This window comes from Mustelus asterias, chromosome 29 (assembly GCF_964213995.1).
Source record: "Mustelus asterias chromosome 29, sMusAst1.hap1.1, whole genome shotgun sequence".
In the NCBI taxonomy this organism is placed as follows: Eukaryota; Metazoa; Chordata; class Chondrichthyes; order Carcharhiniformes; family Triakidae; genus Mustelus; species Mustelus asterias.
The window spans coordinates 6,739,154-6,800,101 of NC_135829.1; the positions used below are offsets into that span (position 1 = coordinate 6,739,154).

General features: G+C 45.2%; 2 protein-coding genes across 11 annotated transcripts in view; one reads left to right on the forward strand and one right to left on the reverse strand.

Annotated features, from left to right (window-relative positions):
• Window positions 1-11,613, forward strand: part of scaper (S-phase cyclin A-associated protein in the ER) — a 347,336-nt gene extending 335,723 nt beyond the window's left edge. For all 7 annotated transcript variants that reach the window (XM_078199948.1, XM_078199949.1, XM_078199950.1 and 4 more), the window contains 3 exons: window positions 8,521-8,712; window positions 11,010-11,061; window positions 11,154-11,613. In XM_078199948.1, coding sequence (XP_078056074.1) covers window positions 8,521-8,712; window positions 11,010-11,061; window positions 11,154-11,260 — 351 coding nt within the window. In that variant the 3' untranslated portion in view covers window positions 11,261-11,613. The remainder of the gene's footprint in view (window positions 1-8,520; window positions 8,713-11,009; window positions 11,062-11,153) is intronic.
• Window positions 11,614-26,113: 14,500 nt separating this feature from the next.
• Window positions 26,114-60,722, reverse strand: isl2a (ISL LIM homeobox 2a). Of its 4 annotated transcripts, none has more exons than XM_078199791.1 (6): window positions 60,596-60,722; window positions 60,097-60,286; window positions 59,314-59,573; window positions 57,550-57,836; window positions 55,487-55,654; window positions 26,114-26,164 (listed from the first exon to the last, which is right to left on the reverse strand). In XM_078199791.1, exons 1-6 carry the CDS (start codon window positions 60,651-60,653, stop codon window positions 26,135-26,137), a joined length of 993 nt encoding a protein of 330 aa, XP_078055917.1. In that variant the 5' UTR covers window positions 60,654-60,722; the 3' UTR covers window positions 26,114-26,134. The 4 variants fall into 4 exon arrangements, with proteins under 4 accessions (XP_078055917.1, XP_078055915.1, XP_078055914.1 ...); XM_078199789.1 differs by lacking the exon at window positions 26,114-26,164 and adding an exon at window positions 46,755-47,612 and having other exon boundaries at window positions 57,550-57,833; XM_078199788.1 differs by lacking the exon at window positions 26,114-26,164 and adding an exon at window positions 46,755-47,612.
• Between the last annotated feature and the right edge of the window lie 226 nt (window positions 60,723-60,948).

A 60,948-nucleotide genomic window follows, 5' to 3' on the forward strand; every position in this document is an offset into this window, starting at 1 on the left:
TTTGTGCTTGGGTCTGTCAGCATTCCCCGTTAATTAACTGAGAGCCAGAGGGATTTTCCTGCAACTTGGGACCCAATGTTGGACCCTTAAATATTCCAGCAGATATCTCTTGAAAATCAGCTGCAACCAATTGTTCAAATGCGATAATAGCAGCAGGAAATGCAGTGGCATGATTTCCCCACAGTTGCTGGCAGGGAGAAACATCCTACATCCAGTCACTTGACCTTAATGAGTGAGCCACAGAACTTGTAACCAGAGTATTGAGAAACGGCTAAGGAAAACATTGCCAGTAATAAAATTAAGAGAATAGTATTGCAGTAATGATGAGACCATTGGGAGGTTCACTTTTGTTAAGTTCTTCACTCAGGGGGGCTTTCTTAATGACCATTGCTGCTTCCTCTGGGCAGACACACTTCCCAAGTATACCTTTGAGATCATTTTACCTCTTGTGGTTCCCAAAGGTCAGGTTGAGCGAACAACCTAAATGCACGTCCAGGGAATGTGCACATCCATTCTGTGGTTTCCAATTCTGGTTGGATGTATCGCTGGAGGTTTGATTGTTGAGATAAGAAATATTGCTGGAGCCCTTAACACCGGGAGAAGTTGGAAAGGCCAAGTGGAAAAGTAGGCCTACCCAGGTACCAACCATAGCAAACTGATTCATTTTAATTTGATGTTGTCCCTGGGTCAGGAACGAGCAGCATTAGGTCAATTCAAATGCCACTGTCGTAAATGTGGTGTCTCCTTTATTTATTTGCCATTGGACAGGTCAGTCAACTCTCTGGGTGTTGCAAACTAGAAGAGGACAAAGCCAGGTAGTTGACTGACGATTTAAATATTAACAAATACCACATAATCTCAGGATTTAATGGCAATTGGAGGCTTATTTTCCAAAGTTTAGACTGTCCTAGGAAACGCTTCAGATTTAACAGATGTGAAGCAGTGTTTTCCTGACCTGCACCCCCCCCCCTTCCCCCCAGCCGATAGGTACATTGGCTATGCTGAATTCTCCCTCAGTGTACCCGAACAGGCGCCGGAGTGTGGCGACCAGGGGATTTTCACAGTAACTTCATTGCTGTGTTAATGTAAGCCTACTTTTGTGACACTAATAAATAAACTTTAAAACCTTTCCCAGGTCACACGTTGTTCTGAGTTCAAAGAAAACATGGGGAATCTGTTCTCAGGCTCAATGCTGCTGTATAATAGGCTGCTAAAGATGCCACTAACTAACCTTTGTCACACACTTTCACACTCTCTCCTCCGCTCCTTCCTCCAAAATCCAGAAGTAAAGGGAAGTTAACGCAACAGACTCCTGAAGCCAGTCTCTACTCTCTCCGTGCAGCTACCATCTCCTACCACTAGATTGGCCTGCTGATCCGCATGGTCACATCATAACTTCACTCATGCCTCCTGAGGGAACTTTATTTTGACCTGCAATGGGCAAAGCCACAGACAGTAGTTCGTATGAAATTTAATTGTAATGGGTAACAACGTTTATTTTAATGTCTCCACTAAAATAGTGAATTGAATAATCTCACAGCACTGCTGCCTCACAGCGCCAGGGACCCGGGTTCGATTCCCGGCTTGGGTCACTGTCTGTGTAGAGTTTGCACGTTCTCCCCGAGTCTGCGTGGGTTTTCCTCCGGGTGCTCCGGTTTCCTCCCACAGTCCGAAAGACGCGCTGGTTAAGTGCATTGACCCGAACAGGCGCCGGAGTGCGGCGACTAGGGGAATTTCACAGTAACTTCATTGCAGTGTTAATGTAAGCCTTACTTGTGACTAATAAATAAACTTTAACTTTTGAGCTTCGGAGCTCAAAAGTTCCCATTCCATAAAAAGAAAAGAAAAAAATTCTACTCTTATAACACTTTTCACAATATCAGGAGGTCCCAGGCCACTTTACAGCCACTGAAGTAGCTTTGACATGTAGTCACTGGTGTAATGTAGGAAACACAGCAGCTAATTTGTGCTCAGCAAACTCCCACAAATTATAACAAATGACCAGATAACCTGTTTTACCTATGTTGGATAAATATTGGCCAGAGTAAAATTCCCTGTTATTCTTAGAATCTCTACAGTGCAGAAGGAGGCTGTTTGGCCCAATGAGTCTGCAATAACCACAATCCCACCCAGGCCCTATCCCCATAACCCCACGTATTTACCCCTAGCTAGTCCCTCTGACATTAAGGGACAATTTAGCATGGCCAATCAACCTAACCCGCACATCTTTGGAGTGTGGGAGGAAATCGGAGCACCCAGAGGAAACACACGCAGACATGGGGAGAATGTGCAAACTCCACACAGACAGTGACCCGAGGCCGGAATTGAACCCGGGTCCCTGGCGCAGTGAGGCACTTTCTAAATAGCGCCATGGGATTTTAAATGTTCACATTAGGGAGGGTTGGGTTAATGTCTTGCCAGAAAGACATCTCAGTGCAGCACTCCTTCAGCGCTGCTTCAGGAGCATTGTCCTAGAGTACATGCTCAAATCTCTGGAGTGGTGTTTTAACCAATAACAGCTAGCATTTATGTAATACCAAGCTGCCTGACCGCTGCATTGCCAAGCTAAAGTTGACAGTGTGCTAAATGACATATTAGGGCAGGAGATCAAAAGCTTGGTCAATGACGTGGAGATGCCGGCATTGGATTGGGGTGGACACAGGAGTCTCACAACACCAGGTTAAAACCAACAGGTTTATTTGGTAGCCCGAGCTTTCGGAGCGCTGTCCCTGATGGGGCACTCACCTGATGAAGGGGCAGCGCTCCGAAAGCTCGTGCCAGCAAATAAACCTGTTGGACTTTAACCTGGTGTTGTGAGACTACTTACTTGGTCAATGAAGTAGGCTTTAAGGAGCATTTTAAACAGAATGGAGGGGTGAGAGAACATTAGGGAAGGAATTCCGGAGCTCTGGTGAAGGTGCTGCTGACTAAGAAACGACTGAAAGCTGATAATGTTAACCTAACTTGATGTGATAAATCCATATTGCATTAATATCATTTGTGCCCAGCTCAATTTTCACAAAAGCAATAAATATCCTACAGATGTGAGTACACCGTTGCAAAAAGAAAAGCTGCCAGATTTCATGGTGTTTTTTTCAGCATTGAAGTCACGTCATATTCAATTTATCATTACTCGCTGGCACATTCTGAAACCTAGTGTTGAAAATGTTCTTATGTTTCATAGTTTGGGTGGGAATGTGTCAGATTTTATGGACTGTGCAGGGCAACAATTTGCACTTAATGGGCTGCCATCATGCACTTCGAGATTCAGAATTAAACACTGATTAAAAAGGTAGGACTTGGACTTCTTTAACACCCTTCACCACTTCAGGACACCCCGAAGCACTTAACAGCCAATTAAATACTTTTGAAGTGCAGCCACTGTTATAATGTAAGAAACGCAGCAACCAATTTGCGGACAGCAAGGTCCCATAAACAGCAATGTGATAATGAGCAGATAATCTGCCTTAGTGATGTTGAGGGATAAATATTGGCCGGGACTCGGGAGAACCTCCCTCCCTCTTTGAGACAGTAAGAAGTCTCACAACACCTGGTTAAAGTCCAACAGGTTTATTTGGTAGCACAAGTTTTCGGAGCGCTGCTCCTTCATCAGGTAAGTGGAGAGTTGGGTTCACAAACAGGGCATATATAGACACAGATTCAATTGCGATATAATGCCCAGCTCAGAGGTATATTTATCACATAAAGATGGAAATATGTTGTACGTCATTGCGTATCTAAAATATTAAGAACGTTTTAAAGCTTATTTATTAGTGTCACAAGTATTAATACAGCAATGAAGTTACTATGAAAATCCCCTAGTTGCCACACTCTGGCGCCTGTTCGGGTACACTGAGGGAGAATTTAGCACGGCCAATGCACCCTAACCAGCACGTCTTTCGGACTGTGTGAGGAAACCAGAGCACCCGGAGGAAACCCAATCAGACGGGGAGAATGTGGAGACTCCGCACAGACAGTCACTCAAGCTGGGAATCGAACCCAGATCCCTGGTGCTGTGAGGCAGCAGTGCTAACCACTGCGCCACCGTGCCGCCCAGACAGGCTCATAGTTCAGGCACAGGCTTTCGGGCAGTTCTAATTTAAGATCGCTGTTGAAACAGTAATTTCTCTTTCTCTATCCAAGGCCCTGCATATTTCCCGTATTTTCTTTGGTTGTTTAATTCTCCTCCGAATTTAAATGTGGCTGACACATGCTGATATCACCGGCATGAACTTAGAAATCTTAGAAACCCTACAGCACAGAAAGAGGCCATTCGGCCCATCGAGTCTGCACCGACCACAATCCCACCCAGGCCCTACCCCCATATCCCTACATATTTACCCACTAATCTCTCTAACCTACGCATCCCAGGACACTAAGGGCAATTTTAGCACGGCCAATCAACCTAACCCGCACATGTGGGAGGAAACCGGAGCACCCGGAGGAAACCCACGCAGACACGAGGAGAATGTGCAAACTCCACTCAGACAGTGACCCAAGCCGGGAATCGAACCCAGGTCCCTGGAGCTGTGAAGCAGCAGTGCTAACCACTGTGCTACCGTGCTGCCCAAACTCTAGGCCCTTTTCCTACTACTTCACCCTTTGAACTGTGGCATTGACTGTTGGTGAGCACGGAGAACATATCTCAGGTTCAGAACCTGATCCAGAGTCCACTTAGTGTTTTTCAAATAGGGAATCACTGGGAAATGCTTCGGAGCAGTTAACCTGCTTGATTTTTTTTTTCACATTTTCCTTGTTATTTTCTGGACTTCATTTTTCCAGAATTTGTAGTTTTGTTTCTTCTAATGTCCCGTGAGTAAATCACTGCTTGGGCCTTAGTGTCTCGCTCAGTGTGTGCAGTGCGAAACTGTGTATTACACATTGCTGCTCGCAATATATTACAACCCTTGGCAGTAGATCTCTCGTCCTCGTGCCTAAAACTTGGGTTTGTTTACTTGCATTCTTACAACTCAAGTACATCATCAGTGGGGCCATATATTCTGCTGCAGTTGTTAAAGAAACCCTTTGAAAGAAATCTTGTAAAAAACCCTGCAATTTATGTTGTCGCGGGCTCCTCTGTTTCATCCAGCACCTCTGGCTTTAATTTGGGTGCTGGTCGACGTGAGTGCTTGTGCCTGGAAAGTTTGTGTTTTGCCAATCCACAATTTACAATCCTGAGCTGCAGTTTTACAGCACCTCAAGGCCTATCCCGGCCTACCTCCCAGGCTGAAGAAAGGCGGTTCTGAGGGAATTTATGTTCCCTTATTGTTCATTGGTAATCAAGCTAACCTGGGAGTGATTTGATTTTAATATCAGTTAGTTGAATTTAATGACTTGATTGAAAAGGTTTTGTGGAGCTAACAGGATGTGGGCACAGCAAAGTTCCATTAGTGGTATTGCTTCATTTCTTAATGTGCGCAAGTCTCTCTGTAAACTTGGCCTGCTTTATGACAAGCCCCATTAGTCTAAACAGTCTTACTCTTGGACTCGGCTAAGCTGATGAGAGCAGTGATAAGAAAAACGAATGGCGACATCATTGGAATTTTTTTTTAAAGCGTCTTCTGAAGCATCCTTTCCCTCCTCCCCGCCCCCTCCCCCAGCACCCACTTTTCCCGGCTGTTTGCTTTTTAACATACGCATTGGGATGACTGGGCCCGCATTCCACATGCAGCAAACTGACACTGTATTCCGAGGAAGGGAGTGGTGGGGGGGAATTAATTGTGTACCTCTGTGCCTTTGGAGACCAAGTCTATTCATGCGTCATTAGGTTCAGTCAACTTGGCTGCTAAAAGGTTGGGGTGGACGGCGGGGGGAGGGGGAGGCTGATGGGGCCACTGGAGAATTCTAACAGTCTGTTCATCTCAAGTGAATACTTCTTTCTCCTCTCTAAAGATTCACTTATTTGTGGTCTATAATGAAACGCCAATGGAAATAACCTTGCTGCAACATTTCTTGCCATCTTTAAATTGTAATAAAAACTGAACGTTTGGTTCCTTTTTCTCTCGCTTGGTGGCATTTAATACCGGCCTGGCCACATACCAAACTCTGCAGTAAGTTGAAGGTGGGGTTTGAAAGATTCCAGTTTGGAGCTTTGCTGTGGTGTGGAACCTTGGTGCAGGGAGCTCGCTGCTGGATGATGGTCGAATCGCGAAGGTTTGTCCGGGTACCTGGGAAAAGGGTTGGGGAGAATCAGCCAAGGTTCCCACTCCTGGCTTCTGTCCAGTGATCCTCCCCACCCTCTCTCCCCCCCGCCCCCCAACCTGTCGTCGAGCGCAGGGGAGGCAGAAAACTCCCAGCCTCACTAATCAATTTGTACGAGGCTTGGTGAGCTGCTCCAGTGTAGCACAAATCATTGTGAAAAAAAACTGAAGCATTACTGATGGTGCATAACTTCAACACGTATTAACATTATCCTTCAACCGACATCAGACTGACTATCTGGACATCATCGCGTTGCTGTTTATGGGAGCTTGCTGTGCGTAAATTGGCTGCCGTGTTTCCTTTATTACACCAGTGACTACACTTCAGTGGATTTAACAGGAGCTAACAGCTGTTAATTCAGCACAGTTGCTATGCTGCTGGACTGGTAATCCCAAGGATTAGATGATTAACCCAGAGAAGCGAGTTCAAATCTCACCATGGCATGGGGAATTTAAATTCACTCAATGAAATAAATCTAGAATACAAAATTGTCAAGAAAAGCCATCGGATTCATTTGTGTCCTTTAGGGGAGGATATCTGCCATTCCTACTCGGCCAGGCCTGTATGTGACTCCAGGCCAACAGCAATGTGGTTGACTCTTAAATGTACTCCAAAATAGGCTAGCAAGTCACTCTGTTATATTTAGGAAGGCAACTTACCACCGCCACCACCTTCCCAAGGCAGTTAGCGATGCAAAACAAATGTTTGAGACATAAGTGCCCCTCTAATATTTGACCATGGAGAACATCGCAGCCGAATCCAAGTTGATTCCAGCGTGTCACTTGGATAAGCAAACCCTGACCGATTCTCCACATCCCACCCCAGGGACACACAGGCCAGCTCGAGCAACCCAACAGTTGACGAGGACTAACGTGACACGGGTAGTGGATGGAACCTGGAGATTCCATTTTGTAACAGCTAGTGGAACTGTTACTAAAAATACAAATTAGCCCGAGGCTCCGTAAGGGTTATTGTAATACAGAATAGGACATTCCAGAGCTGTTTCCTCTGCCACGTCATACATGATCTCTGACCTTCCTAGGTTGAAGCGGTCACTTAGAGGTAACCACTTCTCTCCTACTCTGACATCTGTGTTGTCTCGTATCCCATTTCAGTTGCCTTTGACACAGTGCTAAACAGTGTGAGATGCTACACACGTACTTGTGGCTGTGTGTTTAGCTAATCTGTTTTATGGCATTTTCTGTTAGTCCAACCTTGTAATGCAAATGTTTAGAAGGTTTTACACACACTGCACCAGCCGACTCGAAGGTATGGGATACCTTCACGCAGCTATGAATTTACCTGGAGATGGAAAGGAAAAGTAGAAATCTGGTATAAAAATAGAAGCTGTCGGAAACACAAGGGTGGGAGCATTGTTTTGAAAGCGAATGATAGGTTGTGATGAAAGTTCCCACCTGAAACATTAACCTACCTTTTCCTTCAGGCGCGAGCAGATCTGCTGTGCGCTTTTATCATGTTTTTGCTTTTATTCTGTTTGCACTTGCTTCCTTTTTCTCCCACACAACTTAATCCTTTATGGTCCGTGCAGGGAGCCTAGTCTTCAGGTGAAGTACAGCAGGGGATAATTAGACATGGGACCTGCAGACATAATTAAATCCCTACCTTAAAGGCATACATTAGGTCCTTATTCCTGCATAAAACTTTGATCTCATGACAATATTTACTATCAAGAAGTAGTGCTTACAACCATTTGAAAAGCGGTGTTGGTTGGGGCATTCAAATTTCTCTCTGGCACATGCTGAGGTGCTGAGAGGGAAAATGGAGGGGCTACAGCAACACCACTGGTGGGAGGCTGTAATGACAGTGTGACAAGTTTACATTATAAATGTGTACATAGGCGTTTTGAATGGAGAAAATTAATTCTAAACTGCAGCAGTAGTTTTAAGTTTAGTTTAAAAGTTTATTTATTAGTGTCACAAGTAGGCTTAACATGAACAGTGCAATGAAGTTACTATGAAAATCCCCTAGTCGCCACACTCCGGTGCCTGTCCGGGTACACTGAGGGAGAATTTAGCATGGCCAATGCACCTAACCAGCACGTCTTTTGGAGCGGGAACCCGAGCACCTGGAGGAAACCCACATCGATACAGGGAGAATGTGCAGACTCCATATAGACAGTAACCCAAGCCTGGAATCGAACCCAGGTCCCTGGTGCTGAGGCAGCAGTGCTAACCAGTGTGCCACCGTGCTGCCATGCAAATGCATGATTTTTAATCAATTTTAGATGTGTGCATAATACACTCTGTTTTACTGGTTTTTACCCCACTTTATGAACATAATATTTCCTTTGATTTCCAGGTGACAGTGCAATCAGGCCGCCATCCCACAGTCCTTCAGAAGCTCTGCCAGCTGCCTTTTCAGTACTTTAGTGATCAACGGTTGATCAAAGTCCTGTTCCCAACACTAATCACAGCTTGTTACAACAATCCGCAGAACAAGGTCATCTTGGAGCAGGAGATGAGCTGCATTCTGCTAGCTACCTTCATCCAGGTAAGCGTTATGTGTCTGCTTGGATAGTGGGACTATATTCACGAGCCTGCGTTGCAGTTCTTTTCCTGATACACACACGTGGTTTCATTATCAATTTACACTGCAAATCTTTCATTAACACCGCATTTTTGCACTGAGGCAAAGTTTGCGGCATAGGTTGGTAACAATGGCTGCCCACATCTAACTTTGAGCACAGTAAGAATACTTTGAGGGTGGAGTGTTTGACTTTTCACCAGCTGCAGGATAACTCCTGCTCTCTCTCTCAAAGGGAATTTTTAGACTTTCATGAGCACAGGAGCTGAAAGCCAGCTGTCCACCTGACTATTTGATAACATGAAAATGTAACCTGTAATTTGAATACTGATAAAAGCTGCACATGTGCGGAACTTGGCTGTGCTCAAGCAAGTAGGGCTGGGGCGCCAGCAATGTAAGTTAGTGTCAATAGTGGTAACTGCATAACACCAACGCCGCTGCGAGTATTCTGTACCAAAGTGCTACAGGACTAGTACAGACATGAATCATACACAGAGGAGGGAAAGGCTTGCAAATGCTGAGAAGTATCTGTGGGAACACTAACTGCAGTGAGAATACTGCCGGTCTGCGTGTTATGATCCAAACATTGGCACTGTCATTTTAAAAGATCATTTGATTTGGACGTTTAGTACTTTTCAGCTTACTTCAAATATTAAACATATTTTGCATCCCCAAATTAGGAATAACAACAGACAAAGGACAGTTCACCTGTACCTCGGGCAGATATCATCAGAGAGTAAAACCTTACTCTTAGTCACAGATAATAGACTTAAATCTCCGAACTTTAAACCTAAATCACTTCCCGCTGCCTCGGCAAAGCAGCCAGCATAATCAAGGACCCCCACGCGACCCGGACATTCTCTCTTCCACCTTCTTCCATCAGGAAAAAAAGATACAAAAGTCTGAGGTCACGTACCAACCGACTCAAGAACAGCTTCTTCCCTGCTGCTGTCAGACTTTTGAATTACCTCACATTAAGTTGATCTTTCTCTACACCCTAGCTATGACTGTAACACTACATTCTGCACTCTCTCCTTTCTTTCTCTATGAACGGTATGAAAAACGAGAACCAGAGGGCACAAACTCAGGCTAAAGGGACGATCCTTTAAAACAGAGATGCGGAGAAATTTCTTCAGCCGGAGAGTGGTGAATCTGTGGAACTCTTTGCCGCAGAAGGCTGTGGAGGCCAGGTCATTGAGTGTCTTTAAGGCAGAGATAGATAGGTTCTTGATTAATAAGGGGATCAGGGGTTATGGGGAAAAGGCAGGAGAATGGGGATGAGAAAAAAAATCAGCCATGATTGAAAGGCAGAGCAGACTTGATGGGCCTAGTGGCCTAATTTTGCTCCTATATCTTATGGTCTTATGGTATGCTTTGTCTGAATAGCGCTCAAGAAACAATAGTTTTCACTGTATGCTAATACATGTGACAATAATAAATCAAATCAAATAGGCAAGGAAGACAATGCAAAATTCAAAATAAGTTCCACTACAAGCTCACTGACTCCCATAGTTACCTTGACTATACATCCTCATGCATCACTTCCGGCAAGGGCTTTATTCCATTATCACATTTTCTCCATCTCCACTGCATCTGTTCTGATGATTTTCATACCAATGCTACTAGTATGTCTTCCTTTGGACTCAACTGATGATTCCCCCCCCCCCGCAATTCCTGGAAGCCCATCTCTCCTCACCACAATAGACAAGACCCTTTATCACATCTGCTCCATTTCCTGTGCTTCTGCTCTTGCCCCTTCCCCTCACTCCCAGAAATGCAATCATTTTCTTCTTGGTCTCACATCCCACCCTACCAGCCTCCACATTCAACACATCATCCTGTGCCATTCCGTCACCTTCAGCATGACGCCACCACCAAACATGCCTTTCCCTCCCCCTCCTCTCTCAGGACTCTGAAGGGACCCTAACCTCGGTGATTTCCGTATCCACTCCTCAATCACTCCCAACACCAACTTCCTGCACTACTTTCTATCCAAATTGCAAGACGACATATTGCTCTAGAAAAACATGCCGAGTAAGATGTTATTCAAGAACAGCATGCGACACTCAACCGCTCAGTTCTAGAATGTGTGCCACTGTGCAACAGCACCTTGATGTGAAACAATGTACTTTGTGGACAGGGAGTCTGTAACCAGGGTTAGCACAAAGTGGACAGAGGGAGAAAAGTAGACAGAACCAAACGTGGACAGTAAAAGATTCATATAATTGATGTAATTACTAAATATGTTTTTTTTTTAAACATAGGATTTTGCTCAGAGTTTGAGTCAGTCTGACAATAAACCTTCTCAACCGAGGGGTAAGTATCACGCAATCGCTCTCCGTGCACTTGTCCTGAATAATGACAGCATCAATGTTCTGTTTAACAATTTGTTGTTGTTCCCATTGCAGAGAAGGCCCCTGTAGCTCAAGACTACCTTGAATTCTCCAACCGGTTCCCCCGTGAGATGTGGGAGGATGCTCGGAAGTTTTTTTTAAACAAAGAGACAGTTTGTTAAGGATAAAATAAAAAGGGGGGAAAAGTACTCAACATCACAAAACATTAATTGATTTAAAACCTAGTCTTGTAATTCATCCACTGACATTATGTTCTAGAATGTTCTTATATTTGATTTGCACAAATTGTATATAGTCCCTGTTGTACATATGATCATCATTGTAATCACTTTTTGACAATTTTTTAATGTGAACCTTTCTAATGTATGTGCATATAGAATAACTCATTAGTTTTGGTTGTTTAGGGTGATACAGCAGTCCCCTGTGGAGTTCATCAACTAATTTTATTTATTAGAAGTATATCGGTGACTCAAATATGCTGATGACCCAATAAAATTATTTATTTTCATCTGCACCAATGTGACTGTGCTGAGTATATGCTGAGATATGTAGCCCACATGGTTCCACCAGCCTGTTTATACAATCATAGAATCCTTACAGTGCAGAAGGAGGCCATTCGGCCCATTGAGTCTGCCCCAGACACAATCCCACCCAGGCCCTATCCCCATAACCCCGCATATTTACCCTGCTAATCCCTCTGACACCAAGGGATAATTTATCATGGCCAATCAACCTAACCTGTACATCTTTGGACTGTGGGAGGAAACCGGAGCACCTGGAGGAAACTCACGCAGACACGGGGAGAACATGCAAACTCCACACAGACAGCTACCCGAGGCTGGAAATCGAACTCGGGTCCCTGGCGCTGTGGGGCAGCAGTGCTAACCATTTGCTGCCTTGCCGCCCCTAAATAGGCCATTAAATATGGGTCATGGCTGATCTTTGGCTTCAACTTCACTTTCCTGCCACTCCCCAGTATTTCTATGTTCCCTCCAGGAGGCTAAAGCTCGGTCTGTGCTCAGTCAGGACCCTGACCTTCCTGGTTGCTTGCCATTTTAACACACGATCCTGCTCCCATGCCCACATGTCTGTCCTTGGCCTGCTGCAATGTTCCAGTGAAGCTCAACACAAACTGGAGGAACAGCATCTCATCTTCCGGCTCGGCACCTTACAGCCTTCCGGCCTCAACATCGAATTCAACAACTTCAGATGATTCGCTCTACCCCACCTCGACCCCTTTGTTTTGATTTAATTTAATTTTTTACTGTTGTCTAACTTTTATTTCTTTATTGTCTTTCCTCATTTTACTTCACCCCACCCTTTCCCCCTACTTCATCCCCCCTCTCTTACCTTTTCTCCCCTTTTGCTTCCCTTTTTCTAAATTTTACCTCTCTCCCATCCATTCCTCCTCCCACCTCCCCCCACATCTTCATCTGTCACAGCTTACCCACTGATTTTAGTTTCTCTGCCGTTTGGCCATTCACACCTTCTATTCTCTCTGTGGGCTGCCATTAGCAGCCTTTTCCCCTACTTTCTGTGGCTATGACTCATGTTTCATTCCCTCCCCCTGCAGTATAAATACCTCCCACTTTCTATGGCTTTCAGCTTTGACAAAGGGTCATCTGGACTCGAAGCGTCAGCTCTTTTCTCTCCTTACAGATGCTGCCAGACCTGCTGAGATTTTCCAGCATTTTCTCTTTTGATCTCAGATTCCAGCATCCGCGGTAATTTGCTTTTATTTAGGCCAAAGCTCTGCCTATCCCAGCCTTAAATAAGTTCAATGCTGGTGCATCAAAAACCCCAGAAGATTCCAGAGATTGGCAAACCTTTTAACGAAGAAATACCTCCTCATCCTAAATGATCCTTATCCTGAGACTATTTTTCTATTTATTCATTCGTGGTACATGGGCGTCGCTGACTGAGCCAGCATTTATTGCCCATCCCTAGTTGCCGTTGTTCAGAGGGCAGTTGAGACTCACATGTAGGCCAGACCAGGTAAGGATGGCAGATTCCTTCCCTAAGTTAGTGAACCAGATGGGTTTTTCCGACAATGGTTGCGTCAGTAGATTCTTAATTCCAGATATTTTTCACTGAAATCAAATTCCACCATCTGCCGTGGCGGGATTCGAACCCAGGTCCCCCAGAACATTAGTTGAGTTTCTGGATTAATAATCTAGTGATAATACCACTAGACTATTGCCTCCCCCCCATATTCTGGATTCCCCAACCAGGAGCAAGAGCTTCTGTGTCTACCCTGTCAAATCATTTCAGAATCTTATATGTTTCAATGATGCCACCTCTCATTCATCTAAGCTCTAGGGTATGTAGACCCAATTTACTTCAAGCCCGTAGCCTCCATGTGCATTATTCCCAAAATGTGAGTGAACCACGCTGATCTTAATGTATTTCTTTACTGGCTGGGAGAGCCTCTGGTTTTCCTCCCACAGTCTGAAAGATGTGCTGGTTAGATACATTGACCCGAACAGGCACCGGATTGTGGTGACTAGGGCAATTTCACAGTAACTTCATTGCATTGTTAATGTAAACCTTACTTGTGACTAATAAATAATGCACACATCAATTGCCCAACCCTAGTAATCATGCAAAGCTGCTGGGTTTTATAACAGGCTCACTGGGCTACTTCAGAGTCCTTTGAATTTCAAACCATTAGGCATAGACTTAGAATCAGGTGTCGACCAGACTGAATAGGGAGGCCAGATTCCTTCCCTGAAAGACGTCTATGAACCAGTTGATTGTGAACAACAGCTTTCACAGTCTTCTAGCAGTTATGGCCAGAACATGCCAGGTGGGGTTCTAACTGGCAGCTTCTGGGTCATTAATCCTGTACCTTAACCACCTTGGTAAGAAGGAAGAGATTTTTCTATTTATGGAGTGCTTTTCATGATCAGCAGACATCTCAAAGCACCGTTACAAGCCAATGGAATAATTCTTGACGTGTAGTCACTGTTGTAATGTAGGAAACACGGCAGCTAATTTACTCACAGCAAGTTCCCACAAACAGCAGTGTGATCATTACTGCATGATACAATGTTTTTTTAGGATTAATGCCAGAGTCACTGAGTGTATAGTGAATAAGTTAAATTCTGCTCCAGGATCTGGGATTTCAGGATTTTTACCAAAGCTTTTAGAGGATATTCTGAAATTCCATCCAATTTCCACAAACTAGTGCCCCTGATCTTTAATGATCATGATGTGGAGATGTCGGCGTTGGACTGGGGTGGGCACAGTAAGAAGTCTCACAACACCAGGTTAAAGTCCAACAGGTTTATTTGGAATCACGAGCTTTCGGAGCGCTGCTCCTTCCTCAGGTGAGTGGAGAGTTGGGTTCACAAACACAGCCTATATAGGCTAAGATACATTTGCAAGATAATGGTTAGAATGCAAGTCTTTGCAGGTACAGACAGTGCGAGTGGAGAGAGGGATAATCACAGGTTAAAGAGGTGTGAATTGTCTCAAGCCAGGACAGTTAGTAGGCTTTTGCAAGCCCAGGCCAGATGGTGGGGTTACACAATAGTGTGACATGAACCCAAGATCCCGGTTGAGGCCGTCCTCACGCATGCGGAACTTGGCTATCAGTTTCTGCTTAGCGATTCTGCGTTGTCGTGTGTCTTGCAGGCTGTCTTGGAGAACGCTTACCCGAAGATCGGAGGCTGAATGCCCTCGACTGCTCCCCAACAGGAAGGAAACACTCCTGCCTGATGATTGTCGCACGCATGATTAATAATCATGCAATGCTTAAGATTCAGAATTATCCTCAATTGTTACTGAACGTAAACCTTTCTGCATCATCGTTCCAACCTGTGTGTGTCCAGGTCTTGGTCTTTTACCTGGTTCACTCAGTGGACCAGGCAAATGCACCAAAGCGGTTGTTGTATTTATTGCGACTGAAAGCAGAATCCCCCTCTTATTTTTGTGACACAGAGCCCTGGATCGCAGTGACATGTTGTTCTGTAGGATGCAGGTCTGTGCCTCCAGCCTACCCATGACAGAGTTCCCAAGCTCAGCTCCAGGTGGGAAGCACAGGTCAGTTTTCCCCAAAAGTAAGGAAGCCGAAGTCAGAACAATGTAGGTTGAGCTGGATTTCCGCTGAAGGGGCAGAAAAATCTAACACGATGTACTAGAACAGAGAAGACACCATTCAACCCCACAAGGCTGTCTATTTGTGACCAATTAATTCCACACCGCATCTACCTTATCACCAAGTTACAAGAGAATTGTCAACTAAGGCTGGTGTCCAGGGTAAATGACACATGAATTTTGAGAACAGATTATGTGAAGGTTAGAACCATAGAATCTCTACAGTGAAGACGGAGGCCATTTCGAGTCTACACTGATTCTTCGACAGAAAGTCTTACACAGGCTCCCCCCACCCCCTCCCTGTAACCCCGCACATTTAACATAGCCAAACCACCGAACCTGCACATCTTTGGACACTAAAGGGCAATTTAGCATAGCCAATCCACCTAACCACATCTTTGGACACTAAAGGGCAATTTAGCATAGCTAATCCACCTAATCTACACATCTTTGGAGTGCAGGAGGAAACCGGAGCACCCGAAGGAAACCCTCGCAGACATGGGGAAAACGTGCAGACTCCGCACTGACTGTGACCCGATGCCAGAATCGGGCCCGAGTCCCTGGTGCTGTGAGGCAGCAGTGCTAACCACTGTGCCGCCGTAAGTGAAGAGAGGAAAAAATGCATTAAAATGGAAAATAAATCTTCGTTTGAAAATATAAAATGGAAGAAAAAACATGTACGATTTCTCTCCGCCTGGAGCTCAGTATTGAATAAATTCAGAGTTGCATTTATATAGCACCTTTCACAACCTCAGGACACCACAAAGCCACTTACAGCAAACAAAGTACTTTTGAAATGTAGTCACTCGTTTCAAAGTAAGAAATGGGCAGCCAATTTGCACAAAGCAGGATTCCACGGTGATAAAAACAGATGCTTTTTTTCTTGTGATATTAGTTCAGCGATAAACATTGGCCAGGGGAATGGAAGAAACTCCACTGGTCTTTAAAAGTATTGCCTTTGGACCCTTTACATCCATTGAGAAGACAGATGGAGCCTCAGGTTTAACGTCTCACCCAAAACACAAGGAACAGATTTCATTTCTAGCTCACAGACGTTAAGTACCCAAGAGATATAGTGCTGAAACATACAGATGCAGCGACATGCTGGTTTGATGCCTTGTCCGTGCTGATTTCAGGCAGGGCAGAGATGGACGGCCACAGTATTAAAATTGGATCTTACCTCTCTTGAGACCAGATAAGCAAACAGAGATGAGAGAAGCCAGAATAGTTATCTTTGGAGCAGAGGTTATGGGGAGATTTAGAACCATAGAAAATTACAGCTCAGAAACAGGCCTTTTGGCCCTTCTTGTCTGTGCCGAACCATTTTTTGCCTAGTCCCACTGACCTGCACTTGGACCATATCCCTCCACACCCCTCTCATTCATGAACCCGTCCAAGTTTTTCTTAAATGTTAAAAGTGACCCCGCATTTACCACTTTATCCGGCAGCTCATTCCACACTCCCACCACTCTCTGCGTGAAGAAGCCCCCCCTAATATTCCCTTTAAACTTTTCTCCTTTCACCCTTAACCCATGCCCTCTGGTTTCTTTCTCCCCTAGCCTCAGCGGAAAAAGCCTGCTTGCATTCACTCTATCTATACCCATCAAAATCTTATACACCTCTATCAAATCTCCCCTCAATCTTCTACGGTCCAGGGAATAAAGTCCCAACCTATTCAATCTCTCTCTGTAACTCAGCTTCTCAAGTCCCGGCAACATCCTTGTGAACCTTCTCTGCACTCTTTCAACCTTATTTACATCCTTCCTGTAACTAGGTGACCAAAACTGTACACAATACTCCAAATTCGGCCTCACCAATGCCTTATATAACCTTACCATAACACTCCAACTTTTATACTCGATACTCTGATTTATAAAGGCCAATGTACCAAAGGCACTCTTTACGACCCTATCCACCTGTGACGTCACTTTTAGGGAATTCTGTTCAACTGCACTCTTCAGAGTCCTACCATTTACCCTGTACGTTCTACTTGGTTTGTCCTTCCAATGTGCAATATCTCACACTTGTCTGCGTTAAATTCCATTTGCCATTTTTCAGCCCATTTTTCTAGTTGGTCCAAATCCCTCTGCAAGCTTTGAAAACCTTCCTCACTGTCCACTACACCTCCAATCTTTGTATCATCAGCAAACTTGCTGATCCAATTTACCACATTATCATCCAGATCATTGATATAGATGACAAACAACAATGGACCCAACACCGATCCCTGCGGCACACCACTAGTCACAGGCCTCCACTCAGAGAAGCAATCCTCCACAACCACTCTCTGGCTTCTTCCATTGAGCCAGTGTCTAATTTAAAAGAGATGTTCAAAATTACAAATAGTTTTAATAGAATAAGTAAGAAAAATAGAATAAACAGTCCAAAGATATGTAGATTAGATGGATTGGTCATGCTAAATTGTCCTTTAGTGTCCAAAGATGTGTCGGTTGAGGGGATTGGCCATGCTAAATTGCCCCTTATTGTGCAAAGATGTGCAGGTTAGGTGAATTGGCCATGCTAAATTGTCCTTTAGTGTCCAATGTAGATTAGGTGGATTAACCATGGTGAATGTGTGGGGTTACGGGAATAAATCGGGGTGGGCCTGGCAAGGTGCTGTTTCGGAGAGTTGGTGTAGACTCGATGGGCCGAATTGCCTCCTTCTGCACTGTAGGGATTCGATGGTTTCCACCAGCAGAAGATCAGTTACCTGAAGACAGAAACTTAAGGTCACAATCAAAAGAACCAGTCCTATATGAGGGAGCATTAGGCAACCCTCTCCACTGCGAACCAACTATAGAAAACAATGGTGCCCATTGCATTTGGCCAATCCTCAGGCTTGGCTGGGATACAGGCAGTCTGACTGACTGATGATAGAGGAGAACTTGAGTGAGGAGAGAAAGGGGGTGGCCGCTATCTATTGAGCCGCACCCCAACAAAAGCTTGTGCTATGTAGACAGGCATAGAATTTATAGATATGTGGGAAGAAATTACAAGTTTATAATCCAATTGTAAGATCCACACAGTTCAGAGCGATTTGTGAATCCCTCTTCTGAGCAATAATGAATAGAATGTGTAGTCATAGAATCCTACAGTGCAGAATAAGGCCATTCAGCCCATTGAGCCTGCACCAACCCTCTGACTGAGTATCTTACCCAGGTCCCAACCCCCAATCTATCCCACACATTTACCATGGCTAATCCACCTAACCTACACATCTTTGGACTGTGGGAGGAAACTGGAGCACCCGGAGGAAACCCACGCAGACACGGGGAGAACGTACAAACTCCACACAGTCACCCAAGGCCAGAATTGAACCTGGGTCCCTGGTGCTGTGAGGCAGCAGTGCTAACTACTGTGCCACCGTGCCGCCCTAAGTGAAGAGAGGAAACATTACATTAAAATGGAAAATAAATCTTCCTTTGAAAATATAAAATGGAAGAAAAAACATGTACGCTTTCTCTCTGCCTGGAGCTCAGTATTGAATAAATTCAGAGGTGCATTTATATAGCACCTTTCACAACCTCAGGAACATTACAGCCAATGAAGTACTTTTGAAGTGTAGTCACTTGTTTCAATGTAAAATGGGCAGCCAAGTTGCACAAAGCAAGATTCCACATGATAAAGACATGATTTTTTTTTGTGATGTTGGTTGAGCGATAAACATTGGTCAGGGCATCAGAGGAAACTCCACTGGTCTTTAAAAATACTGATGGTAGCCATGATGTGGAGATGTCGGCGTTGGACGGGTGGGCACAGTAAGGAGTCTCACAACTCCAGGTTAAAGTCCAACAGGTTTATTTGGTAGCACAAGCCACTAGCTTTCGGAACGCTGCTCCTTCGTTAGGTAAGTGGGAGTTCTGTTCACAAACAGGGCATATAAAGACACAAACTCAATTTACAAAATAATGGTTGGAATGCGAGTCTTTACAGGTAATCAAGTCTTAAAGGTACAGACAACGTGAGTGGAGAGAGGGTTAAGCACAGGTTAAAGAGATGTGTATTGTCTCCAGCCAGGACAGTTAGTGAGATTTTGCAAGCCCAGGCAAGTCGTGGAGGTTACAGATAGTGTGACATGAACCCAAGATCCCGGTTGAGGCCGTCCTCATGTGTGCGGAACTTGGCTATCAGTTTCTGCTCAGCGATTCTGCATTGTCGTGTGTCGTGAAGGCCGCCTCGGAGAATGCTTACCCGAAACGTTACCGGGTACACGGTACATACTCTTGCAACTCGGCCAACGTTGTCTACCTGATACGCTGCAGGAAAGGATGTCCCAATGCATGGTACATTGGGGAAACCATGCAGACGCTACGACAATGGACAAATGAACACCACTCGACAATCACCAGGCAGGAGTGTTCTCTTCCTGTTGGGGAGCACTTCAGCAGTCATGGGCATTCAGCCTCTGATCTTCGGGTAAGCGTTCCCCAAGGCGGCCTTCACGACACATGACAGCGCAGAGTCGCTGAGCAGAGACTGATAGCCAAGTTCCGCACACATGAGGACGGCCTCAACCGGGATCTTGGGTTCATGTCACACTATCTGTAACCCCCACGACTTGCCTGGGCTTGCAAAATCTCACTAACTGTCCTGGCTGGAGACAATACACACCTCTGTGCTTAACCCTCTCTCCACTCACATTGTCTGTACCTTTAAGACTTGATTACCTGTAAAGACTCGCATTCCAACCATTATCTTGTAAATTGAGTTTGTGTCTTTATATGCCCTGTTTGTGAACGCAACTCCCACTCACCTGATGAAGGGGCAGTGCTCCGAAAGCTAGTGGCTTGTGCTACAAATAAACCTGTTGGACTTTAACCTGGTGTTGTGAGACTTCTTGTTTTAAAAATACTGCCATTGGATCCTTTATATCCAGCTGAGAAGACAGATGTACAAGCCTGTGGGCGATGACAAGAATTCAGGTGTTCTTATCTACTTTAGCGAAGTTTTATAATTTCAGGATATAATTTATGTTTCCACGCTAACTACACATCACTAAAAAATCTTGCATATGTGCACAAATCCTGTTGCCATGAGCATTACGGAATTTTAATGTTAATGTTAACATCTAGCATTAGGAACAAAAGAGTTGTCAGGGAGAAAATCGGACCTCTCAGGGACAAAGGAGGGGAATTATGCTTAGAACCCAAGGGAATAGGGGAGATCCTAAATGAATACTTTGCATCGGTATTCACGAAGGAGAGGGGCGTGTTAACCGGGAGTGTCTCGGAGGGAGGTGTTGACCCGTTAGAGAAAATCTCCATTACAAGAGAGGAAGTGTTAGGTTTTTTAGGGAACATTAAAACTGACAAAGCCCCAGGGCCTGATGGCATCTATCCTCGACTGCTCAGGGAGACGAGAGGTGAAATTGCTGGGCCTCTGACGGAAATCTTTGTCGCTTCTTTGGACACGGGTGAGGTCCCTGAGGATTGGAGGATAGCTAATATGGTCCCGTTGTTTAAGAAGGGTAGCAGGGATAACCCAGGAAATTATAGGCCGGTGAGCTTGACGTCCGTGGTAGGGAAGTTGTTGGAGAGGATTCTTAGAGACAGGATGTATGTGCATTTAGAACGGAACAATCTCATTAGTGACAGACAGCATGGTTTTGTAAGAGGGAGGTCGTGCCTTACAAATTTGGTGGAGTTTTTTGAGGAAGTGACAAAAGCGGTTGATGAAGGAAGGGCCGTGGATGTCGTCTATATGGATTTCAGTAAGGCATTTGACAAAGTCCCACATGGCAGGTTGGTTAAGAAGGTTAAGGCTCATGGGATACAAGGAGAAGTGGCTAGATGGGTGGAGAACTGGCTTGGCCATAGGAGACAGAGGGTAGTGGTCGAAGGGTCTTTTTCCGGCTGGAGGTCTGTGACCAGTGGTGTTCCGCAGGGCTCTGTACTAGGACCTCTGCTATTTGTGATATATATAAATGATTTGGAAGAAGGTGTAACTGGTGTAATCAGCAAGTTCGCGGATGACACGAAGATGGCTGGAATTGCGGATAGCGAAGAGCATTGTCGGGCAATACAGCAGGATATAGATAGGCTGGAAAATTGGGCGGAGAGGTGGCAGATGGAATTTAATCCGGATAAATGCGAAGTGATGCATTTTGGAAGAAATAATGTAGGGAGGAGTTATACAATAAATGGCAGAGTCATCAGGAGTATAGAAACACAGAGGGACCTAGGTGTGCAAGTCCACAAATCCTTGAAGGTGGCAACACAGGTGGAGAAGGTGGTGAAGAAGGCATATGGTATGCTTGCCTTTATAGGACGGGGTATAGAGTATAAAAGCTGGAGTCTGATGATGCAGCTGTATAGAACGCTGGTTAGGCCACATTTGGAGTACTGCGTCCAGTTCTGGTCGCCGCACTACCAGAAGGACGTGGAGGCATTGGAGAGAGTGCAGAGAAGGTTTACCAGAATGTTGCCTGGTATGGAGGGTCTTAGCTATGAGGAGAGATTGGGTAGACTGGGGTTGTTCTCCTTGGAGAGACAGAGAATGAGGGGAGATCTAATAGAGGTATACAAGATTATGAAGGGTATAGATAGGGTGAACAGTGGGAAGCTTTTTCCCAGGTCGGAGGTGACGATCACGAGGGGTCACGGGCTCAAGCTGAGAGGGGCAAAGTATAACTCAGACATCAGAGGGACGTTTTTTACACAGAGGGTGGTGGGGGCCTGGAATGCGCTGCCAAGTAGGGTGGTGGAGGCAGGCACGCTGACATCGTTTAAGACTTACCTGGATAGTCACATGAGCAGCCTGGGAATGGAGGGATACAAACGATTGGTCTAGTTGGACCAAGGAGCGGCACAGGCTTGGAGGGCCGAAGGGCCTGTTTCCTGTGCTGTACTGTTCTTTGTTCTTTGTTTGTTCATTCAAATTGACTCTTTCTATCATTATCGGTGGCCCCAGTCAGTCAGACTGTCCCTGCAACCCTGGGCATTGTCCTCATTCAGTGTGCATGATTGTTTTCCATAGGTGGTTAGTAGTGGAGAATATTGCTGAATGCTCTCATCCATAAAGAAGCCATTCGGCCCATTGAGCTTATACTGTCCTTTGATATTTTTCCATTCACTTGCTCTTTCCCCAACTTTCTTTTTATTTAAAGTTTAAAGTTCACTTCTTAGTGTCGCAAGTAGGCTTACATTAACGCTGCAATGAAGTTGCTGTGAAATTCCCTTAGTTGCCACACCTGTTTGGGTACACTGAGGGAGAATTTAACATGGCCAATGCACCTAACCAGCACGTCTTTCAGACTGTGGGTGGAAACTGGAGCACCCGGAGGAAACCCATGCAGACACGGGGAGGATGTGCAGACTCCACACAGACAGTGACCCAAGCCGGGAATCAAACCTGGGTACCTGATGCTGTGAGGCAGCAGTGCTAACCACTGTGCCAATTACAATTTAAATACATTATAAATTACAATCCAAAATATTTTATAGTTTCACAATGATAAATGATTAAAACAATAGGCAGATATAATTGCAATGTCAACAGCAAATATACCTTCCATAATACAGCAGAACACAACCTCCCTTCCAATGAAAATGGATCCATTGTAAGATATCTGTCACCTTCCGGGGTTAAACATTCCAGGGTTTCGCCTTCTCGGACACAAAGTCCCAACCAGAACAATAGTTTTCATACAAATCCCAACTGGAACAACATTTCTCACACAAGTCCCCACTGGGAGAATAATTTTCCCCCTTCAAGTAAAACACAGAATCAGAAGGCCCATTGACAATGACCCCACCCAAGGCCCTATCCCTGCAATCCTGTATATTTACCCTGCTAATCCCCCTGATACTAATGGACAATTTAGCATGGCCAATCCACCGAACTCGCACATCTTTTGGACTGTGGGAGGAAACCGGAGCACCCGGAGGAAACCTACGCAGACATGAGGAGAGCGTGCAGACTCCGCACAGACAGTGACCCAAGCTGGGAAGTGAACCTGGGCCCTTGGCGCTGTGAGGCAGCAGTGCTAACCCGCTGTGCCACCCTTATTTATCCAATTCGCTTTTGAAAGTTGTGACTGAATCCCCCAGGCGGCGTATTCTGGATTTACCCACCTCAACGCAGGTTCTTTCGATCAGGATCTTATATTCGGGGCACCTGGTCATCCACTGCATCTGTCCCCTGCACCAGCCTATCTCAATAAAATAACAGATATCTTACAATGGATCCATTTTCATTGGAAGGGAGGTTGTGTTCTGCTGTATTAAGGAAGGTATATTTGCTGTTGACATTGCAATTATATCTGCCTATTGTTTTAATCATTCATCATTGTGAAACTATAAAATATTTTGGATTGTAATTTATAATGTATTTAAATTGTAATTGGCACAGTGGTTAGCACTGCTGCCTCACAGCATCAGGTACCCAGGTTTGATTCCCGGCTTGGGTCACTGTCTGTGTGGAGTCTGCACATCCTCCCCGTGTCTGCATGGGTTTCCTCCGGGTGCTCCAGTTTCCACCCACAGTCTGAAAGACGTGCTGGTTAGGTGCATTGGCCATGTTAAATTCTCCCTCAGTGTACCCAAACAGGTGTGGCAACTAAGGGATTTTCACAGCAACTTCATTGTAGTGTTAATGTAAGCCTACCTGCGACACTAATAAATAAACTTTAAACTTTAAATAAAAAGAAAGTTGGGAAAAGAGCAAGTCAGCCCCTTGAGCCTATTTCATCAATCTCTCTCTGCTCTTCCACATGTCTGAGATGTGGCATTAAATGGAGTTCAGCCACTTAAGACAAATCCATGAAATGTAAGCAACAAGAAGAAGAAAGTTTATTTATTAGTGCCGCAATAACACTGCAATGAAGTTGCTGTGAAAATCCCCTAGTCGCCACACTCCGGCGCCTGTTCGGGTACATTGAGGGAGAATTTAGCATGGCCAATGCACCCTAACCAGCACGTCTTTCAGACTGTGGGAGGAAACCGGAGCAGCCGGAGGAAACCCACGCAGACAGGGGGAGAACGTGCAAACTCCACACAGACAGTGACCCGAGCTGGGAATCGAACCCAGGTCCCTGGTACTGTGAGGCAGCTGTGCTAACCACTGTATCATCGTGCCACCCTATACAACAGCAAGGTGTCTGAGAGATCTCGGGCGGTGTGCTGAGCTGTCAGTAATGGTACTTCACTGTAGAGTTACCTCCCCCCCTGAATGCTGCAAACTTATAAAGGAACAATTTACAATGGATGACGGTGCCTTTTTCTTGCAATGATAGCGTGGATTTTCTTTTTTGCTCAGATGGCTTTTATTCCATTAGGTGCCCGGAGTACTTGATAGACTGAAGTTATGTGAACGGGAGAATGCAGGAGAACATCTGCACACCAACTCCCTCCCCCCACCCCCTCCCCCTCCAGCTCAGTCCCAGAAAGTATTTGTGTGTGTGTGTGTGTTTGGAGGATTTAATAAAGTCACATTTTCCAGAAGGTGCAGATTCTTCACGGTGCCACGGGACTCTGTAATGTTAGCTGGGGCTGAGTGAGGTTCAGGATCCAGGACATCCCCGCGGGTCGAAAGGAGAAGGTGAGAGGTAGAAAAAGAAGCGGGGTTGACGCCAGACAGAGGGTTTAAGAAAACGCAAGGCTGCCGCAGGAAGATTTTTTTTTAAATAAAAGGGGGGCTGAAGAGTTTCCCAAAATGTTGAGTACCTGGATAGTTTGCGGTTGGTGTTTAAGGAGACTCTGCAGGGCTGAGGACGGTCTGTGAGCTTGTGGCCGTGAGCGTTAGGGACAAAATAACTGGGCGGGATTGATTGCGGTAGAGTGGCCCCAGGGGCGAGGGGGACAAGTTGGAGAACACTACATTTATGTTCAAGTGAAAGGGCGGAGAAATCAGCATTGTCAGTTAATTGCTCTGTTGGATTTATCTCAGATGAACAGTACTTTCTTGTTTTGTGTTTTCTCCCTGGTCTGGGGGCAATAATATATCTGGAGGGGAGACATCCAACAAATTGGAAACACTCCAGTTCGGTTTTTTTAATTAAACCGCAGTGTGATTTAACCGACTTCTGACTTCAGCAAGTGATGTGGAGATGCCGGCGTTGGACTGGGGTAAACACAGTAAGAAGTTTAACAACACCAGGTTAAAGTCCAACAGGTTTATTTGGTAGCAAAAGCCACACGAGCTTTCGGAGCACGTGTGGCTTTTGCTACCAAATAAACCTGTTGGACTTTAACCTGGTGTTGTTAAACTTCTTACTGTGTTCAGCAAGTGCCCAGGTCACTCTGCTGTTCAGTTTCAGGTCATTTTTTGTTCAAACCTGCGGTTGAATGAATGTCCCGGTCCAACACTGACCTTAAACCAGACAGAGGACTGAGGGAGCAAACCACATCTGCACACCAACCCCCCCCCCCCTCCAGCTCAGTCCCAGAAAGTATCTGTGTGTGTGTGTGTGTGTGTTTGGAGGATTTAATAATGTCACATTTTCCAATACATTGTGACACAGTTCACGGCGTTAACTTGTTACTTTTCTCCCTTGACTCAGAGCCGCTGAAAACACCAGTATAATCCGCAGGACGAGCTGGGGAATGCTTTAGTTTCAAATTCTGACAAAGCTCCCAATGTAAAACCAGAATAAGGAACATTGTCAGGAGGAGGGGCCACAGCGACAAATTAACCTCCTCTGGGTCCTGGCGCCGGAGGAAGCTTGAAGGATGCAGAAAGGGGAGCAAAATGCTTTAACAAGTTACCATTTTACAGAAAGATTACATATATAATCCCCGATAAGAGGCTGCGAATTCTCCCTCTAAAGGACGCAGTAAGGAAACTCCAAAGTACCAAAGCAGCCCGTGGCGCCTCCGTTTTCCGCAGTTTTGTTTTGGCTCCAGTTTAATCTTCTCCTGTCATTCTGCCGCGGGGACCCTTAAGGAACGGGTCCTTTAGACGGAATCCATTTCTCTGTGAGTCTAAACAAGCTGCAAGTGTCAGAACGGGGAGGCTGGAGGCTCCGCAGACTCGGGGGGGGGGGGGGGGGGGAGGGAGAAAGTTCACTCACTTCTGAGAAGTTTAGAAACTTTCGAGTGTTGTGTTAGTGTCCGCAGAGTGAGCAAGGGGAGAGACACAAATCCCGCCGGCTGTTAAACGCTGAAAGACTGGCAGAAAGAAATGTGTAAGTTTCAGCTGGGGTGATATTAAGTGCGTGGACTTTCTTGTTTTAAAGTTTTCCCTCCCTATCTGAAGCAGGATATACTATATTTACTATATCAGTAAATAATATATATACTATATAGTAAATACTATATCAGAACTATAAAGGACACGAATCATTTCTGCACTTTCCAAAGGCAGCATTGAAAAGACTTGCATTGATATAGCGCCGTGTATGTCTGAAAGCGCTTGGCAGCCAATGCAAGTGGCGGTCGCTCTTGTAACATTTTTTAAAGGATACATTGGATCACAACTCCTGCGGTCCATTATTCTTATGACAGGATAAAGAGCCGCTTTCAAACTGAATGTGGAATTGGCCCAGTCTTTTAAAAAAAACTCAAAAATCCAGTTGGAGTTTCTCAGCCAAGCGTTTGAGAATCTGTTGTGAGCGAAATCCTGCCCCCGGATGAATTTTAACTTGTGGATGAAGGGGTTTGAAATCTTGTTGCTGGTATCAGTTCAAAGACTATTGTTAGTTCAGGTTTTGGGTGCGAGTTTTTAAAACTCAGAGAGTATTTGCAAGATATAAAAGGGAGCAAGTTTACTAATCAGGCAGAAGGTTCATTGCTGAGTCTCTGAGTCCAGCCTCTTATATCATCCCCAGATTCCAGTTACCTTGTACACTCTTTTACAAATAGTTTATCACCATGTACCCAATAGCTGGCTCAGATAGGAATCACACCCGGTTTGGGTTAATGGAGAGAGGAGGGGTGGATTCTGTAAGGGAGGTTTCAGAGCTGGGATTCAGGGAGAGAAGGGGAATGGGGTTTCTTATTCCCCCCACCCCACCCGCGGTGAGTGGGGAGAGACCACAGAACTGGAAGCAGAGAATGAGTTCAGAGGGAGAACGGGTCCTTTAGGGAAACGAGTGCTTTAGTATCTGACTCCAGGAGGCTTTTGCATTTAGTTGGTGCCGTTCAGGACGTTCCCACACCCAGTATTTTGGAAGTGTGGTCACGCCAGGAATGGAGGAAACGTGCCAGCCAATTCGCGCACAGCAAGATCCCACGAGTCAACAATGTGTCCTTGAGCAGGGCGAGGTCGGTTGGTAAATATTGGTCAGGGGGACACCTGGAGAATCCGTCTTCCGGGGGGGGGGGGGGAGGTTGTCCAATAGAATATAGAAACAGAAAATGCTGGAAAAACTCAGCAGGTCTGGAAGCATCTGTGGAGAGAGAAACAGAATTAAGATTGCGAGTCCCCAATTCTACGGTGTTTTAACCTGAGGTAGGGGAGAGAGAGATAGACAGAGGGGCCTCGGTTTAACCTCATTGCAGAGGAAGAGGGCACCCCCGACAGTGTAGCACCCCCTCAGTACTGTACTGGGAATGTCAGTCTGGAGTTTACCTGTGTGTGTTCCAGTTTGCAATGGGATTTGAACCCAGGGAAAAGTGCTGAGCGACCGCAGTGCTGAATCTTTAAGTCAAATTACTTGTTATGAATCAGTCTTGTGCAGTTTAATTGGGGCTGAAGAGTTCTCGTTATCAATATCAAAGTTTGAAGATTTGTTAACAGCAAGTGAAGTTTCTACATGTTTAAAGGGATTTATAAAAAATATACAGTTTCTTGCCCTAAAGTGATCTCCCCGCGGAGAAGGCTTTTAACTGCCTGTCATTGTTACAGACCGGGAATAGTTTTGATACAAGCTTTACTATGAACCAAGTGTCATCGGATATAAACAGAGACTGGATCTAACCCGGACCATCAGTTTCCGTCCTAACCCGCTATTGGGTGTCTCCCGGGAGAATAGATTCCAAAGAAATTCCAGCCTTCACATCTCAAAGAAATCCCTTTCCAACTGAAACCTAAAGAGAAAATGCTGGAAAATCTCAGCGGGTCTGGCAGCACCTGTAAGGAGAGAAAAGAGCTGACATTGAGTCCAGTTTAAAGTTTATTTATTAGTGTCACAAGTAGGCTTACATTAACACTGCAATGAAGTTACTGTGAAAATCCCCTAGTCACCACACTCCGGTGCCTGTTCGGGTACTTAGAAAGAATCTTAGAAACCCTACAGCACAGAAAGAGGCCATTCGGCCCATCGAGTCTGCACCGACCACAATATCCCTAGATATTCCCTACTCCCATATCCCTAGATATTTACCCACTAATCCCTCTAACCTACGCATCCCAGGACACTAAGGGCAATATTTTAGCATGGCCAATCAACCTAACCCGCACATCTTTGGACTGTGGGAGGAAACCGGAGCACCCGGAGGAAACCCACGCAGACACGAGGAGAATGTGCAAACTAGACGCAGACAGTGACCCAAGCCAGGAATTGAACCCGAGTCCCTGGCACTGTGAGGCAGCGGTGCTAACCACTGTGCCACCGTGCTGCTCCTGAGGCATATGCCATTTAGCTTTGACAAAGGGTCATCTGGACTCGAAACATCAGCTCTTTTCTCTCCTTACAGATGCTGCCAGACCTGCTGAGATTTTCCAGCATTTTCTCTTTTGGTTTCAGATTCCAGCACCCGCAGTAATTTGCTTTTACCCTTCCAATGAAGGTTAGTCCATTTGGGGTTTTAGTTTGGTTTTACAAAAGGGGGACCCTAGAAGACTTTTAGAATTCGATTGGACATGAGAAGGTGATGGGGAGGCGGTGGTGCAGTGGTATTGTCACTGCTCTAGTAATCCAGAGATAAAGGCAAAATACTGCAGATGCTGGAATCTGAAACAAAAACAGAAAAATTCTGGGAAATCCCAGCAGGTTTGACAGCATCTGTGGAGAGAGAATAGAGCCAACATTTCGAGTCTGGATGACCCTTGCAGATTCCAAACGTTAGCTCAATTCTCTCTCCACAGCTGCTGTCAAACCTGCTGAGATTTTCCAGCATTTTCTAGTAATCCAGAGACCCTGGGTAATGTTCTGGGGACCTGAGTTCGAATCCCACCACGGCAGATGGTGAAATTTGAATTCAATTTTAAAAAACTGGAAATAAGAATCTATTGATGACCATGAAACCATTGTTGATTGGCCTGTTTTGGGGTGGTTTTGGGCAGTACGGTGGCACAGCGGTTAGCACTGCTGCCTCACAGCGCCAGGGACCCAAGTTCAATTCTTGGCTTAGGTCATTGTCTGTGTGGAGTTTGCACTTTCTCCCCATGTCTGCGTGGGTTTCCTCTGGGTGCTCCGGTTTCCTCCCACACTCCAAAGATGTGCGATTGGTCATGCTAAATTGCCTGTTAGTGTCAGGGGGATTAGCACGGTAAATGTGTGGGGTTACGGGAATAGAGCCTGGATGGGATTGTTGTCAGTGCACACTCGATGGGCCGAATGGCCTCCTTCTGCACTGTAGGGATTCTATGGCCTAGTGATATTATTGCTAGACTATTATTCCAGAAAACTCAAAAATGTTCTGGGGACCCGGATTCGTAATCCTGCCATGGCAGATGGTGGAATTTGAATCTAATAAAAAATATCTAGAATTATACTTATAATTATCTACTGATGACCATGAAACCATTGTCGATTGTTGGAAAAACTATCTGGTTCACTAATGTCCCTTTCGGGAAGGAAATCTGCCGTCCTTACCCGGTCTGGCCTACATGTGACTCCAGAGCCACAGCAATGTGGTTGACTCTCAACTGCCCTCCAAGGGCAACTAGGGATGGGCAATAAATGCTGGATAGCCAGCGACACCCATGTCCCATGAACGAATATTTAAAAAATCTGGATAGTTTCCAGTTTGAAAAACAAGAAGGAGTTTTAATTTTCATTCTTTCTGAGTGTTATCTGTTTTGGAAGGATCTCTCTGCTGTGCCACCCCCCCCCCCCCCCAAATGTAGCTAAAGATTTCACGGATTTAACTAGGAGTAAAGCTCCGCGTGTTTAACATCTTGCTGGGAGGTATGAGGCTGGGAGGAATTCTGACACATTTTAATGTTTCTCTCCTTTGAATTTAATCCTTTGAATCACATTTGAATTTAAAGCCTCTTAGCCTGGTGAAGCCTGAGCGTGGCCACATTTCCAGCATCAGTTGTCACCGCATATCTGAAAGTGCAGTTCAGATCTGGAAGGAGCTTTGGGACGGGTGAGAGTGTGAAAGGTGCTGTGGAATGACAGAAAGTGTTTAACTCCCACCCCCAGCTCCCCAGCCCCCCGTTTAACTGGATCTACAGATAATCCCCATCGCATCCAAACCAGGATCGACCATCCCTCTGATCCAAGCCCACTTTCCCAATTCATGGACAGAATTCCATATGTGATCCCAGAACCACAGCAATGTGGTTGACTCTTTAATGCTCTCAGGGGGTTGGGCTATAAAGGCAGCCCAGCCAGCGACACCCTCCTCCCATCAACTAAACAGAAGTAGGGCGGCACGGTAGCACAGTGGTTAGCACTTCTGTGACCAAATCCGAAGCCGGTTCATGAAATTGTTTAAAAACCAGTTTAGTGTCCTTCTCCCCGGAGGTGCCGCATGTCCGGTCGCCGAATGATTCTAGTAACTTTGACCATGTTAGTGTGTGAGATAGAATCCCGTCCAAATCAACTCAAACTCTGTGCTGGCTTCCGAATGGAAGTTATGGTGCCCTGATCAAGGTGGCAGGCTGGTATAATTAGAGCACAGTAAGAAGTTTAACAACACCAGGTTAAAGTCCAACAGGTTTATTTGGTAGCAAAAGCCACACAAGCTTTCGGAGCTCCAAGCCCCTTCTTCAGGTGAGTGGGAATTCTGTTCACAAACAGGGCATATAAAGACACAGACTCAATTTACATGAATAATGGTTGGAATGCGAATACTTACAGCTAATCAAGTCTTTAAGATACAAACAACGTGAGTGGAGAGAGCATCAAGACAGGCTAAAAAGATGTGTATTGTCTCCAGACAAGACAGCCAGTGAAACTCTGCAGGTCTAGGCAAGCTGTGGGGGTTACAAATAGTGTGACATGAACCCAATATCCTGGGCATTCGGCCTCTGATATTCGGGCAAGCGTTCTCCAAGGCGGCCTTCATGACACACGACGGCGCAGAGTCGCTGAGCAGAAACTGATAGCCAAGTTCCGCACACACGAGGACGGCCTCAACCGGGATATTGGGTTCATGTCACACTATTTGTAATCCCCACAGCCTGCCTGGACCTGCAGAGTTTCACTGGCTGTCTTGTCTGGAGACAATACACATCTTTTTAGCCTGTCTTGATGCTCTCTCCACTCACGTTGTTTGTATCTTAAAGACTTGATTAGTTGTAAGTATTCGCATTCCAACCATTATTCATGTAAATTGAGTCTGTGTCTTCATATGCCCTGTTTGTGAACAGAATTCCCACTCACCTGAAGAAGGGGCTTGGAGCTCTGAAAGCTTGTGCGGCTTTTGCTACCAAATAAACCTGTTGGACTTTAACCTGGTGTTGTTAAACTTCTTACTGTGTTTACCCCAGTCCAATGCCGGCATCTCCACATCATAATTAGAGCAGCCAGATATTTTTTGATTTGATTTGATTTATTATTGTCACATGTATTGATATACAGTGAGAAGCACTATACAGACAAAGCATACCATTCATAGAGAAGGAAACGGGAGAGTGCAGAATGTAGTGTTACCGTCATAGCTAGGGTGTAGAGAAAGATCAACTTAACGCAACGTAGGGGTCCATTCAAAAGTCTGACAGCAGCAGGGAGGAAGCTGTTCTTGAGTCGGTTGGTATTTGCCTCAGACTTTTGTACCTTTTTCCCGAAGGAAGAAGGTGGAAGAGAGAATGTCCGGGGTGAATCATCATAGAATCATAGAAACCCTACAGTGCAGAAGGAGGCCATTCGGCCCATCGAGTCTGCACCGACCACAATCCCACCCAGGCCCTACCCCCACCCCCACATATTTTACCCGCTAATCCCACTAACCTACACATCCCAGGACTCTAAGGGGCAATGTTTTTAACCTGGCCAATCAACCTAACCCGCACATCTTTGGACTGTGGGAGGAAACCGGAGCACCCGGAGGAAACCCACGCAGACACGAGGAGAATGTGCAAACTCCACACAGACAGTGACCCGAGCCGGGAATCGAACCCGGGACCCTGGAGCTGTGAAGCAGCAGTGCTAACCACTGTGCTACGGTGCGTGGGGTCCTTGATTATGCTGGCTGCTTTTCTGAGGCAGACGGGAAGTGTAGACAGAGTCAATGGATGGGAGGCTGCTTTGCGTGATGGATTGGGCTACATTCACAACCTTTTGTAATTTCTTGCGGTCTTGGGCAGAGCAGGAGCCATACCAAGCTGTGATATAACCAGAAAGAATGCTTTCTATGGTGCATCTGTAAAAGTTGGTGAGTGTCTAATGGGGAAAAGGCAAAATAACTGTGGATGCTGGAATCTGAAACAAAAATAGAAAATGCTGGAAAATCCCAGCAGGCCTGATGACGTCTGTGGAGAGAGAATAGAGCCAACGTTTCGAGTCTGGATGATCCTTCATTAGAGCTGATTTACATTGTGCCCGGAAACAGGTTTCCTTGCTTATTTTCTGATGAATGGCTTGCCTTAGCCAAGAAGCCCACCACCTTGTCAATGGTGGATGACTTACTGCTCACACTGTGACACCCATTGTTTTGGGCGGCACGGTAGCACAGTGGTTAGCACTGCTGCCTCACAGCACCAGGGACCTGGGTTCGATTCCTGGCTTAGGTCACTGTCTGTGTGGAGTTTGCACGTTCTCCCCGTGTCTGCGTGGGTTTCCTCCGGGTGCTCCGGTTTCCTCCCACAGTCTGAAAGACGTGCTGGTTAGGTGCACTGGCCATGTTAAATTCTCCCTCAGTGTACCCGAACAGGCGCCGGAGTGTGGTGACTAGGGGATTTTCACAGTAACTTCAGTGTTAATGTAAGCCTATTTGTGACACTAATAAATAAACTTTATTGTGTTACTGACTTTACAGTCCTGACAAAGGGTCACCCAGACTTGAAACGTTGGCTCTATTCTCTCTCCACCGATGCTGTCAGACCTGCTGAGATTTTCCAGCATTTCCTGATATATTGGGGATTTAGTTAATTCTATTGTAAATTCACAGTGGTATTGCTGCTGAACTAGTAATACAGAAACCCTGGCATCGAATCCCACCAGGACAGACGACGATATTTGAATTCAATTAAATATCTGGAAGGGACCCAGTTTCAATTCCGGCCTTGGGTCACTGTCTGTGCGGAGTCTGCACATCCTCACCATGTCTGCGTGGGTTTCCTCCAGATGCTCTGATTTCCTCCCACACTCCAAAGATGTGCGGGTTAGGTTGAATGGCCATACTAAATTGCCCCTTAGTGTCCCAAGATGTGCAGGTTAGGGGGATTAGTGGGGTAAATACTTGGGGTAATGGGGATAGGGTCTGGGTGGGATTGTTGCCGGTGCAGGTTCGATGGGCCAAATGGCCTCCTTCTGCACTGTAGAGATTCTATGATTAGTTGAGTTAAAAACCCACCTGGTTCACTAATGCCCTTTAGGGAAGGAAATCTGCTGTCCTTACCTGGTCTGGCCTACATGTGACTCTTCAATATCCTCTGGGAAGGTCACTCGATGTTAGCTCAGCGAGGAACAAATTAAAAAATAAATCATCATCATTTGCAAATTGGACAGAAATGCTATAAAGAAATTGCAGTAGTTTTCTGTGATTTTTACATAATGATTCCAGATTTTTGATTTGCTTCTGTTGAGATTGGGTGAATGTGGAGATTGGGTGAATGTGGAGATTGGGTGAATGCGGAGATTGGGTGAATGTGGAGATTGGGTGAATGTGGAGATTGGGTGAATGTGGAGATTGGGTGAATGTGGAGATTGGGTGAATGTGGAGATTGGGTGAATGCGGAGATTGGGTGAATGTGGAGATTGGGTGAATGTGGAGATTGGGTGAATGTGGAGATTGGGTGAATGTGGAGATTGGGTGAATGTGGAGATTGGGTGAATGTTTCCACATAACACCAGCGGACATTCTGAAATTACCTTCAGACTGGACATGAACACAGCTCAGGGGGATGTGAAAGATCCCACCATTTCGCAGAGTTCTCCCCATCTATCCTGGACAATACTTACCACTCGCTGTACATCATTGAAAGAGCTCTGGTCATTGCTATTTGTGGGATCTTGCTGTGCGTAAATCGGCTGTCGCGTTTTCTACATGACAACGACAGCGACTATGTTCTATGTGTCCAATGGCTTACACTTTAAAGGGACTGGACTGGCAGGAAAGCACCTCAGGATGTCCTAGGGATGGTGTAGGGGTGCTATGTAAATGCAAGTTCCCCCCTCCCCCCTCCTTTGCAGTACGTAGATCATCTGTTGGTGATTGGTCTTGCTGAACGAAGTGGTCACCAAATGCTGTCACTGCCCCTGGAATTGTACCGCCTCTGCCGCCCCGAAATCAGGGCGGGCGAGGCTCACAGAATGGAATCCTCGGGCGGCATTTTACGACCGCACCCACGGTCAGTGCCAGGGAAAGAGAAGGTAATGTGTGGCTTCAAAAGCAGTTGGACTTTCTGGAGTATTTATTGACATAACATCTGAGTTCCATTTGGTTGTTGCGGCCTCGCTACGTGGATAAGAGTCGGGTCCCCGGTGCTATCTGCAAACGTTTTCCCTTCAAAATTCTTTCCAGATGGGGGGAATGTGGCCCATTTCCCCACAATTTGACTCCCCTGTGTTTTCGACAGATCTCCATCAACATTAAGGAATGTGTTTTAAGTATTGTGAATTGGTTCCACAATACATTCGATTAAGTATTCTGTTTTTAAAAAAAATAATAAACTCCCTCCTCTGGCTACTTCCCAAATAAATCCCTCCCCCCCCCCCCCCCACAAGCTTTTATAGAGTGTTTAAGAAACAAAATAAAGCATCGCACCAAGTGGATGGACTGCAGTAAAACCTGGGAATTGCCACACCTAATAACCGACACCAGAAATCTCCAGCAGCTCCATATATCCGAGAAATTCAGCAATGAGTTTACCAAAGATATTAAAGTCGCGCGTTTGAGATCTTGTGGAGAAGGAAAGGAGTTTATATCCCTGTTTTACGGTGCAGTTAAATTCCAATTAAAACCTGGAATCTATTAAGCGAGTTCAGTTAGAGTGTATTGGGGAGGGCACTGCTGTACCTGGAGTTTATACCTCAGTGTGTGACTGGTGGTAATGTAGCAATATCTAACTAACATGGATTATATCTGTGATACATGACCATAAATTCATAATATCTCACCTTGCATTATAAAAGTGTTGCATTTTATATATTGAAATGTATCTTGTGTCTGGAATTTCCTCCCCTCCATACCTCTCCTGCCTGTAAGGCACTCCTAAAACTCACCTCTTGGAGCAAACCTGTACCTTTGAGGCACGGTGTGACAATTTATTAGATTAATTTATTAATTATTATTTTATGAATTATTAATTTATTATTTATTAATTTATGAAGCACATTGGGACGGCCTTGCTACCTGAAAAGTGCTATACAAATGCAGTGGTTGCTGGATTGGTTGCTAAGGAAATTCAGCATTGCCTCTAAGGCTCTCACCAGTTTTTACAGATGCACCATACTTTCTAGTTGTATCACAGCTTGGTGTGGCTCCTGCTCTGACCAAGATCGCAAGGAACTACAAAAGGTTGTGAATGTAGCCCAATCCATCACGCAAACCAGCCTCCCATCCATTGACTCCGCCTACACTTCCCGCTGCCTCGGGAAGGCACCCCGGACATTCTCTCTTCCACCTTCTTCCCTCGGGAAAAAGATACAAAAATCTGAGGTCATGTACCAACCGATTCAAGAACAGTTTCTTCTCTGCTGCCATCAGATTTTTGAATGGACCTACCTTATATTAAGTTGATCTTTCTCTACATCCTAGCAGTGACTGTAACACTACATTCTGCACCCCGTCCTTTCCTTCTCCCCTATGTACTCTATGAACGGTATGTTTTGTCTGTATAGCACGCAAGAAACAATGCTTTTCACTGTCTGCTAATGCATGTGACAATAATAAATCAAATCAAATCAAAGATTGGTTCTCTCTCTTTCTCTCTCTGTCCACTCCTCACACACACACACACACACATTAGTCCTGGTTTTGTTTAAGCATTTCCAGTTTTTTTTAAGACAATGTATTAAGGGGCTGTGTTTAATTAGGAAATATATATTTGCCATAGAGGGAGTACAGCCAAGGTTCATTAAATTAAGAATCAATTAAACTCTGAACCTTGAAGAAATCATCCAGATGTGAAACGTTAACTGTTTCTGTCTCTATCGACACTATGTGGAGATGCCGGCGTTGGACTGGGGTAAACACAGTAAGAGTTTTCACAACACCAGGTGAAAGTCCAACAGGTTTATTTGGTAGCAAATGCCATTAGCTTTCGGAGTGCTGCCCCTTCGTCAGATGGAGTGGAAATCTGCTCTCAAACAGGGCACAGAGACACAAAATCAAGTTACAGAATACTGATTAGAACGCGAATCTTTACAACTACATTTAAAGATTACAGGCAATGTGAGTGGAGGGAGCACTAGGCACAGGTTAAAGAAATGTGTATTGGTTCATGTCACACTATCGGTAACCCCCACAGCTTGCCTCCTGGACTTGCAGAATCTCGCTGGCTGTCCTGTCTGGAGACAATACACATTTCTTTAACCTGTGCCTAATGCTCCCTCCACTCACATTGTCTGTATCTCTAAATGTAGCTGTAAAGATTTGCATCCTAATCAGTATTCTGTAACTTGATTTTGTGTCTCTGTGTGCCCTGTTTGAGAGCAGATATCCACTCCATCTGACGAAGGAGCAGCTAATGGCATTTGCTACCAAATAAATCTATCGACACTGCCAGACCAGCTGAGTTTATCCAACATTTTCTGTTTTTATTTCAGATTTCCAGCATCCACAGTATTTTGCTTTTAATTCACTAAATTAATTTCTAGGATGGAGGGATTGTCCCATGAGGAAAGATTTGATAGACATGGGGCCTTTCTTCTCAGGAGTTTAGAAGAATGAGAGGTGATCTCAGTTAGATAAAAGCAAATTACTGCGGATGCTGGAATATAGCTACATTTACTGTGTCCAGCCCTGCACTGACTGGGATTGCCAAAAGAGAAAATGCTGGAAAATCTCAGCAGGTCTGGCAGCATCTGTCAGGAGAGGAAAGAGCAGACGTTTTGAGCCCAGATGACCCTTTGTCAAAGCCCTACTCTATCGTATAACCACACACATTTGACATAACTTTGACAAAGAGTCATTTGGACTCGAAATGTCAGCTCTTTTCTCTCTTCACAGATGCTGCCAGACCTGCTGAGATTTTCCAGCATTTTCTCTTTTGGCAATCCCAGTCAGTACAGGGCTCGACACAGTAAATGTAGCTACATGAACCTCTCACCCACTCCAACCTGTCTCTTTCTGTACTTTTAAAAACAGTTTATTTATTAGTCACAAGGCTTACATTAACACTGCAATGAAGTTCCTGTGAAAATCCCCTAGTTGCTGCACTCCAGTGCTTGTTCGGGTACACTGAGGGAGAATTTAGCATGGCCAATGCACCTAACTAGCACGTCTTTCAGACTGTGGGAGGAAACCAGAGCACCCGGAAGAAACCCACACAGACACGGGGAGAATGTGCAGACTCCACACAGATGGTGACCCAAGCCGGGAATCGAACCCGGGTCCCTGGCGCTGTGAGGCAGCAGTGCCAACCACTGTGCCACCGTGCTGCCTAATGTTGCACTTTCCCAAATCCTTTATTATCAAACCTGCCCATCAGGGTGTTATGGTTGCTGTCTGGCATGCTGACTTTTAAAATGGTTTATTAGACATAGGAAAGAGGTCTCCCTGGAGTGGTGGGGAGTGAGGAGGGGAATGACCTCGAACCAGGGAACACAGTCTCAGAGTAAAGGGTGCCTCATTTCAGACTGAGATGAGGAGGGAATTCTGTACTCAGAGGGGGCTGAATCTTTGGAATTTTCTGACCCAGAGTGCTGTTGAGCATGTCCAAGACTGAGATTGGTGGCTTTCTACATGTTAAAAGCGTTTATTTATTTATTAGTCACAAGTAAGGCTTACATTAACACTGCAATGAAGTTACTGTGAAATTCCCCTCGTCGCCACACTCCGGCGCCTGTATAAAAGCGAACAGAAAACGGGGATAGTGCAGGGAAATTGTGGAATTCGATCAGCCCTGATCTCATTGAATGACGGAGAGAATTTGAAGGGCTGAATGGCCTCCTCTTGCTCCTAGCTCTTCTGTTGATACCCAGAAAGCAGCGACATGACAATCGATTGAACACAGGGTGCTGCTGTATTCAATACGGCCGCATTTCCACTCACATTGAGATGATTTGATGTGATCCCGACTGAACTTCAGCGTCGTTACACAATAATGCACACATGGTTATATCTCGCGTGGTAAACCCACATTCTGGACGTGTTTGGGCTTCACGCGTGTTTTATAATGTTTAAAGTGCTGGGTAACATTACAGGAATTTCGCCATCATTCGCTTTTTCGGACTGTAATTGTAATCCTGCACTTAAAGCGAGATTTTCGAATATCCTTAAAACTTGCTCTCTCGCTGCTGCTGTGTGTCGAAAACGGGTTACAAAAAGAGTTGAACAAGTTCATAACTCCTATTGCGTGCACCTGAATATAACTGATAGTGAGTAGGGCTTCCCCCTGTGAATCCTCTACACCCTAGCTATGACTGTAACACTACATTCTGCACTCTCTCCTTTCCTTCTCTATGAACGGTATGCTTTGTCTGTACAGCGCTCAAGAAACAATACTTTTCACTGTATGCTAATACATGTGACAATAATAAATCAAATCAAAATCCTTGACCGTATTGTGAACCCTCGGATGGCTTTGCTTGGCTGAGGTTTCATTAGAAAGAAACCGTGTGTGGATTCAATAATCTGCATTGTCTGAGGAGGTATTCGTTGTAGTGCGGATGTCAGGGGTCGCATTGTTAGTGGTTTTGTGCTGTCCTTAATCGAAATTAAAGTGAAACTCCTTTGTCCAGTGGAGTTAACACATGAAACGGATAGTGTAGGTGCCTTTAATAGGGAGTTGGGTTAGTTTACGAGGGAGAAAGGGATAGAAAGATATGCTGATAGGGTGAAATTGAGGGACCGAATGGCCTGTTGCTGTGTCGTTAGATCTATTTGCACCCATAGCAGGTAAATTAAGCTATTTCCATTTGCAATACGTTAGGAATCAGGCTGCACAGTTTCGCAAAGATCAAATCAAATTAAAGATCATTACAAATTACCTAATTCCCACTTGTAGTTGGGATAATCCAGGAGAGATTCTCCCCAGCGGATCAGACACAAATGTGTGTGTCGATTCAATGTTGTAAGTCGTTGTCTAAACTGGTTAGCGTTGAAGCTGTGTGTGTGGCTTATACTCCACGTATAACATCCCAGTAACCTCAGCAAAATATTGATACATCAAGCTGTCCCGTGTGTTTGCTATTGCGCCCCCCCCCTCACCCCCACCCCCCCCCCCCACCCAGCCAGCCAGCTTCAGCCCTCTTTAAGTCATTTCAAAATCTGTCAAGTGGCGACTTACCCCCGAGGCGAGTGGAGGAAACTGACAGCAGTAAATACTCAGAAATATACAGCAATGAAATGAGATTTTTCTTCGGAACGAATGAAACGGGAATGCAGCGCTCAGTTCTTTGGCTAATGTGACTCCCAGCTTGTGAAAGGTGAGCACATTCAGGTGTTTTAAACAGTTGTTTCTCCTGCTTTTCACCTCCGGCCAATCCCGCCTAACAAATTGTTCAAAGTGCAGGATGTCAGAGTTTGAAAGTTTGACAGGGTGACCGGGTCAGCCGCATATCCAGCGGCTGTTCTCCACTCCTCCAGCTATCAGGACTGAGTCCCCCCCCCCCCCCCCCCCCCCCACTTCCCTGTGAAAGCGGGAGATATGTCGATCTCTCTCTCGCTACTCTCGAAGCCACGGCACGCCGGGCTGAGTGAGTGGAAGCCTCCACTCACAGACGGTGTTTTGTGGTTCCGATCCAATGTATCGCTTGCAGGTGATGCCAGAAAAAGATAAGAAGCCGCCAATCGTTTGACTTTGTCTAGACTTACACTTAAACAAGTGAAACTGGGCAGGCGAGGAAGTCACAAGTACAAGTACAGCCCCAGAGTACAACTCTCTCTCTCTCTCACACACACATATATATAAAAAACCCCAGTACAAGTCTCCCTCTCACACACACACAAATATATAAACCCTCTGTACAAGTCTCTCTCTCTCACACACACATATATATATATATATAAACCCCCTGTACAAGTCTCCCTCTCACACACACACACAAATATATAAACCCTCTGTACAAGTCTCTCTCTCACACACATATATATATATATGTATATACCTCCAGCACAAGTCTCTCTCTCTCTCACACACAAATATATATATAAATCCCCAGTACAAGTCTCCCTCTCACACACATATATATATGTATATACCTCCAGCACAAGTCTCTCTCACACACAAATATATATATAAACCCCCAGTACAAGTCTCCCTCTCTCTCACACACACACATATATATAAACCCCCTGTACAAGTCTCCCTCACACACATATATATAAACCCCCAATACAACTCTCTCCCTCTCACACACATATATATATAAACTCCTGTATATATAAACATATATAGTTATATCCCCAGTACAAGTCTCTTTCTCACACACACATACACACACACACACATATATATATATATCCCCAGTACAAGTCTCTCTCCCTCACACACACACATATACATAAAACATTGAAGAGGACTTCGCAAGCACGGAAGTGCATCTTATACACACACACATACTCAAAACACATACAAATGGGATTCGCTAAAACACAACGACCGACAAACCGGAAATCAGAAAGACAGCCAGAAATGACAGAGAAACTTCTAGACATGTAAACAGAGCGAGTCAGAACCGCCAGATTACTGAGACACAAACACATTCGAAACCAATGCCACCCACTTTTTTTGTCCCACTAGTTGAATTTAGTTTGGTTTTTTTAAGTGTCTACGAAAAATTCTTCAGAATTCGTAAATGTGTTTTTAAAATATATATAAATCTTGTTATTTGCGTTGAAAAGTTTTCTAACCTGTCTCACAGAGCTTCGGGAATCTCAAACATTCAGCGATACAGACTTGGACTTAAGTTTAAGTTTTGTAAGTTTAGGTTAAAAAAATATTTTTTTAAAATTCAGCAATCCAGACTTTGATTTAGTTTCCTTTCTCGTGAGCTGCTCAGAAGTAGACAGAGAAACTATCTGAGTTCAGATTCTAGTTCACAGAATCTCTACCGTAGAAATTGCAATGGAAGTTTCTTTCTTTGTGTTAACGATGGTTTTTGACCGTCCCCTTCATTTCTTTTTCCGTTCCTCCCTCTCTTCCCCCTCCCACTGCCCTGAAATATTCCTCACTCATATCACTTCTAATCTGCACAGGGCACTTTTGAATCACACAGTAACTTCTCCGCATCCTTCTCTGAACACATTTTAAACATTTTTAACGGGGGGGGGGGGGGGGGGGAAGGCTGGTCATCGCCTTTCGCCGTATGTAGATCAAGGAGGTGATGGCCTAGTGGTATTATCGCTAGACTCTTAATCCAGATGTTCTAGGGACACGGGTTCGAATCCCACCAGGAAAGATGGTAGAATTTGAAATCAATAAAAAAAATCTGGAATTAAGAATCTACTGATGACCATGAAACCATTGTCGATTGTCGGAAAAACTCATCTGGTTCACTAATGTCCTTTAGGGAAGGAAATCTGCCGTCCCTACCCTGTCTGGCCTACATGTGACAGCAGACCCACTTTCAACTGCTCTCCAAGGGCAACTAGGGATGGGCAATAAATGCTGGCCCAGCCAGCGATGCCCATGTCCCACGAACGAATAAAACAATAGTTTAGAAATCACCATATTTTAAAATGCAACATTGTCCTAGCAGAATGTGTGTGACACCAACGGATTGTTTTACAGTATCTGGATATTTGCTCCGACCGAATTCCAATCCTGGGGCAAATACAAACGGAAAATACTGGATAAACTCAGCGGGTCCGGCAGCGTCCGTGGGGAGAGAAACGGAGGTAACGTTTCGAGTCTGGAGTTCTGTAGAACAGTCACATTAGATTCTCGCTCCCCAGACACTGCCAGACCCGCTGAGATTCTCCGGCATTTTCCGTTTTGATTTCAGTCTCGGCGAGTTCGTTTTCGTTGAATTCAATTTGTCATCGCAAACGTGAGACAGCGAAAGTTGTCCTTTCCATTTGAGAGTTGAGTGGGCTAAAGTTTGCCTGAAAAATCCAAGTCAGAGACGGATTTAACCCAAATGATGCAAACGGGACGCTACATGGGAAGCTGGAATCTGCAGCGTTTTGGGGGCATCGCCGATTCTCGCAAAGCCCCAAATCTCAGAATTTGGTTTCTGAAATCTTCAGGAAGCATGTAACGCGGGCCAATGTCCCAGACACAAGAGGCAGCGGGACCTCCCCCGCCCCCTCCACCCCAGAGACCCTGCTCATAGCAAATTAAAAGTTCCTCTTTATTAAGATTATGTAAACTGGAACTCGGAAGATGATGGTTGAGAGGCGGATTGTAAACTACCAACACAGAACGCCGTTTTCCATTCGTAATTATGTTGTCCAGCTAACACAAACAGAAGCTACATTCTCAGAGAATATAATCCACCCCCCACCACACACATATCCAGCCCCCCTCAAATCCCATTTCATTTCAGTTTTCAGCTAAAGGCTGTTCCCCCCCCCCTCCACACACACACACACACACACTCCCCCCAGCGAGTTTGAGACTCCCTCGTGACCTTTGCGTGTCCTGAGATCCTTAACCAGTCTGACTCTTTACTCACACACACACACACCTCACACTCACCCCCACCCCCACACACACCCCCATCACACTCACCCCCACCCCCACACTCACCCCCCCACACACACACACCCCTCACACTCACCCCCACCCCGACACTCACACACACCCACACACTCACCCCCACCCCCACACACACACCCCACATTCACACACACCACACACACCTCTCTCACACACACACCCCTCTCTCACACACACACACACACCTCTCACACACACTCACACACCCTCTCTCACACACACACTCACACACACCTGTCTCTCACACACACACCCTCACACTCACTCTCACACACTTTAGGATTGTATTCACTGGAGTTTAGAAGAGTGAGGGGGGATCTCATAGAAAACTTATAAAATTCTAACAGGGTTAGACAAGGTAGGTTCAGAAAGAATGTTCCCAATGGTGGGGGAGTCCAGAACTAGGGGTCATAGTTTGAGGATAAGGGGTAAACCTTTTAGAACTGAGGTGAGGAGAAATTTCTTCACCCAGAGGGTGGTGAATGTGTGGAATTCACTCCCACAGAAAGTAGTTGGGGCCAAAACGTTCTGTGACTTCAAGAAGAAATTTGATATAGCTCTTGGGGCTACAGGGATCAAGGGATATGGGGGAGGGGAAGGGGGGGATCAGGGTATTGAATTTGATGATGAGCCATGATCATAATGAATGACGGAGCAGGCTCGAAGGGCCGAATGGCCTCCTCCTGCTTCTAGTTTCTATGTTTTTTTATTCGTTGGTGGGACATGCTTCTATGATTCTATGACATGGGTGTCGCTGGCCGGCCAGCATTTATTGCCCACCCCTAGTCGCCCTTGGAGGGCAGTTGAGAGTCACCCACATTGCTGCGGCTCTGGAGTCACATGTAGGCCAGATCGGGTAAGGACGGCAGATTTCCTTCCCTAAAGAACATAAGTGAACCAGATGGGTTTTTCCGACAATGGTTTCATGGTCATCAGTAGATTCTTAATTCCAGATTTTTTTTATTGAATTCAAATTCCACCATCTGCCATGGCGGGATTCGAACCCGGGTCCCCAGAACATGAGCTGAGTTTCTAAAAGCCCCGACTCCCTTTGCAGCTAAACTGGTAAAAAAAAAATCGAACCGCCAGCGCCCAGCCCAGCTGTTGGTTAAGGATCCCACTATGTTTTTTGAATTGGAAAAGGAGGGGATTAAACAAAAAATTCACCCGGCACTCATCAAATGCTGAAAGGTTTGAGGTGAAACATTCCCTTTTCAGGTTTGATCCTGTGGCCGGAGGCAATTGCTAAACCTGGAACTGACCAAAAACAATCAAAACCACTCGTTGTTTCCGTGTGAGTTTCTGGAGGGTTAATTGGGAGATTTTTTTGTATTGTTGCCTCGGTCCATTTAGACGTTATGTCAATTGTCTATTTATATCTCGGTTGTGTCTCTAATAGTTAATAAGCAGCTCGCTGTATTCTATTTCTAATTTAAACAATAATAAAAAAACGGCGTAACCTCCTTAAATTCAAATTACAAAGGCCGAGATTAATCCCCATTAAATTTCCACAGAACCCAAACGCATCAACGTCTTTCATACTGGGGGGAATTGACATTGTAAAATGCAGTGAACTGCTGTAAAGCAAATCAGAAACTTTGTTTCACGTGTTAACAGTTGTTATAAGGATTCTAATCACAAAGTGCTATCGAATCTTAGTGTGTTTCTGGTATTGGTTATCGGAGCTCGGATTGAAAATCAAACATTAAATCCAATGTCATTTTGGAGGGGAATAGTTATCGAGTTCTCCCACTCCCCCCACCCCACCACGCCACCAGCACTCACTGGCAAACAGTAGGATCTGTGGGAAAAGAATAGCTGACCCCAGGCTCCTTCCCATTCCAGCAAATAACCTCCCTCCCACCCCCAGCCACTCCCACCGCCAGGATCCAATTCAGTGTAATATTGTCCGGCGAACAGTTTTCCACTAGCAGATCTGACTTCATAGAATCATAGAAATCCTACAGTGCAGAAAGAGGCCATTCAGCCCATCGAGTCTGCACCGACCACAATCCCACCCAGGCCCTACCCCCATATCCCTACACATTTACCCGCTAATCCCTTTAACCTACGCATCTCAGGACACTAAAGGGCAATTTTAGCATGGCCAATCAACCTAACCCGCACATATTTAGACTGTGGGAGGAAACCGAGCACCCGGAGGAAACCCACACAGACACGAGGAGAATGTGCAGACTCCACACAGACAGTGACCCAAGCCGGGAACCGAACCCAGGTCCCTGGAGCTGTGAAGCAGCAGTGCTAACCACCGTGCTACCGTGCCGCCCAATGTACACACTTAATGTACACACTTTTTCTGCCTGTGCCTATCTGTATGTATGTATCTATCTATTTGTGATGTGGAGATGCCGGCGTTGGACTGGGGTAAACACAGTAAGAGCTTTAAACCTGTTGGACTTTAACCTGGTGTTGTTAAAACGTTTACTCTATCTATTTACACAGTAACTTCATTGCAGTGTTAATGTAAGCCTACTTGTGACTAATAAATAAACAATCTTAAAACGTATTCTTTCTATCTATTTTCACAATAATATAGTTGCAGTGTTAATGTAAACCTACTTGTGACACTAATAAATAAACTTAAAACGTATTATTTCTATCTAACCATTTGTCTGCCTATCTATCCGTCTCTCTTTATCTATCTGTCTATCCGCCTCTCTTTCTTTCTTTATCTATCTATCTATCTATCTATCTATCTATCTATCTATCTATCTATCTATCTATCTATCTATCTTTGTCTGAAATGTCTCAATCTCTGGATGTGTCAGCTGTCATTTCTGGTTGAGTCTATAAGGATATATTCTATACACCAATTGGATCTGAAATCTTTCCGTTTGTAAATGGTTATTGAATATGCCTGTAATGTTTGCCTGTTATTTAGGCTGGCATTTCGGGTGTTTTGGAATATTGTACACTGTGTACATATCCCATTGTTATTGTCATGTTTTGGAGAGTGAACCCGGGGTCTGTGAATGGGGCAAGATTCTGACCCTGGGGTGGATTAACAATCTGTTTAGAACACCTCAAATGTGAGCGATCCGGCCTGATTTGAAAAGCTGCCCACTGTCACTCTTTACAAGCTGAAGCTACCGCTCAGAATTCCTACACAGAAAACATTAGAAATCTCCCCTGTTAGAAATTGCAATTGAAGTATCTTAATTTTTTTTTTCTGGAGCTGTGAGCAATTGTGGTGTAACCCTTCGCCTGGTAACATGACCTCTCTCATTCTAAAGTTGTGATTCCCGTTGGATTCCTTGTATCCGCTGGTAAATAATGTTGGATTCCAGCGACGAAGATAATTGGATGGAAACTGACAAGTCCAACCCCCATCCTGCCTCCAACTTTAAACTTGAAGCGCTCTGGGAAGGTGTTTAACTCTGGACTGTGAATGAGCGAGAGAGAAAGGAACCCACTCCAGCCGACCCTCCTTACACCACTGACCCATATTTTAAAACAAGAAACCTGGGTCCATATTACAGAACCGATACACTGCAGAACTGATACCTGTATCTTTATTAAGATCAAATATTTAATCCCAGTATCAACTCCGACTCTTACAATAAATAGCAAATAACTTACTCTGTTTCTTTAAGAGAATTGACATAGTTTCTCCTCCGTCGAGTTTGATACATTTACACTTTAACTCGTGTGTTTTTCTTAAAAAAAATGCTTCCATACTGTAACATTTTCCAGTGCTCGTGCCGATTTTTTTTGGGGGGGAAACAACCAAAACGTAACGAAAAGAGATTCTGGACGGTATTTAACTGTCGCTGGGGTGAGACATGAAGTGGTCCTTTCATTTGGAAGAGAGGGAGACGGGAGCAGGCGAAATTTGACCAGAAATTTGCCCGTGCTCGCGGCAACTGTTATGAGATGCAACATTTTCGAGCTAAAATTTCGATTTGAAAGGGGGAAAAAAAAACAATCGTTTTCTGTCCTCTGTCCCTTAAATAAATCTTCAACAATCCGCCTCCTGTCTCTCCCGTCTGTGTGGCTTGGATGTATTTACATTCGAAGGTTCAATGACAAGTTCTGTGGTGGCAGTTTTGGAACTCCATGTGCATTTTGGTGGCAGTCATTTCGAGTCTCTCTGATATATATCTATATATATAATATATAAAACCGGTAGCATTGGAGGAGAGTTTCTGTTGCTTGTAGCTGCGCTTGGATCATGCAGGGGTGTCGGGGGGGACATGCGGTGGCCAAGTTTGCCTGCTGGAACCTCCAACTCGCGCCTCACGTCTCCACGGGGCTTGGTACCATGCTGTTCGGGGTATCCGGTAACTGCGAAGACAAGGAGGTCACATCACTTCCAGAGGAGTTGGGCAGAGAACCTGATTCCGAATAGGTTACCTGTGAATGCCAAATGGGGGGGAAGGAGGGGGGAGAGGATAAATATGCACATAGATAGACCAAATCCTTTCATTCCAGTGTAGCCCGCGGCTTGTAAAAAAAACACACACACAAACCTCAATTAAAAAACCACAATGTTTACAGGTGTTTTAACACGGCAGTGTTGCATAGAATCATAGAAGCCCTGTAGTACAGAAGGAGGCCATTCGGCCCATCGAGTCTGTACCGACCACAATCCCACCCAGACCCTATTCCCATAACCCCACACATATTTACCCTGCTAACCCCTGGATAAAAGCAAATGACCGCGGATGCTGGAATCTGAGACCAAAACGCTGGAAAATCTCAGCAGGTCTGGCAGCATCTGTAAGGAGAGAAAAGAGCTGACGTTTCCAGTCCAGATGACCGTTTGTCAAAATCTCAGACCTGCTGAGATTTTCCAGCATTTTCTCTTTTGGTACCCTGTTAATCCCCCTGACACTAAGGGTCAATTTAGCATGGCCGATCCACCTAACCCGCACATCCTTGGACTAGAGACTAGAAGAAGGAGTAGGCCATTCGGCCCTTTAAGCCTGCTTCACTATTCATTATGATCATGGCAGATCATCAAACTCAATATCCTGATCCCCCCTTCCCCCCCATATCCCTTGATCCCTTTAGCCCCAAGAGCTATATCTAATTTCTTGCAATCACACAATGTTTTGCCCTCAAATACATTCTGACGGGCCATTCCACCACCCCCCCCCCTCACCCCACCCGTGTTAGATTAGATTATTTTTAAATACACAAGTGAATCATTAGGTTATTTAGTAAATGCGGCATTGTGACCGTTTAACACCATGTAACCACGGATATACCAATCGATTTGGACACTTGCAAACTCCCATCAGCGCAAAGCAGTCTTCTAATTGCATTGTGTACGGAGAAAATTCCTTTCTGCGTTAACGAACCTGCTCCACAACAAGGGTGGGGCAAGGGAACAGCTCCCGAAATCACCCCCCCCCCAAAAAAAACAGAAAGGGAATTGAACCCCGTGTTGTCAGCACTAATCTGATCCACCTATCCCACCCCCCCCCCCCCCCGCCCCCCCACACACACACACCCTGTTGCAACAGACACTTTTACATAGACGAATTTACTCTCTGAGATGCTTCAGTACAACCAAAAGGAACACTACAAATATATTAAAATCCCTATTACAGGAAGTGCAATGATATTCTAGTCTCCAAGCCCAGATGGGCTCTTGCTACAATGGTGACACATTGCAACATTCGACACATTGCAACATTCTCTGTGTACATCACACAACCCTCGTGGAACATTTGAATTTCATTGCACTTTCTGTAATTACGGGGCTTGAGGTTGTTTTCGTTAGAGAGAAGAAGGTTAAGAGGTGACTTAATAGAGGCATACAAGATGATCAGAGGATTAGATAGGGTGGATAGTGAGAGCCTTTTTCCTCGGATGGTGTTGGCTAGCACGAGGGGACATAGCTTTAAATTGAGGGGTGAGAGATATAGGACAGATGTTAGAGGTAGGTTCTTTACTCAGAGAGTGGTAAGGGCGTGGAATGCCCTGCCTGCAGCAGTGGTGGACTCGTCAACGTTGAGAGCGTTCAAGTGGTTATTGGATAAACATATGGATGATATTGGAATAGTGTAGATTAGAGGGGCTTTAGATTGGTACCACTGGTCGGCGCAACATCGAGGGCCGAAGGGCCTGTACTGCGCTGTAATGTTCTATGTTCTATGTTCTACCACTTTTGTTAATTGTCCCTTTGATTGTATTGAAGCACCCCAGAGTGCGACATGATCTATGTAGAAATTTTGAGCATTTCCTGTGATGGCTGGTTCTGTAATATTCATATCTCCAAAGATGTGTAGGTTAGGTGGATTGGCCATGCTAAATTGCCCCTTAGTGTCCAAAGATACGCGGGTTAGGTGGATTATCCATGCTAAATTGCCCCTTCGTGTCAGAGGGATTAGCACAGTAAATACGTGGGGTTGTGGGGATAGGGCCTGGGTGGGATTGTTGTCAGTGCAGGCTTGATGGGCCAAATGGCCTCCTTCTGCACTGTGGGGATTCTACATTTCTATGGTTCTTTTTGATATTTTATGAATAAAATATATTTCTGCAAAAACCTCCCTGCACTTTTACACGCACGTTGAAGTCTGAAGCTATGGATTGGGATGGGAGAGGCTCAAAACTTCCTTTCAATCACATGCCTGACCAGGAATCTTTCCAACACTTAGCGCTAGCCACTGGGCTGTGTTGGTAATATTTGCAAATTGATATTAAACCTGTTTGGTTGTTCACAGCTTCCTTGCTCACCAAGTTCAGAAGTTGGACTCGAACCTACAGCTTCTAGCTTAGAGGCAGGGGCACTACCCACTGCCCACAAGACTGCCAACATTGGCAAATATTTAACAGCGTAAGTGACGGACTCTATCCAGGGTCAGCTTTCAATTTTCAAACTTCCCCTGTTATGGAAACTGGATGGCATTGGTTCTGGTCACCCTATTATAGAGAGGATATTACTAAACTAGAAAGAATGCAGAAAAGGATGCTACCGGGACTTGATGGTTTGAGTTATAAGGAGAGGCTGGATAGACTGGGACTTTTTTCCCCGGAGCGTAAGAGACTTAAGGGTGATCTTATAGAGGTCTATAAAATAATGAGAGCATAAATCAGCTAGATAGTCAACATCTTTTCCCAAAGGTAGGGGAGTCCAAAACTAGACGGCATAGGTTTAAGGTGAGAGGGGAGAGATACAAAAGAGTCCCAGGGGGCACATTTTTCACACAGAGGGTGGTGAGTGTCTGGAACGAGCTGTCAGAGGCAGTAGTAGAGGCGGGTACAATTTTGTCTTTTAAAAAGCATTTAGACAGGTACATGGGTAAGATGGGTATAGAGGGATATGGGCCAAATGCGGGAAATTGGGACTAGCTTAGTGGTTAAAAAGGGCAGCATGGACAAGTTGGGCCAAAGGGCCTGTTTCCACGCTGTAAACCTCTATAACTCTATGATAATGCCTATCGCTCACTCTTCATTAATTTGCCTGGTGACCTGTATCACTCCTAGAAGCAAATGAAATGTCTGATCTTTCCAAGAAACAAGAAAACCATGAGCAGGGAGCTTATTCAGGCGTCGAACAGGCCACACGTTGCACCCTGCTCATCACTGCTGTGCTTGTACATTGGTTTTATCTGGGCTTTTATACTGGAGGTTCCTGTCAGGCAGCAAAGCGTCCTCTGCAGGGGATCTGAGACCCTTGTGGCTCAAGTAAGCAACTGTGTGTCACCTTAACAGTTTGAAGAACCATCAAGAAGCTAAACTAAGTGTCAACCAGGAAGTACCAATTCGAATATTGAACTCGAAGTCAGTGCATGTAGAGAAAATAAAACAAATTTAAGGAAACGAATATTAGCCTGAAAGAAATAAAGAAAAAGTAAAAAGGTGTTTTTATTCGATATATTTCTAAGATGGCTCAAATATGAAGGAATGAGACTCCACACTTTAAAAAAATAATTTCACTGCCAGAGAGATAATTCGGCAGTAATTAAGATTTTCTTAAAATTCATTTGTGGGCGGCACGGTGGCACAGTGGGTTAGCACTGCTGCCTCACAGCGCCAGGGGCCCGGGTTTGATTCCTGGGTTGGGTCACTGTCTGTGTGGAGTCTGCACATTCTCCCCGTGTCTGCGTGGGTTTCCTCCGGGTGCTCCAGTTTCCTCCCACAGTCCAAAGATGCGCAGGTTAGGCTGATTGGCCATGATAAATTGACCCTAGTGTCAGGGGGATTAGCTAGGGTAAATATATTGGGTTACGGGGAAAGGGCCTGGGTGGGATTATGGTCGGTGCAGGCTCGATGGGCTGAATAGCTTCCTTCTGCACTGTAGGATTGTATGATTCTATGACATGGGCGTCGCTGGCTGGGCCAGCATTTATTGCCCATCCCTAGTTGCCCGAGGGCAGTTGAGAGTCAAACATATTGCATTGCACTATTGAAAGGGCAGTTAGACTGGAAGGGACAAGTTCTAACTTTTTCCAGCAGGTTTACTCTGTATCGAAGGGGTAGATACAGCAACTTCAGGTTCCTGGGTGTGATGAGATGGCATGTCATGGAATCAAAGAATCTACAGTGCAGAAAGAGGCCGTTTGGCCCATCAAGCCAGCACAACAACAATCCCACCCAGGTCCTATCCTATTCTCGTAATCCCACATATTTACCCTGCTAATCTTCCTGACACTAAGGGGCAATTTAGCATAGCCATTCAACCCAACCCGCACATCTTTGGAGTGTGGGAGGAAAACGGAGCATCCGAAGGGAAACCAACCTCTCATCCATTGACTCTGTCTACACTTCCCGCTGCCCCGGCAAAGCAGCCAGCATAATTACCGTCAGGAAAAAGATACAAAAGTCTGAGGTCAGGTACCAACCGACTCAAGAACAGCTTCCTTCCTGCTGCTGTCAGACTTTTGAATGGACCTACCTTGCATTAAGTTGATCTTTCTCTACACCTTAGCTATGACTGTAACACAACATTCTGCACTCTCCTTTCATTCTCTATGAACGGTATGCTTTTGCCTGTATAGCGCGCAAGAAACAATACTTTTCACTGTATACTAATACATGTGACAGTAATAAATCAAATCAAAACACAGACACGGGAGAATATGCAAACTTCACACAGGCAGTCACCCGAAGCTGGAATTGGACCCTGGTCCCTGGCGCTGTGAGGCAGCAGTGCTAACCACCTCACCGTTGTTGTATCAATGGTGCAAATGTTGAAGGAGCGAGGAATCTCGGGCAAACACTTGTGCATTCCTGTGCTGTTGCTGTTTGATTCTCAGATAAATGAACCTCGCCGCTGCAAATTCCGACCCGTCAGGCTTGCTCCCAGTGCAGTCACCGAGGGAGTGCTGCATTGTCTGAGGTGCCACCTTTTGGGTCAGATGTTAGACTGAGGCGTGTCGGTAACCTCACATACATCTAAAGGATTTCTGTCAAGGAAGCCAGCGGATTCCTTCCCCTGTCACGGCGGGAAACTTACACCACTAAGAAAATACTGGCTGACTGGTGGTCCAACTCTTAGTGGGAGCTTGCAATGCAGAATCTGAATTTCTTGGCTATAAAGCATTTTGGGAGATCCGGGGGGCCTGAGGTGGATGGAGTGTTTATATAAATGCACGCCCGTTCCTTGGTGCATGTTTAAAATCAAAATGCTATCTAGTAATATATACTATACAGATATATAGATACACCCTGCATGCGCACTTAACATCAATTTATATAGGATACACAATTATACTGTACATAACTGTATAGCGTGCATATATAATGTGCAAATCAGCTCATTATAAATTAATATATGTTGTTCAGCAAATACTGCACAGACTTTAAGTACAAATTCTAAATATCCCAACTCATTAACTACATGTACAGGGTTAAGTGAAGGGCCAATTCTGTGCGAGGCGGCCAGGAAATATACAACTGAACACTGACATTTCCTGGTCATTTTTATTTTAGAAAATATTCGTGCTCTGAGATATTTTTGTCGCTGGTCAGGGTAGGGAGAGGGCGGGAGAGCCGATCCCCTGGGCAGTAGCTGCGAGTTTGTAACCTCTGGGGTTGAGAGTGAGCGCCGAGAGGCAGCCTGTTACTCACAGACACGTACGACCCAGGACGTGAGTATGTAAGTTGAATCCAGCGGCTGGGACCAGGTGGACTTGGGAACTTGTGTTTGACAATGTTGCTATTTCGGTGGATATGTATCCATCTACCCAGCGGGAGGATACTGTATCTTCGTTAAGCGCCAGATGCCGAGTGGGTTGCTTTCATTCCCCCTCCCCCATGCTAATTTCAGAACCAAATCGGAATCAGGCGCTAGTCTTAATAGTAATTTCAAAGACACTGAATTCGATCCGGAGTCGGGCTCCGTCAAACAAAACTACCAGATACAAACTGAATGGGTGCTCCACACCTTGGTGTCAGATTTGAAAGGCCGTTTATCCTGTAATATTCTCGAAATAACACTGCTTTCACACCCCGGACATTCTCTCTTCCGTCGGGAAAAAGATACAAAAGTCTGAGATCACGCACAAGCCGATTCAAGAACAGCTTCTTCCCTGCTGCCGTCAGACTGTTGAACGGACCTACCTCGCACTAAGTTGATCTTTCTCTACACCCTAGCTATGACTGTAACACTACATTCTACACTCTCTCCTTTCCTTCTTTATGAACGGTATGCTTTGTCTGTATAGCGCCGCAAGAAACAATACTTTTCACTGTATCTCATACGTGACAATAATAAATCAAATCAAATCTTCCCTGCTGCCATCAGACTTTTGAATGGACCTACCTCGCACTAAGTTGTCTTTCTCTACACCCTAGCTATGATTGTAACACTACATTCTGCACTCTCTCGTTTCCTTCTCCCCTATGTACTCTATGAATGGTATACTTTGTCTGTATAACATGCAAGAAACAATATTTTTCACTGTATCCCAATAGATGTGACAATAATAAATCAAATCAGATTTGAATGGACATTTAGAAATATAGAAACTAGAAGCATGAGTAGGCCATTCGGCCCTTCGAGTCTGCTGCGCTTTTGATCATCAAATTCAATATCCTGATTCCCCCTTCCTCCCATATCCCTTGATCCCTTTAGCCCCAAGAGCTATATCGAATTTCTTCTTGAAATCAGACAACGTTTTGGCCTCAACTACTTTCTGTGGGAGTGAATTCCACACATTCACCACCCTCTGGGTGAAGAAATTTCCCCTCACCTCAGTTCTAAAAAATTTACCCCTTATCCTCAAACTATGACCCCTGGTTCGGGACTCCCCCACCATCGGGAACATTCTTTCTGAATCTACTCTGTCTAACCCTGTTAGAATTTTATAAGTTTCTATGAGATCCCCCTCACTCTTCTAAACTCCAGTGAAAATAATCCTAACCAACTTAGTCTCTCCTCATATGACAGACCTGCCATCCCAGGAATCAGCCTGGTAAACCTTTGCTGTACTTCCTCAGATAAAGACACCAAAACCGCGCACAATACCCCAGGTTCTGTAACATTTTAGCAATATCATTGTTTTCAAGGTATGTTAATTTCTGTGTCCAGTTAAATGCTTCATTTGCACAACATTTTAACATGAGATTTTTTAAAAGCCAGGCCAGGCATTTTGGTCACTTGCATTAATATCTCCTCATATTACTCGGTATCATTCTGTTTTGTAATACTCAGATTAAGCGCTTTGGGACGTTAAAGGCGCTAGATTAATATAACTAGGTTTTGTAAGGCAGTTTAACCTTTAACTTTGCACAGTTGGGAAGAGATGTTCTGTGGGTTAAATGTAACTTAACGAATCAACAATCAGGTGGAGCCCACCATAGAAATCATAGAAACCCGACAGTACAGAAAGAGGCCATTCGGCCCATCGAGTCTGCACCGACCACAATCCCACCCAGGCCCGACCTCCATAACCCTACATATTTTACCCACTAATCCCTCTAAACTACGCATCTCAGGACACTAAGGGCAATTTTTTAGCATGGCCAATCAACCTAACCCGCACATCTTTGGACTGTGGGAGGAAACCGGAGCACCCGGAGGAAACCCACGCAGACGCGAGGAGAATGTGCAAACTCCACACAGACAGTGACCCAAGCCGGGGAATCGAACCCAGGTCCCTGGAGCTGTGAAGCAGCAGTGCTAACCACTGTGCTACCGTGCCGTCCATAGAAATAACGACATCTCCCCTTGCTGAAAACACACACACACACAGACAGCAACCCCTATTTGGTTCTGAGTTTCCCCCAATTACCACTCCCCCCCCCCCTCCCCCCGGTCTCAAGGGCACACTCACCAGCTGTTGAAAGGCCGGTTGGTCGAGATCCGTCTGAAGGGCGAACTCACTCAGCGCTTTCCAGGGCGGCTGGTAGGACTGAACCTCCACCGCGTTCCCTTGGACCGAGCCGTCATGCCGGATCGGGCTGCCCGCAACCATCGGCGTCCCCGTCAGACCCTGCAGACTCTGGGGGGTGGAGGGTGGGGAGAGAGGGGGGGACAATTGGTGACCTATTTGATTAACTACCCCTCCCAATACCATAGCAAACAAGAAGTGTAGCGAAGTTGGCCTGGGATACAGTCAATGGATACATTAAATTCAATTTCTTCACACTAGCGACTGGAGGATTTTGTATTAATTCTTTATGAATTTGCCACAATCTCGTTCACTTTTCCTGCTAACGCACCGGATATTTTAAAAAAGATAGCTTGCAGGCTTGCAATTTCATTGTCTAAACAAGCCGTGTCCCCAGACAGGGCCTGCAACTGTTTATCTTGTAACAAAAGAAAAACAGCATAAAACCCAAACATCTCACCGTCTGACCTGATAAATATAACATTGATTGAGTGGTTGAATAAACTGGATGGCGTGTTTGATTGACACTTTATATTGTTTGGGCGTATTTTGCCGGTAGAAATAGCGGTCAATGTCCGTTAGGCACGGAGGGCCCCACATTATTACTGCTGTATAAATACACCACCTCTCAAACAGGTCTAATTCACAGACATCTAGGATTTCTTGGAACTGCATACTGTATGTCGAAGGGTTCGCCACAACCGCCACCCCCAGACAGCAAAACCACCGAATGGTATTTACATTATTTAAGATAACATAATAAACTAATTCCCCCCCTCCCCTCAAGGCTGTGTGTAGCCAGTCTAAATAAACTGTTTATTTCTAATAAATCCACCTCTCCCACACCACGCCTGCACCACTCTCTATAATGGACTGTAAGGAATATAAAGAGAGAGAGAAAGACCTCCCTTCTCTCTCTCTCGCCCCCGAATACAGATAATTCAGTAACATACTTAGAACGAAATGTCTTTCTGCTGCTTTTGAATAATTTACTGCCCCATAACCAAATCGCCGCTTCTTCCAACTACTTCCAACTGTTTAATCCTGCTCCCCACCACCCAACACAAAATCCATATCAATTCTCACATCGAAAAGGCACAGAATGCAAAATCCAAACAGATTCTCCTCGGTGAACACAACCCTTCTCGTTGAGGCTGGCACCTGCTTTTCCCTTCTACCTTTTTATTAATTCCACCCCCCCACCTCCACCCCAGGGCTGAAATCCTAATCCATCGCTCGCTCAGACGGTGTAATCCTCACTACCAGGGGTTAGCAGACACAATCCGCGCGGACGGTAACAAGGGGGCTGCATCCACACATTTTCCTCTCCCTCACACTCTTGGTATACGACACCCCCAGGTCCCATCACTCCTGACTCGGTGTGACAGCTGTGGCTACATTTTGTCTGCGGCGGTGAAGGTCTCCTCGATTTTTTGACTTGGACCCGATGTGCCCCGGTCTAGATCTCACCTATTGACATAAACCAGTTTAACTTTCGTCCCGGTGGCTCTGCTGTCGTTGGGACCTTTCCAAAACAGAAAACCCGGCAGAACTCAAACCTCCTCATTCAGAAGTCTGCATGCAAGAAACAATACTTCTCACTGCATGTGACAATAATAAATCAAATCAAAGTCTAGCAATTAAAAAAATCATATCTGACGATTATTACCATCTCAAATTCTAAAATACAATTCTGGGATATCTCCAGCGGTTTTATTCTTGAATGAAAAGGTCTTCAGCAGAATCACAGCAATTTTTAATCTTTATCGCTCTCCTGAATCTTTGGTTTGGAATTTTCATTTTGATTGAATTAAACTCAAACAGAATCTGTAACCCTGCTGATTTTCACTGCTCATTTTTTGCAACTCGCCATGTTAAAAAAGTTTATTTCTTCTATAATTGCATTGCATCATTTCCCCCCCGTCCGAGCTTGCAACTCCGACAAGAAGTTTAATTCCCTGTTTGACATTTAGGAAGAAGGCAAGTCCCTCTCTCATTTTACTCACGGTTTTCTCGCTGTGCTGCTGCTGTTGGATTTGCTTCATGAGGTTTATCTTCTTCTTATCTTTACAGCGTTTGTTTTGAAACCAGACCCGGATCACCCTGGGACTGAGGCCCGTCATTTCCACCAGTTGCTCCTTCATCAGGGCGTCCGGCCGGGGGTTGGCCGCGTAGCAGGTCCGTAACGTGTGCAGTTGCTTCTCGTTCAGCACCGTCCGCACCCGGGTCGTCTTCTCCTGCTGCTTGTGGACGTGAGGCCTCAGGGAAGGCTGCCGGGCCGATACAGGCTCTACTGCGAAGCAGCAATACCAACAATTAAAAAAAAACACACCCACACATGTAAAAAGGAGATACAAAAAACACACACACACATAGATGCAAATATACACTATGTACACTAATCCAGTCGACAGCACAATTTCTAATATCCACTTGGATTCTCCACACATAAACAGCATATGCATTAAGCACAATTTCTAATATCCACTTGGATTCTCCAATATGGAGAGAGGTTGATATTAAATGGAAAAAAAAAATGATTGCTTTATTTAACCATAGGTTTTTAATTCGGATGCTGTACTTGAGCGAGCAGGACAAAAAAACTTCCAAATCATACCCCAGAAAGCAATTTAATTCCCGGCCAAAACTACACATTCTCATCCCCATTCGCTCACCAACCCGTTTCCTTTGTGTATGTAAAGATTGTACCATATGGAGATTAGACTGAAAAGTGAATGTACGGTGTCCAGTCCAGATATATTAACGGTTTGAGCCCTCGCATATACATTACTTATCTGTAGTTGGACATACATTAATTTACTGAAAATACTATTCACACAATAAGCCCACAGCGAAACATTCCGCCCCATGCAATCGTCACTTCGTTCACCCAAATCTTAAGTCAATTCCGCACAATGGGATCTATCTGTGTGTCCAGGATATGTACAGGACAGGGACGGTATTTGGTAAATCGGTACAAAATTCGCTTTAAACGCTTGCCTACATCTCTCACAACCAATACAAATCATTCCCCTCCCCGCAAAAAAAAAAGCTGAAATATGTGGTGTACGAATTCAGTCCCTTTTCCCTCCCTGCCTGGATTTAAAGATTTGGGAGGGAGGCAACACATCCGGAGCTGCTGAGATTTTGCAGCATTTTCTGTTTCGGATTGCAGCATCCGCAGTAACTTGCTGTCATCGATTTGAAATTGGTTGGGGGATTTACTGGAAATGACAAAAAAAAAGGAGGCGCCGCTGGGAAAGGGTTAAGCCTGGCTAGATATGTCTTTTTTTTAAATAATACTTTGCAAGTCTTGGAGGATAAAACATTTCCTTTCGCACTCTAACCTCGCCTTTTGTGTAACTAGGTCCCTCTAGGCGTTATATACATTTTTTAATACAGGGCTTCCTTCAAGAATGTTTGGTTAAAGACATGTCTTGAAAAATAATGGAGTTTATAAACTATTAAAGAATTGGTTCGATTGCTAAACACTAGATAGGAAATTTCTTCAATAATATATAAAGCCAGATATATTTAACATCAAGTACAGGTACAGCTGGGGTAGACTGAAGGACAAGGGGGGGATTTATGGGGACAGCATTGTCTGCCTTCTCATACACTTTCCCTCCCCTGAATGTTCCTATTTGCTAATTGAAAAATGTGCTTATTAGATTTAGGCGGAAGGTCAATGTAAACGCCTTGCCTCTTGTCTGCTGTAGACTCTATCTCTAACCGCACCACCCCCCCCCCCCCTCCCTTTTTTTGTTAACCTGCCATCTGGAGGCTTCTGCCGCCGCTCGGGACCGGGCTGAGGGACTCTCCCCCGGCCGAAGCTCTCTCCACCACGTCGTGGTCGGCTCGGCAGAAGAGCTCGTCTTCCCGTAGGGCGAACTCGTCGCCGGGGACGAGTTGGCGGCTGCACGCCACGCAACGGAAGCAGTCGATGTGGTAGACCCGGCTGCGAGCCCTCATCACGAAATCGCTCCTGCTGAAAGCCAGGCTGCACTTGGCACACTTGGTCCCGAACAATCTGCAAGAAAAGTGGGAGGAGGAGGAGAGAGAGAAATGTATTAAAACTTCCGCCTAATTTACAACATTTCTGCACACCTTTGATTTTGAGTAAATTGTTGTGTTCTTTTTACTGTTCCTCAATAGACAAATCCACACCCCAAACATATAAACCAATATAATACTTGAAAAACAAACACGGGTGGAAACCCAGCATTTTGCAAATACAATTTCAGCTGATAATTGGCCAGAAAAATACCTAATTTCTGAAATCTGTATGTGGATGACAGCTCAGTTGCAATTCCACAGGCATTTTGTTGCAATCTCACAGGCGTTTTGTTGCAATTATTTGAAAGCAACATGCTATCTCTTGGAAGTGTATATTTTTAAGGCACCCCCTCCCCACACACACACACACACACATCACAGACATTGTGGTGACTGGGTTTCTCGTTCGATTCCACTCCCCCCCCCCCCCCCCGCCCCACTCCCCAACCCCCCAAACACCCCAGCATTTTTGTTCTTGTTTCGCTTTGTCACCTCACCTAATGTAATCCCTCTTGCAATAAGTCTTCCCGTCCCTGACGAAACAAGTGCAGGTTTCGTCCAGGTACTGACTGCACTCGGCACACTTCAGGCAGGCAGCATGCCACTCCAGATCCGGGGACACCCGCAGAATGAACCGGTCATGGATTTGGCTTCCGCACCCTACACACATGGCAGTCCCGTGTTTCTCTGACAAAGGTGGATTGGGGGGGGGGGGGTAGAAACAAGAGGGGGGGGGAAGAAACAACAGTTCACTGATTATTACCTCGGGAACAAACCGGTTGCAATGTTATGTTTCACGCTAGACTTGCATCTAAACAATACAGAAGGGAAAAACACACACCTGGACACCTGGAAGCTGAAGATAGCCCCCTTAACATTCAACCAGCAAACCCTTGTTGACATATTTTGTTTTCAATTGCGGGAGAAGCTAGTAGAATGGCAACAAAAAATAAATGTATCTTTTCCCTCCCCATTCTCTGCAAGGCACATACTTACTTTTGCAATGATCCCCCATAGCACCAAGGAAAGGTGTGCTGCAAATGATATCCACCATGCAGAAAGGAGGGGAAGGAGCGATCCCAAGTGTTAAAACTGCGGTGAAGGATCAGCTGCAAGCTGTCGGGATGCCTGATAACAAATATTTGGGGTTAACGGCTTGCCCCCTCTGCACGTTGTGGCTTTCCCCTCCCCCTCCTCCCCACCCCCCCTCCCCACCCCATCCTCACCAGCGACGTCCCCCTGGCGTGATGGCGTCACAATGAGGGGGCGGGGTCTGGAGGCCAGCTCCCATTGGCCCAAACCTTGGGCATGTGTCAAAAAAGGAAGAGTATCCAAACTGGCCCGGAGAA

Bases quoted from the DNA above. Each gene is read 5' to 3' on its own strand.
- isl2a (XM_078199788.1), bottom strand. From the start codon at position 60,653: ATGGTGGATATCATTTGCAGCACACCTTTCCTTGGTGCTATGGGGGAT. The intron at 60,287-60,595 runs GTAAGTATGTGC...CACCTTTGTCAG, and splicing joins TATGGGGGATCATTGCAAAA to AGAAACACGGGACTGCCATG. The intron at 47,613-55,486 runs GTGAGTGTGCCC...TGGCATTCACAG, and splicing joins AACCGGCCTTTCAACAGCTG to GTAACCTATTCGGAATCAGG.